Genomic DNA, 72,089 nt, shown 5'->3' on the forward strand with positions numbered 1-72,089 from the left:
GTAAGAAATGCTGGTGAGGAAGCTGAGAAAGGGGAGCACTCATAAAGTGTTTGTAAAATAGTACAGCCATTTTGAAAAATAATATGGAGGTTCCTCGAAAAACTAAAAATGGAGCTACCATATGATCTACCAATCCCACTACCAATTATATATCCAAAAGAAAAGAAATCAGTATATTGTAGAGGTATCTGTGTTGTAGCACTATTCACAATAGCGAAGCTATGGAATCAACCTAAGTGTTCATCAATGGATGAATGGATAAAGAAAATGTCATATATAAACACATTATTCAGCCCTAAACAAGAATGAAATTCTGTCTTTTGCAGCAACGTGGATGGAACTGAAGGACATTATGTTAAGTGAAATAAGCCTGGCAAAGAAAGACAAATATCATATGTTCTCACCCATATGTGGGAGCTACAAATGTGGATTTCATGGAGATGGAGATAGAGAGTATAATGGTGGTTATCAGAGGCTGAGAAGGGAAGGGAGAGAAGAGGATGAAGAAAGCTTGGTTAAGTGATAAAACAATACCGTTATAGAGAAGGAATAAGTTCTACTATTTGAACTACTATAGGTGGGAAATTATTATTATTTTTTTAAATTTATTTATTATTATTATACTTTAAGTTGTAGGGTACATGTGCATAACGTGCAGGTTTGTTACATATGTATACTTGTGCCTTGTTGGTGTGCTGCACCCATCAACTCGTCATTTACATCAGGTATAACTCCCAATGCAATCCCTTCCCCCTCCCCTCTCCCCCCTCCCCATGATAGGCCCTGGTGTGTGATGTTCCCCTTCCTGAGTCCAAGTGATCTCATTGTTCAGTTCCCACCTATGAGTGAGAACATGCAGTGTTTGGTTTTCTGTTCTTGTGATAGTTTGCTAAGAATGATGGTTTCCAGGTGGGAAATTATTAATAATAATTTATTGTGTATCTTAAAATAGGTAGAAGAGAAGAACTGTAATCTATCTAACATGAAGACAAGATAAATGTTTGAGGTGCTGGATGTCTCAATTACCCTGATTTGATCATTATACTTTGTAAACAGTTATCACGATAACACATGTATTCCCAAAATATGTACAATGACTATATATCAATTTTAAAAAATGGAATTATATGCATGAGCATATATTAATACATATTTTATCAATATCAAGACCTAGAGATTTTGCGCGTGTGTTTGTGTGTGTGAAAGGTGTCTGTGCTTCTGGTTAAATCTATCATATGTTACTTTTGCTAGAATAAACTTTTGATAGGTTTAGCCTGAGAAATGTTGCTGGCTATTATAATTCTCTTCTCAACAATAGGGACCAAAATATGAATGCCTCTTTTACCTTGTATGTAAAGCAGGGATTGTATCCCCATGGAAACGAAATGCGAGATGCTTTTGAAGCTGACTAGAGAGGTTTGCACCGTTCTGTTATAATTAATGCCTTTTCTGGTCTGTGGATTAAGAGGTGTTTATTGCCCTCTGCTCCAAACTGGCATCCTCTCTGATGAATTCACTTTGAACTGTAAAACAAAGAGATTTTTCAAAGTACAGACTTTGAAGAGGTGATAGTTTCTAAGAGGGTAACCAGTGTGATGAGAGAAATATTTCCATTCATTATGTAGGTTTTGTTTTACCCGGTGGGACTAGGAAAGGGAAGCGAATGGTTTTGTGCAAAGATCAGTGAAATACCTCTCAGTAGTAGATGAAAGGTTGAATTTTATAATACCAAATTAATTAATACTGATAATAAAAAATTCTCAAAATCAATATTGGCATTTAAAGTAATTTAAAACCATGAGTAATATCAATACCATCATATGGGTAATTTGAAAAAACTAGAAACTCACCACTTCAGTAATTTTTCCAACTGTACTGACAGAACTATATAAGAGGCCCCAGTGGGCCATGGGACAGTTGGATCAGGAAATCCCTAAGATATTTGTAAGAGATACTATCCCAATAGAAACCATGTCCCAGTCCCCCTCATTATGGGGTTCCTTAATCTGATGGTTTCTTCTGGTCAGTTCCAGTAGCTCTTCTTGACAATACCTAATGAAACATTTTAAACTCATAACTTTCAGAGAGGCATTGAGTCCACAATGTGGCATAAAGTGTATAGAGATCACAAAAAGTTAAAGGAAGTTTAAACTGAAATCACCAGTGTAGTTAAGCATTAGAAAGAAAACTCTTCTCCTATTGATGTATCCATCCTGGCACAAGTTGTAACAGTTCTGAAATCACAGATATGAAGGGAAACAGAGAAGCCAGGTAGTGAATTGGATACAGTATTTAGGACCCATTTTATGCATGTGTGGGAAGGAGCCAAGGCTGACAGAACTGCCATTTTCAGCTGAGAGCTCAGCCAGGGCAATGCTGAAGATTTTGCCAAAACGGAAACCTGGAAAGCAGGTGAGAGAGCAGGAGGTAGAGACGCTGGGTTACCTAAGTTAATTAGGTAGACTGCATCTCTTTCCAGCCTGGGGCTGCCTGTGACAGACTGGCTGGATGTGTGGCATTGGAAACTGCTGACTGGTTAGTACCTGAATAACAGCATACTGCTGAGACTGTAAACATAATTGAGTCCAATAATGCTTCTGAGGCAATTCTTCCTGCGTTTATCTTCTGGTTTGCCTTGGTCTCTGCTAATGACTTTACTTTTAAGGCCCATATGCCACGCTCATGTGGTTGCTTCCTCAAATCTAGATAACTGAAATTTTTTAAAATAGGAATTTGAAGCTATCTGTCTAATAGTCAAGTTTTGAAAAGAGTGGAAGCTAACTGAAGCCCAACAAAAAACACCTGGAATATGAGATACTATTGTGTCTTGTGGGAACAGTAGTGTTCTGGTTGAGTGAAGACCCTGAAACAGGCAGATCCTGAAAGGTGGGTGGAGTAAGCATCAAGGCAAACTCCCTGCGATTTTGTTTTCTTCAAGACATCACTGCTTAATAGTTGAAATCACACAGTAAAAAGTGTAAAAAGTCTATCCAGAATAAGTAGTCATCCAGGAATCGTTCCTACTGCATGGATTTGCAGTATAGAATCTTGGATTAGGAAAGCAATTTTATTCATTACGATATGTATTAAGAACAATGGAAAAGGAAGAGGGAAGTGGAAAAGAATGAATGAAATCTGAAAAAACAGCACTGGAGTCAGGCTGCGTCCTTAGAGATACATTTCTCCAAATATACGGGGTCTGCATTTGGTGCACTTCGACTGCTTCCATTTCTCATAATGATGTTCACATACCATGCTGGTCTGGTGGCTTCCTGGTATTGCAGCTCATCCCCTCGTGTCTATCATACAGAGTGGCTAAGAGTATGAACTCTGGAGCTAGACTGCATTTTCAACTCTACCAGGTACTAACTTCAGGCAAGTTATGTAACTGTGTTGTGCTTCTTTTACCTTGTATGTAAAACAGGGATAATAAAAGTATTTACTTTAGAGGTTACCCGTACATAAGGAGCTTGTGCCTGGCACTTGTAAACGTGATAAAAGTACTACCTGCGATTATTACTAATTGCCATAAGCGTCTAGCTGTCTGCAATTGCTCAATGTTCAGTTTTGAAACTATGAAGTTTTTCTGCCTTAACATTATCAACTGCAATTCACTGATGTGCTCATACATTCATTTTTTTCATTCACTCGAAAAACATGTTTTAGATACCTGCAACATGTCAGACACTATAGCAATGTCTAAAACATAGTTCCTGTTGTCAAGTATGAGAGAGAGAGAGAGAGAGAGAGAGAGTGAGAGAGAGAGAGAACTCCACAGATATGAATGACTCCACAGATAATAATGATGGAAATTCAGGCCAGGATGGAGGTGTCAAATGAGATTTCCTAAAAGGAGTGACACGGGAGCTGAGTCCTGACAGTTGAGGGGGAGTTATCCATGGATAAAAGGATTGAGTGGGTTGAGATGTGTGGAGAGGGCTTTCCAGGCAGAGGAAAGGGGCTGGAGATGAGAGAGTACAGCGCATTAGAGAAACTGCAAGTAATTTGACGAGATGCACATATCAAGTAAGGAGAGGATGGTGGCGAGAGATGAAGTTGAAGAAGTAAGAAAGGGTGAGATTTTGAAGTGCCTGTTTTACTGTACTACAGAACTTGGACTTTATCTTTATAACTATGGGGAGCTCAACATATTTAAAATGGTAGGATGTCATGATCAGATTTGTGTCTAAGAAGTCATTCTGGTGCCATTATGAAGGATATTGTATTAAAGGTGAGTAAGGCCAGCGAGGGGAAAGCCAGTTACGAGGCAGTAGTCTGGGAGAGACTTAGTGACCTAAACTGTGATGGAGGAGTGGAACTCAATATAAGCGAATGGATTGGAGAGATATTAAAAAGGTAGAATCAGCCTTTTTGACGGCTCTGTTTTTATTCCTTGTCTATTTGCTACTGCTTAACTCTCTGCAGTGTTGAAAAAATAAGGATGTGTCTTTTTCTTCAGTATATCTCCACTAATGTCTTCTGCAAAAGGCCTCCTATGAAACAATGCCTTTTATGTCTACCTGGGCAAATTTCATATATTCGCATGAGTTTGGGTGGGAAAATACCTTTCAAACACAGTGTTCAGTAGAGGATTCTATTATTCAGAGTATTTCTTTTTGTTATTATTTGCTATCTCATACCATCAACTCTCCCCCTGGTACTACAGTAGATTTCAAGCTTTTTTATTTTTATTTTAAAAATAAACCCACTGGTTATAGATCATGCTTTTTGCCTGTAGCATTATGTAAGGCTTTCTGGATATTTGTTTTACACTCACTTGTGATAGAAAATATCCTTGGGTCTGAGCCAGTGTCTCTGATGACACTTCAACAGCAAAGTTGATGATTAGCAAACATTTGGGTTTTTAAGAATCCTCTGAGGAGCTGGATCAATAAAAGATTCCTAGGCCCCAGCTTTAGGTACTCTGATTTAGTAGATGTGGGATAAGGCCTAGAATCTTCATTTTTAAAAGTGCTCTAGATGATTCTGAAATGAATCACCCACTAAAATGCTATGTAGTAATTTTTCTAAATTTGAATGTTTATCATTGACCTGATTTCTCAAATAGAACTTGAGAGAAATCTTTTCCAGTAAACAATAAATAAATTGCCATTATTATAGTATACTCCTTTTACTATTTTCATAAGCTATAATCAGTTTAAAATAATTATGGTATGGAGCTTCTTGGCTGAATGGTAAAGTATTCCAGGATATTGAAAATGACCTTTCATGGCATTTAGAAATTAGAATATCCTGATTATAGGGTAAGGAGTAGTTGTATGCTGCTATGAGACACCGTGTGCGTTCTATGGTCAGGCAGTATCAGCATCACCCAGGAAGCTTTTAGAAATGCAAATTCTCAGCTCCACCTGAACTACTGAATTAGATATTTGTGGGTGGGGCCCAGCAATCTGTGTTTTAACTAGCCCTCCAGGTGATTCTGATGCTCATGAAAGTGGTCTGGTGCAGTTATGTCTCCACATGGAAATGATATATTTGAGCTTTTAAAGTCTAGAAATGTATCTTTTAGCTGTGAAGATGTTGCATCACTTGTTTCTGTAGTGTAAATTCACATGCTAAAGCATGTATTAATTGGGATTTGATTCAACCTGAAGTGACCACAAAATAACGATGGATTTAAAAGGGAGAAATAGAGCTATTGCTTTAAAAAATACTTTCAACTTTTATTTTAAATTCAGAGGGTACATATGCAGGTTTCTTACATGGGTATATTGCATGATGCTAAAGTTTGGGATACAAATGATCCTGTCACCCAGGTAATGAGTATAGTATACAAACGGTAGTTTTTAACTCATTCCTCCCTCCCTTTCTCTCCCCTTTAGTAGTATGCACTGTCCATTGCTTCCATCTTTATACTCATGTGTAGTCAACGTTTAGCTCCCACTTGTGAGTGAGAACATGTAGTGTTTGATTTTCTGCTCCTGCATTGATTTGCTCAGGATGATGGCCTCCAGCTGCATGCCATGATGCTGCAAAAGACATGATGTCATTCTTTTTATGGCTGTGTAGTATTCTATGTTGTATATGTACCACATTTTCCTTATCCAATTCACCATTGATGGGCACCTAGGTTGATTCCTATTGCAAATAATGTGACAAATATACAAATTCATGTGTCTTTTGGGGGAGATTTATTTTGCTTTGAGTAATGGCATTGTTGGGTTGAATAGGAGCTCCTTTTTAGGTGCGTTGAGAAATCTTCATACTTCTTTCCACAGTGGCTGAAGTATTTACATTCCCACAGTGTATAAATACTCCCATTTCTCTATAGCCTCACCAGCATTTATTATTATTATTATCATCATTTTTTTATGTAATAGCCATTCGGACCAGTATGAAATGATATCTCCTTGTGTGTTTTTGTTTGTTTGTTTTTTGAGACGGAGTTTTGCTCTTGCGGCCCAGGCTGGATGCAATGGCACTATCTCGGCTCACTGTAACCTTCACCTCTGCCTCTGCCTTGAGCCTCTCAGGTTGAAGCCATTCTCCTGCCTCAGCCTCCTGAGTAGCCTGGATTAAAGGTGTGCACCAACACGCCTGGCCTTTTTTTTTTTTTTTTTTTTTTGTATTTTTAGTAGAGGTGGGGGTTTCTCCATATTGGCTGGGCTGGTCTTGAACTCCTGACCTCAGGTGATCTGCCAGCCTCGGCCTCAAAAATTGCTGGGATTATAGGACTCATTGTGGCTTTGATTTGCATTTCTTTTATATTAGAGATATTGAGCATTTTTTCATGTTTGTTTGCTGCTTGTATGTCTTCTTTTGAAAAGTGTTCATTTGTTTTTTCTTGTTGATTAGTTTAATTTTCTTGCAGATTGTAGGTATTAAACATTTGTCAGATGCATAGTTGGCAAATATTTTCTCCCATTCTATGGGTTGTAGGTTGTCTGTTTACTATGTTGATAGTTTCTTTTGTTGTGCAAAGCTCTTTAGTTTAATTAGGTCCCACTTGTCGTTTTTTGTTTCTGTTGCAATTGCTTTGGAGGACTTGGTCATAAATTCTTGGCCAAGGCCAATGTCCAGAATGGTATTTCCTTGGTTTTCTAGAATTTTTATAGGTTGAGGTTTGCATTTAAATCTTTAATCCATCTTGAGTTAATTTTTGTACGTGGTGAAAGGTAGGGGTCCAGTTTCATTCTTCTGCATATGGCTAGCCAGCTATTCCACTACCATTTGTTACATAGGGAGTCCTTTTCCCACTGCTTATTTTTGTCAACTTTGTTGAAGATCAGATGGCTGTAGGTGGGCAGCTTTATTTCTGGGTTTTCTAATCTGTTCCATTGGTCTATGTGTCTGTTTCTGTACCAGAGTCATGCTGTTTTGGTTATTGTAGCTTTATAGTACAGTTTGAAGTTAGGTAATATGATGCCTCATGGTTTTTTTTGTTTGTTTGTTTAGGATTACTTTGGCTATTCTGGCTCTTTCTTTTAGTTCCCCATAGAACTTTAGAATAGATTTTTTCTAATTCTGTGAAAAATGGCATTGGCAGTTTGATAGGAATAACATTGAATCTGTAGATTGCTTTGGGCTGTATGGCCATTTTAATGATATTAATTCTTCCAATTCATGAGCATGGCATGTTTTTCCATTTGTTTGTGTCATCTCTGACTTCTTTCAGTAGTGTTTTGTAGTTGTCCTTGTAGAGATCTTTCACCTCCTTGGTTAGATGTATTCTTGGGTATTTGATTTTTTCTGTGGCTATTGTGAATGGGATTTCATTTTCAATTTGGCTCTCAGCTTGAATGTTATTGGTATATAGAAATGCTACTGATTTTTGTACATTGATCTTATATCCTGAGACTTTCCCAAAGGCATTTATCAGATCTAGGAGCCTTTTGGCTGGACTTTAGGATTTTCTGGATATAGAATCATATCGTCAGTCAAGAGAGATAATTTAACTTCTTTTCCTATTTCAACACCTTTTATTTATTTCTCTTGCCTGATTGCTCTGGCTAGGACTTCCTAGATGTCTTTCTGACCATACAAGTCTAGGAAAAGGAATCCAGGACTGGTTTGACTCTCCACAGTGTTAGAGACACAGGCTTTTTTCATTTTAGTGCTCAGTTTTACAAACACCGTATTCTCAAAATCACCCATGATCTCGAAAGGCAGCTCTGGCTGGAGCACATATATCTACTTTCCTGTCAACAGAGGAGAAAGAGAAAGGAATGGACACTTTCCAGATGCACACAACACCTCCACTTTAATTCCATTGTCCAGAAGCAAGCTACTGTACAATTTTAGCTTCATAGAAAGTTGTATCGATTCTGAGATGTAATGTGCCTGGTTAAAATTCAAGAGTTTTATTATTGAAAAGTAATAGGAAAAAAATCTGGGGTGTGAGGAGGGTATTGGTTGTTTCTTGCAAAGTGGGGGTATACACTCATTTGGGAAGTGTATATTTCTGACACGTTTTTCTTTCTCCTGCTCTTCCTCCTCCTTCCTTCCTTCTTTTTCATATAGCTCTTTATTCATGCTATCTGACTCTCCTTTACAGACGTTAATCTTGTTCTTTAGTTATTCTCAGCCATTTAGGGGAGGAAAAGCTTCTTTAATCCTACAGAAGATATAATGATAATTCTTGTTGCCTATGTCTCCGTCTCCATCTGTCTCTCTCTATGAATGTGTACACAATGTTTTCATGCAAACGTTTGTTTCTCTTAAGTCTCGTTATTTGTGTATGTATGTATGAAATATAAGAAAATTCTCATTTTGAAAATAATGTTTCTATTGGTCCACTTTCTCAGACTTTATGAGTTGTCATGTCAAAGAATGATTCCAGAACCTTTAGGGAAATATCAAATTTACATGATAATATCAATGACTTATTTTAGACAGCTTTAAATAATTTGCTCCTCATTTTTTTCAGCTTAAAATTTCCTGACATTTGAACCAGACAATGGCTGAATACAAATGTTTTATGTGCTCTTTAGTGGAGACACCTACTGTAAAATGATTATTAAAAGGCCTATGAATCATCTCTGTCTCTAAAATATTCAGTTCTTCAAGCTGATTGCTATTAGCTGCTCATATTATTTTAATTCGAAAAAAACATGGCTAATGAAAATCAGCCAAAGGTTCTATAAATAAAAGTATCCATCTTGCAGAGTCAAATTTTAATTAACCTTTTAGCATGCCAACCTTTCCACTAGATTTTTTAGGACTTGCAGCCATTCATTTTGTTCAAAAGCCATATGGGCTATTTTTCATCTGTATGTAATTTAAACCCGTAAGAGAGTGCTCCCGGAATACAAACTCACTGTTCATCACCTGTCCCTTTAATACCTTTATTTAAGTGAAAAGATATCCAAGTGCAATACAGTCGGTGTGGTAGTGAGGAAAAGACACAAGATAGAATAAAATAACTGTCTATTCTTTTTTTCCCATTTCTCTTCCTTTTCAAGACACCATTTGTATCCTGACCTACTTTAGGCATGTTAGGTTTCTTAGCAATAGATTACTTGCGAATAAAGCAACACCAGGCTGTAATTACTGGGAAGCAGACAGTCCACTTCTTACCACTAGTCATTATCCACATGAAAGGTATTTTCATAAACTATTTGTTGGAAAAATCCATATTTGACATAAATAAGCATTTTCTGCTGATTGATTTTGTATGTTGCTGTAACTGCGTCTGTGGAAGAAATGGCAGATCAAAGTACAGAAGATGGCTGGACCTGGTTACTAGAAAAATCAGTTTTCAGGAAAGTGTTTCTAATTGTCATGCAGTCAAAGAAAGCCATCGAACACAACCATGAAAACCACTGTCAGAATCTGTGCTTGATAAGCAAAAAGGTCTAATATTAACTTAGTTTCTACGGTCATATTCAAAATTAATGTGAAATTTTTCCCATTTAAAATGTGCAACTCTCAAAATTCTGTGTGTATTACAGTAATCAGGCTTCAGCTACATTAAATTTACTAAACTTACTAAAAGAACCAAATGATACTATGCTCCACTTTGCAAATAATACCCTAGGTCTACAGTGACTGATTTAGTGAATGTAGTTTTAAGTGGAAAACATAAAGCTCTTAATGGTTGACCATTGAATGCTTAAAGCTGCATATTGCACTGTCTCAAAGTTTCTACTTTTCTGACCACTGCTTTTCTGTCTTTTGCTCATATCCTTTCCCGAAACCTCAGTTCTTTAAAGAAAAATGCTTTTTAATCTGTACATACACCAGTATGTAGATGTTAGTTATTGCTATTGGGCAGGACAGAAAATTAGGTAATCAGGCAAATGGTTAAAACCAAGAGTGTAGTAAGTATAGAACTTTGTGATAAAGACAACTTAAGACTCTAGGATGTTGGATCAAAGGATACAGAAAGGGATAGCTGTGGATCTGGAATGGGCAAACCATAGAGACAGGGTGGGAGGCAGCTTCTGATGTGGCTCCAAATTTCTGCTTTCCTCCAGCTTCTACAACTGCTCTTCCTCTCCCTCACCCTAAGCATGAAAGGGTGACAGCTCTGAAATGACTCCCAGTGGGCCCCACCCCTTGGTATTCAAACCCTTGTGTAATCCCCTCTTCTTAAGTGTTAACTGGATTTAATGCCTTGTGTCTGGTGAATATAATACACTAAAATTAATTGGATATAATTTCTGTGATGTGATTACAAAACACAGTGATTTCATCTTGCTAGCACACTTTCACTTGCTGGCACTCTTTTGCTTTATAGCTTGCCCACTCTCCTGAAGCAAGCTGACATGTCGTGTTCCAAAATGCTCTTTGGAGAGGTCCATATATTAAAAACTGAGGCAGACCCCGGTCGACAGCTTGTGAGGAATTGAGCTTTCAGTCCAGCAGCTACAAAGAAATGAATCCTGCCAGCAATCACACAATGAGCATCAAAAAGGACCCTTCCCAGCTGAGCCTGGAAGCTAAGTCATGCCTAGACTCGTGACCCACAGAAACATTGAGATAATTGATACCGTTGTTTTAAGCCACCAAGTTTGGGATAATTTTTTACACAGCAATAGGTGAATAATACAGAAAGACTGAAACATCTATAAACCCCCACGATGAGGAGGGAAAGCAGGGACAGGGTTGGAGGGTGAAAGGGAATGCTCATATCAGCATACAGTTAGAGATTAATAACCAAAGACACAGATCAGGGAGGGAAGAAGGGAAAGAGAGTGAGGGAGAGAAAGAGGTAGAGAGGGGAGCATAGAGACTAATCTCACTCTAAGGTCAGTGTTTAAACAAGCGGAAGCAGGACAAGGACAACATGGACACCATCTAAAATTAGGGCAAAAGGGTTGTACCACAGCACAACCAGAGTAGGACCTTGCTAGCAGAGTGCAACATACTGCAAGATTCCCCGCTTCTCCTCACTGGTGACCACAGTTCAAAGGAATCACATTCAAAGGAGCATAATTTGTTATACTCCTGGCAGATCTCTTCATAAGATCTTTGGTTACAAAATTTGAAATACTTATACTGTTTGATATGGTTGGGATATTTGTCCCTACCCAAATTTCACGTTGGGTGGGGACTGGTGGAAGGTGTTTGGGTCATGGGGGTGACTCTCTCATGGTTTTGTGCTGTCTTTGCAATAGTGAGTGAGTTCTTGTGAAATCTGGTTGTTTAAAAGTGTATGACACTTCCTCTGCCCCCAACAGTCTCTCTTGCTCTTGTTTTTACCATGTGATGTGCCTGCTTCTGCTTCACCTTCTGCAACTAATGAAAGCTCCTTGAGGCCTCCCCAGAAGCAGATGCCAGAAAAAAGGTTTAATTGGCTCATGGTTCTACAGCCTGCAAAACCATGAGCCAATTAAACCTTTTTTCTTATAAAATACTCAGTCTCATGTATCTGTTTACAGCAATGCAAGAACGGCCTAACACATTGTTGTGGGACAAATGGAACTCAGACTTGTGGATCACAAATTCTGTACCCTGTATCTATGTCCCATTATGTTTGATATTTCATATTCAATTATAGCATTGCCTTTTTCCTCTGATTCATGCAGATGTTACAGAATGATGTGATTTGCGTGGGTCTGTGTGTGTATGTGTAATATAATATGAAGAAAGTACACTGCAATGTGCTATCTGAAATCAGTACAACTGTGCCTGCTGAGTTGCCTCTCACTCACCAAGCTTGGTGTTTGCAGAGTATGTCACTCAGAAAAAAAAAAGCATGTGTCTCTAGACATCTATGGCATGACTAATAATAGCAAAGAGCTTTCTGCAGTTCTCATCCAACTTGGGGTCCAGATAATTCTCACAGTTCCATTGGGGACTTTGAGAGAACTATTCCAGGAATATAGAGAGTGATAACCTTAGATCTCAGATATAAAAATTCCCCTTAGGTCTTCTGAATTTGAGTTTTGCCACGAAGGCTTGCTTTAGCAGTTTGTGCTTCAGTCCACTGGATAAGAAGCTTCATCTGACTGGTAGGCTCTCAGCACACCCCACCTCTTGTGCCTCTCAGATTTTCCAAACACATTTGGTTAGAGTGTTGGTGGAAATGACACCTATAATCAGGATTAGTCTGTTATTCTTTCTCCCAGCTAGCGATCTGTGCCTCCTGAAGAGGAGGAAATCACCAAGATATCCCTGTTGATACCCTGCTGGACCTACCCATGGGGTGGAGCTGAACCATACTTAGTGCCATATGCTCTAAGTTTTAGCATTTTCTCAATATTTACTCTAGTTCTGCTTTGCTCACATATCTCTACAGCCAATAGGTTAATTGAATCCTACTCTTTCAGAGGCTGACTCACCAGCATTGGCAGTTGGGGTTCCCAGTGTCCCACTTCAAGTGCAGCTTTCTGGGGCCCTTGGCACCACAGATTCCTCCCCATATTTATATTTTGGTGCTAAAATGCACATCCTCTGAAAACTCTCTGTGGTTTTAAAGCATCTCTCTTGATCTGCTCATCTTCTCTTAGAAGAGAAATTCTTCTCTCCTGTGGGAAGGTGGGGAATAGGAACAGACAATTTCTTCGTGTCATTATAGATCCAAACCCCAGTTGCAGGCATATGAAGATATGTTTACTATTTCAAACATGTATAGACATGTTTATTATAGGCATATGAAGATACATTATACAACTATTTTTGAGTATCAATCTCAAACATATCTATAACATTTTCCTAATGGATAAAAAACGTATCTCACTTATACCACTCTTCTTGTCTATTCTTTTCAATACAACTCTATCACCTTTTATTTTCTATTTTGATGACCTTGTAATTTTAAGTAATGGGCTTAAAACTGTCTTTATCCATCACTGAAAGATAGATTATTTTTCTCCTTTACTATCATAAATGAACTATTATTATTATTTTGTGTGTGTGTGTGTGTGTGTGTGTGTGTGTGTGTGACCATAGTTTTGTTATTACTCAAATGAGTCTTCCTGGGCAGTTGGGGATCAGAGTTTTTAAGGATAATTTGGTGGGCGAGGGAAGACCAGTGAGTCAAGAGTGCTGATTGGTTGGGTTGGAGATGGAATCATAGGAAGTGGAAGCTGTCCTCTGGCACTAAGTCAGTCACTGGGTAGGCGACCACAGTATCAGATGAGCCAGTTTATCAGTCTGGGTGTGGCAGCTGATCAATCAAGTGCAGTGTAAATAATTTCCAAGTTCTGGAGAAATCACGTAGAGAAATGAACATGCTCCAAATTTTGTTCACAGAAGTATATTTTACTCTATTTTAAAAGTCGTAAAAGGCTCAAAAAAAGTTTTCTTGGCTCTGGAAAACAAAAAAGATCAGCAATGGTTTAAGCAAAATAGTCAAAAAATATTCCTTCAGTTTTCTATTAGTTCAGTCCATTCAGATAAATCCTGTTCTGCTTGATATTCATGAACATTTCAGCTCTCCATGGGAGTCCTGTATGTGTTTTTCCTTTATTCTAATGTCATAAACTCCAAAGTTATCAGAAACTTCCATTCAAAAACACCTGTCAAAGTTTAATAGCTGATTATAAGACCACCATTTGAAGAGGGTCACAATAAGAAAATTGTCTATGAATGACAAAAAGCCTTAGGGCAACCACAGTTAAAGACACAATAAGAAAATCTGCTACTTCTGTGGCACACAATAACTTAGCATAACAATTATAATGATTACTGATAACATATACTAAATCATGTCAGAATTATGAATTTCACATAATTTTGGAATATATACAAACAACACATTTACACAAATATAGTCCAAGAAAGCCAAACACCTTTCATATTTGACAATGCTTCCTGTATGATTTCTACACCAAATAAGCCAAATGTCATTTTTAGACTTTAGAGGACCTAATATTGAACAGATTAGGTTAGAAATAGACATAATTTATAAGTTGATTTTGGAAAGTTTGTCAAATATGAAAAGTTTAAGACACTGGATATTACAAAATAAAATCTCAGGTCACTATAAGTCATTTATTTGGCCAAAATGACAACTCAAAATTTTTTAAAAAATAAAAACCTTTACTCTGATAGAGGACTTACCTTTCCAAACAGCAAGACCTGATGACAATAGCATGAGGCCAGCTGAATCTGTCTCTTCTCTTTCTCCTTTCCCCATTTTTTGTAGTTTACTTAAAAGGCAAACAAAAATATTTCATTGTCTTTCAACATTACATAAAAATCTTTTTCAAAAGGGAAAACCAAATTCCATTTTTACAATACTGCATCTTTAGTAATAATGCTGGTTTTTAATAAAATTTTATGTATATCCAGTTTTAATTAGTTTGACCATAAGATAAGATTTTCATAAACTTTTTAGAACTCTTTACAATTTTCCAATAAACAGCAGAAACAAACCCTGTTCCTTAGAAAATTGATGGGTTCAGACACATGGGCCCAGATTCTGGCCCCCATCAGCATGAGTTTAATGTTTTAACAAATGGAGAAAAGCTAAATAATCTCTTTCAAATCTTAGCCAAGTTGTTTATACCGTCAAAACTTTTTTTGTTTTTACAAGATCAACCCGTTACAAATCCTTTCAACTTGCTTAAACCTTCAGTTTTGTCCCATTATTCTTTCAGGTTAAGAGAATCTATAAAAACCCTCTGAACTAGACAAAATTACATTGTCTGTAACAAAAACCATATTCCCATACCTTCTTATAATCTCCCACCAAGATTACATTCTACTTTCCTTCTATACCTTGCAACCTTATACACAAAACTGTTTCTCCAGTAGTCTCAATTACATGTTAGAATGTTAACTATTACCATCCTTTATTTTTTGTGAAAAACCTGATAAGTAAGTGATTTTAGTTATGTACTGGGTGTGGAGCCTAGGACATCACACAGAAGTGCAGATAATGTCTGATTCTTTTTAGCATAGCTAGGGGGCATGGCTCTCCATATGTCCCCAGGCTTTATCTATAATCTAATACTCCAAAGTAGATACATTGAACAATTTTCAAAAGTCAAAGAAGCAATTTATGACCTTAAAGCATTTAGAAAATCTGATATCTAACCTTAAATTTAGACCAAATGTCTACATTTTGAAGACATTTTTATTTTACCAATGATCTTTAAAACTGTCTTTATTTACAAAAGATTATTAAAGTAATATGAATGAAAAGGCATTAAAGTTTCTATTATTCTGACAAAATATTTGATTTAAATGCTTATTTTTCTGAGCCAATTAATCAACTTTTAAAATATAAACATCACACTGACAACACAAATAAATACATAGACAGACAGACAGAAGATTCAGCACTTGAAATTTTTTTATTTGCTAGTTTCTTAATAGGATTACTGGCTTCAGGGTGGAGCCCTTGGAGGAGCAGGGCCAGGAATACATGCAGTTTCTAGGGCCTAATAAGTAAGCACACCTGGAAGGCAAAGACAGATTCCCCAAAATTAAGGGTGCTATTTTGTATTGAATCCTGGATCCCTCAAAAGGAGGGGAATACTATGGGAGAAGATAGTGCAATGCTTCTATCATGCATTTAATTGCAAGGCAACCCAAAGACAATCAGCCCATTTTTTAATTAGCCCATCCCCCATGGGAGTCTCATCTCTCAGTGGGGTTTGGGGATGTTTCTGTATCTTCCAGGTGGTCAAGAGCAAGGTTCTCTGATCCAAGCATGCAAAGATCTAAGTATCTCTTTATAACAGATACTAGCCATTTCTTAGAGTATATATATATTTTTACCTAGCTATTACACACCAAGACTAAATCTCTCCCATAATGCAAAGTAATTTTTGATGCCCCCCAAAGTTAAAAAAAAAAAATCACATAATGCAGTGCAAAGCAGAACAGAGCCTTAGATTTTGAGAGGGACCTATTTTTGTTTTTAATTCCTGGGGTTCCATGAAGAAAATAGGTTTTGTTGTTGTTGTTGTTGTTGTTGTTTTTCCCCAGAATGGGGTCTGTGTAGACTCCTCTGCTTTTTGTCAGAAGTCCCCAAGCTGTTAGAATTTATCATAAGTTCTCTCGTGTTGACATCAAGAGTGGCAAGATGACAAAATGCAGAAAATCAATTCAGTCCACTGAAAGGAAAAGTTTTTTACAGGAAAGCATGATTCAAGAAGAGAGAAAAGATAAAGGCCTCTTAAATACATGTAGCTTGGATATCTGTTTTAAATTAAGCCGATTTTAACCATAGAGTTCTGATATGGTTTGGCTGTGTCCCCACCCAAATCTCATCTTGAACTGTAGCTCCCATAATTCCCATGTGTCATGGGAGGGATGTGGTGGGAGGTAATTGAATCATGGAGGTAGATCTTTCCAATGTTGTTCTCATGATAATGAATAAGTCTCAGGAGATCTGATGGTTTTATAAAAGAAGAGTTCCCTGCACATGTTCTCTTGCCTGCTGCCATGTAAGATGTGACTTTGCTCCTCTTTTACCATCTGCCACGATTGTGAGGCCTCCCCAGCCATGTGGAACTGTGAGTCAATTAAACCTTTTTTTCCCCATAAATTACTCAGTATCAGGTATGTCTTTTTTAGCAGTGTGAGAATAAACTAATACAAGCTTTTTTAAAAAATCTTTTAAAATCTCTTATTACCAGACTCTAGCTAGGACAGACAGTTAATATTTCTAGCTTTTTAAGTTTACCACAAAAAACCTCCCAAGTGAAATTAGTAAGTTTTAACTAAGGCTATGACTTAACCATGGATGCACAAACTGTCTCAAATAGATGGTAAGCAGTTTTATTTTCTTTACAAGAATTAGAATATCCCCAAAGGTAGTTCAGAGGAAGGAAAACCCAAGACAGGAAATCAGAAGCTATTCATGGTGGGGGTGGGCGAGGGGAACCCTCAATAAATGGCAAAGTTACATAAATAACAAACCAGAAAGGAATTATGCTGGAAGCTAGGACTTTAACCTAGCCTACCATTGCTAAAAAACAAAGCCTTAGCTACTGAGCTACACAGCATTGAGCAGTTTCTATTGCTATTCCCACAAGAAGTCTAGAACGGCCAATTTCAAGCTTGCAGAGGCTCTTAACTATTCAAGATAATTTTTAGGGTTAATTATGACATGTGCCCTGAAATTTCTGTCCTCTGGATGGCAGAAATCAAGAGATAGTATCCCCACATGATTACAAGGTTAAGCTCTTAAGGCCACAAAACAGGGCAGAAAAAATTTCATTTGGTATTGGTTTCAGGGACCTGCAGCAAAGTTTATAACTGACCAGTCTGCTGGGCTGGCTTGAAAAGCAGGCTTATAAGGGTCCTAACTCCTCATTCTATCCTGTGATAACCCTCTCTCCATTACAGAAAGACAAATTTTTAGCACAAAGTGCACTAGATTTGCTACAGCCTAAAACTAGTCTCACAAATTATGTTTTCTTCAATCAAATCCTTGCAGAAGAGACAAACAGTAACATTTACCATTTACACACACACACCCACACACACACAGAGACACACACACAAACAGAGACAGAGAGAGAGAATGAGAGAGAGAGAGAGAGAGAGAGAGAGACCAGAAACTTGGGTGGTAAAAATGTTTTACCCTTTTTGCTGGCATTCCAGGTTTCCAGGTTCCCTTTCTCTGCAACTCCCAGAAGAACAGATGACCCTGCTTGCTATGCCAGAGCTATGGGGGTCAAGCCACTTTACAAAAGAAAATTATCCTTTTTGTTTCATGGAACCATAGACAAAAGATTCTTAATTTTGCAAGATGCTGCCCAATGCATGGGGAACTGAATTAACATTTTCCATCCCAGCAAAATACACATAACAAAACAGACACTAGTCACTGTGTTCAGCACCCAGTATTCAACTTCACAAAGCTTGGACTTTCTCCCATTAATCCCTGTTGTCTTTGATCCACTCCATGTGGGGAGGGATGGCCTCCAAACAGTAATTCACAATGGATGGTCTCTGGCCAAAGCAAAGAGCAGATAGTCATCCCAAGAACTTTCTTGGCATGTTGAGCTTTCTTCAGGGCTCACTGAATGTGACCATACAAGTAAGGAGGATTCTCTGAGTTAGGGGTGCTGGACTTTTGTCAGCAATTCCTTCTTATATCCCCTCCACATATAGAAACACAACGAAACAAAGATGAGACGGACAGAAGGCCTTCCAAATGAAGATCCCTAACTAAGAATTCCAAGAGTATCCCTTCCAAACTATACTCCTATTGTTCATCTGATAAATCTCCCTAAAATCTTCTTGATTGAGGGGAAGTCTCCTGAACCAAGAGTCTTCCTACTACTTAGGGAGAGCCAAGTTAGACCCCACAAAGGAGCTGCACTGAGACAGAAACACCATGGTGGAACTACAAACAGACATCCACCATGGGTCTACAGAACAAGTCAGGAGAAGAAAGGAGACATTGATAAAACCTAGAATGCTCACCAACCCAGATACCCTGCAATGGGAGTGCAGACAGACATGATGTGATAGGGCTACAGTTAAGGCATGTCTCCCCAGGAATACTTTTCTATTGCAATTAAATCCATGCACATTGGGTCAGCAGTGTCCCACCAATAGAGAGAGTACCAGAATTATCCCCCAGTTCAAGAAAACTAGGCAGCCACTTGACCTGGCCTCCGGATCCATCACCAGAGAGGGGCTACCAAACCACAGGGCAATCCTGGACAAGCCTCCAAATTTGTAACTGCCCAGTGGGTTCACCTTGACCGCTGCCTAGACAGAGCCTATTTATCAAGACAGCAGAATTGTAGTAGAGAAAGAGTAATTCACGCAGGGCCAGCCATGCAGGAGACTGGACTTTTGTTATTACTCAAATAAGCTTCCTATTATTTAAGTTGTAAGGAAACAGTTGATTTGCAAGATTCTGGCACTAAGGCCTATATGGAATGTTTTTTCTATTCTGTACACCTTCCTGGCAGCTAAGAAGGGGAGAAAAATTTTGTGACTCTTTGCATGCCTGAAAGTATTTTTATTGTATTCTCCTTTGTAAATGAGAAAATTCTGGGTTAAAAATCATTTTCTCTCTGAATCAGCAAGTGCTGTTGATGAAAAGCCCAGTGTTGTTCCGATTTTCCTCCTTTGGATGTGACGCCTCTCTCCTTCTTTAATTGTTTGGGTTTGCCTCTTTGGCTGACATAGTACTCTGAAATATGACAATATGCTTTGTTTTAGATATTCAAAACATTAAATGTGCTGGTACTTTTTGAATTCTTTCAATTTGGAAATGTGTACTATAGTTCTGAAAAAGGCTCTTTTAAAAAGATATCTTTATCTCCATGACTTCCCTTCTATTCTCTTCATAGAATTCAGATTAATTAGTTATTTGAGCACTTGGTTTGATGCTCTCAGTTTTTAGCTTTTATCTCACATTTTTTATCTTCTTGACATTTTGTTTACTTCTAAGCTTCTGTAGATAGAAATCTTTGTTTCAACTATGTTATTTTAACTACTAAGAATTCTTCCTTATAAATATCATCCATTTTTATTGATGCAAAAACTTCCATCTCCCTGATGCCTTCATTTGCATTTTGGTTTTAATTTTGAAATGCTCTTGCATTTCCTGCATTATCTTTCCTCTGGATTTATTTTCCTTGGTTTGCTTACTGACTTCACCCTTTCTCATTTAACACTGAAGCCCTCAAATTTTTACTGGAAGTTCTGTGATTGCTGGTACTTGCAAATAGCACACCTTACTCTTATAAAATTGGTCTGAATGATGGCTGATCACACAGGCCCCAAATGTCAGTACAGGGAGGTATGGTTTAATTTTTTCAGAAAAAGTAAATTCTACAGTCTTCTACCATTGGCTTTCAGTAATTTGTGCAGGGTGGGGTAGAGGTACTGGGATCAATCTGTTTTGCAGAATGGCTCAATAATTACTCTCATTTTCAATTGTGTGCTTCATTTTTACCCTACCATGTGCCTTGTTTTAGTCAATTCTCACAGTTCTGTAAAGACACACCTGAAGCTGGGCAATTTATAAAGAAAAGAGCTTTAATCAGCTCATGGTTCTGTGGGCTGTATGGGTTCTGCTTCTAGGGAGGCCTCAGGAAACTTACAATCATGACAGAAGGACAAAGGGGAAGCAAGCACATCTTCACAAGGCCAGCAGGAGAGAGAGAGAGAAGGGGGCGGTGCTACACACTTTCAAACAACCAGATCTCATTAGAATTCTATCACAAGAACAGCAAAGGAGATGTCTGCCCCTATGATTCAATCACCTTCCACCAGACCTCTCCTATAACACCAGGAGTTTCAATTCGATGAGATTTTGGTGGGGACACAGAGCCAAACTGTATCATGTTTCATAATGATCTTGTCTTCATCTATTCAATATTTCTAGAGAACAAACCTCCAGTTCTTGGCCCTTAGGGTTGGGGTACTTAGATATTTGTATTCAGTGTGTGGAAGTGAAGGAGAAAAATTGAGAGTTCTGAACAAAGAATTTCAGTCTATTGTGCATATTCTTCCTCTACTCACCCCACCCCAATAAACACTCACACCTGTTTTCTTCTTTAGTTTTCTGCCCTTCTCTGCATCAAATGCTGCTAAGCCCTGGGCTTGGCTAGGGTTCTATAGGGGCTGGTGGTGGAAGCCTGCTCATTTTTTGTTAGCATCCTTCTCTGCATGCCACTAGCCTGGAGTTCTATCGGTTAACATGTTTTTGCTGCACTATTGTCTCAAAGTTTTCTGAGATATTTTATTTCTTAATCTCTTAGTGGATAAACATGAGTTCAATATGGTATTTTTAATTTGAACCTTTATAATATAAGATAATCTATATTTATGAATATCATCTTTTGAGCACTTATGTGCCAGACACTGTACTAAGCACTTTATATATGTTAGTTCATTTAACATTCACCATTTCCATTTTAAATGAGCAATCTGAGATCAGAGAGATAAAAGATAATTATAAGGTGTCTAATAAAAACAAATTCTTAATGTAATGAGAATTAACTGCTTTGCTTTAAAAATCTTTAATCAACAATAAAAACATAGATTTTGAGTGAGAGTGTCTTTCATCCCACCAGGCACTAGCCTGAGCTAATGGCATGACAATGTATGTGTCTTGCTACAATAAGTTTATATATTAGACATTTTCTCTCTTGTGAATGACAGAAAGTATCACTTCTAGCAAGTATAAAAAATTTGAAGAAGAATGATAATTTACTATTATGATTTTTTTCAGTTACTGAGAGCACAACTGAAAGATACATTTCATTCCCAATGCAACTTTATTTTAAATACTGCCTTTAAGGGTTGATTTTAATTAGGATTTATTAGTGGCTAAAAAAAATTCTGTAACATCACATAAAGGCTGTGAACCACAATATGTAAATAAAAGACAAAATACTTTGGCAAGGGAAAGGATACAAATGTCCTGGGATCCCACACCCAGCAAACTCAGTCCCTTCTCTTCTCAAACAAAAAGAATCTCTTGATCTCTCTAAACAGAATGCTTAAACCTCACGCAGTTAATAAAAGACAGTGCTCAAAATGCTGTGTGCATTTTGAGTCTTCAGAATAGCTCTAGGCTTACAAATACCTAGCTACCTTAGAAAAATTTTCTTTATAATTTATAAAAAATGAATCAAAATATTTCAGCAACAATAAAAGATTTTTCCCCTGAGGCAAAAGAATAATCAACCTGATTCTTGCTTCCCTACCCTTATTCTTGCAATCAAACAAGATAGAATCAGGTTATCACATGCTGTGAGATGAAGGCATGTATTACCTTTGGGACTTTTCCTAGTCAGGTAAAGAGGAGCTTTCTTCCATGCTATGTTTAGAAACAATCCCCCAAAGATTATGGAGCCAAAAATATTATAATCCAGTACTATTCTTTTTTTACTCACTAGTCTCCTGTGTATGGCCTTTTTTAGGTGTCGGTGGGATGGGGATCTGACTTTTATTTATGTATTTGTAACTTTTTATTTTAGTATACTTTTTTTTTTTTTTTGAGACAGAGTCTCGTTCTGTCACTGAGGCTGGAGTACAGTGGTATGATCTCGACTCACTGCAACCTCCGCCTCCCGGGTTCAAGCAATTCTCCTGCTTCAGCCTCCTGAGTGGCTGGGATTACAGGTGTGTGCCACCACGTCTGGCTAATTTTTTTTTTTTTTTGTAGTTTTAGTAGACACAGGGTTTCACTATGTTGGTCAGGCTGGTCTCAAACTCCTAACCTCGTGATCCGCCTGCCTTGGGCCCCCAAAGTTCTGGGATTGCAGGCATGAGCCACCATGCCCGGTCTATTTTGATGTACTTTCAAAGTTACAGAAAAGACTCAAGAATAGCCCAGGGAACTAGGAATACCCATGTAACCTATATTCAGACTCATCAATTGTTTACATTTTTCACACTTTTTCTCTATGTACTTGCAAATTATTTTTTCTGAATCATTTGAAAGTAAATTGGAAACATCATGAATTTTTACCCTTAAATAATTTACTGTGTGTTTCCTAATAACCTGTTAATTATCTTATGTATTGACAGTATAATTATCAAAATTAGGACATTTTCTTGTTTTGTCCCTATTCAAAATCAAAACCAAGAGCATAGATTGCATTTACTTTTCAAGTCTTTTTGGTATCCTTTAACTCAGAGAAGATCTTCCATCATACTTAGTCTTTTGGCTTTAAATTTTTGAAGAGTATAGATCAGTTATTTCATAGAATGTCCCTCAACTGATCTGCTGTTTCATCATTGTTAGTTTCAGGTTATGGATTTTTGTCAGCGGTTCCACTGAGTGACATTTTATCCTTCTCAGTGACTCATACCGGAGTGCGCATGATTCAGACTGCATTAACACTATTAATATGAGTTTTGATCACTCGAGTGAAGTAGTGTCCATGAGGTTTCTCTATGGTGGCAGAACCATCATTTTCCCTTCCTAATTATTAGGTACTTGTGGAGAGATACTTTGAGGCTACATAAATATCCTCTTCATTAAACTTTTATCTACTAAATGTGATATCCACACATTGATTTCTAACTCCATCATTTTTTGTTCATTTTTCTTATCATTTGCATTCTACCTTAGGGAGTGCACTCCCCTTCTCCCATTTATTTATTTATTCATCTATTTCTTTATGTCAACATGGAGTTATGGATTATTTTTCTTTTTAAAGAATGTTTCTTTCCTCATTGGGCGCTAATAGGCCAATAGAGAAATACAATGATATAGGTAAATGTAAGCTTGTTTCTTATAAGATTAATCATAAACTTTTTTTTTTTCAGCCAATAGAAGTGTTTGAGAAAAAAACACCTTTCAAAGTGAACCTGTATTACGTTACTGGAATATTTTAAAAAAATCTATTAACCTCTAAGAGGCCAAGAACAGAAATTCAGCAATAAAAGGTAAATGTAAGTATGCTTAAAAAAAAAATAGATTCATGGGGGGACATGTGCTGGTTTGTTAGACAAATATATCGTGTAAGGCTGGGGTTTAGGCTTCTACTGAACCTATCACCAAAATAATGAAGTAGTACCCAGTAGTTTTTCAACCCTTGACCCTTTCCTTCCCCATTTTGGAGTCTCCATTGTCTATTGTTTCCATTTTCATGTCTGTTTCTACCCATTGTTTAGTTACCATTTATAAGTGAAAACATGTGGCAATTGATTTTCTGTTTCTGTATTAATCCACTTAGAATAACAGCTTCCAGTTGCATCCATGTTGCTGCAAAGGACATCATTTCATTCTTTTTAATGGCTGCATAGTATTCCATGGTGTAGATGTACCACATTTCCTTTATTTGTCCACTATTGACAGGAACCTAGGTTGATTCTATGTCTATGTTATTGCAAATAGCGTTGTGACATACTAGTGCAGGTGTCTTTTTGGTAGAAGGATTTCTTTTCCCATGGATAGATACTGAGTAGTGGGATTGCTGGGTTTGAATAGTAGTTCTATTTTTAGTTCTCTGAGAAATCTCCACACTGCTATTCATAGAGCCTAAACCAGTTTACATTTCTACCAACTGTGTATGAGAATTCCTTTTTTCTTCACATTCTCACTTGCATCTGTTATTTTTTTGACATTTTAATAATAGTCATTCTGACTGGTGTGAAATGGCACATCACTGTGATTTTAATTCGCATTTTTCTGATGATTAGTGAGGTTCAGCGTCTTTTGAGTAGTGTCTGTTCATGTCCTCTGTGCACTTTTTAATGAGGTTGTCTTTTTTCTCGTTGATTTGTTTTAGTTTCTTGTGGATTCTGGATATTAGTCCTTTGTCAGAGGCATAGTTTGCAAATATTTTCTACCATTCTGTAGGTTGTTTACTCTGTTGATAGTTTCTTTTGCTGTACAGATATCTTTATTTTAATTAAGTCTTAATTGTCAATTTGTTTTTACTGCATTTGCTTTTAAGGTCTTAGCCACAAATTCTTTGCCCAGGTCAAAATTCAGAATTTTATTCATCAGGTGATAACCTGGTGAATGTCACAAGGTAATAATCTATTACAATCAATATTTACTTGTGTGTTAAAATTGTCCCAAATTTGGCCAGTGAAAGTCTTTTTAAGGTGACTTATTTATTTAAAATGTCCCCTTATTCCTTACTTCCTTGCTTTCTGTCACAAGGAGAGTTTCCAAGTTTACCTTGGATATCCCCTGACCCAGCGCTAGTATCAACTATTTATCTTAGGAATTCTGGTTTCCTTTAGTGGAAAATAGTCTTTAGAGACCAAGATCTGGGGAGTAGGCAGGAAATTGCTGCTGGTGTATCATTGCCTCTATACCCTCTCAGAGAATAGGACTTGAAAATATATATGTATGTGTGTATAAATGATAAACCTCACTGGAATTACCTTCAATATATTTGTTCATTTGGTCAAGTTAGACTACACAAAAGGAAGTTTCAGAATTGATAAGCTACAAAAACATACCTACTAACTAGAGTTTGATACTTGTTAAAGTTTTATTTTTGAGATAAAATGCACATAAATTAAAATGTATAGATCATAAGGATACAATTCAATATCTGAAAAATGCATACACCCATGTAGCTCTTCCCTAACAAGTTAGAGAATGTATCCTTTACCAGAAAGTTTTCTAATCTCCCTTCTCAGGAAGAAAACCCTTCAAAATCCTAAGGAAATGACTCTTCTGATTTTTTTCACCTTACATTTGTTTTGCCTATTCAAGAACTTTATGTAATTAGAATCATGTGACACACACACACACACACACACACCCCACACACACAGGTTCTTTTTCTCTCTTTCATAAGTATGTTTGAGATTCATACGTTGTTGCATGTATCAGTAATTTGTGCCTTTTTATGATTTACAGTATTCCATTGTATGAAATACCAGTTTATTGATTCCTTCTCTTAATGATGGTCAATTAGGTTGTTTCCAATGTTAGGCTATTGTGCATAAAGCTGCTGTGAACATTTGTGTAAAAATCTTTGTGTAACAAATATTTTCATTTATCTCTGGGTAAACACCTAGGAGTAGAATTGCTGGGTAATATGGTAAGTGTGTGTTAACTTTGTATAAAAGTGCCAAACTATTGTCCATAGTGGCTATATCACAACATTCCCATCACAACACTATGAGAGTTCCAATTCCTCTACATCCCCACTAGCGTTTGGTATGGTTAGTCTTTTTAATTTTAGCCATTTTGGTGAATGTGTAGTGGTAGCTTATTGTGGTTTTCACTTGAATTTTCCTAACAACTAATGATATTGGGCACTTTTTCATATGCTTAGTAAATATTTTTCTTTATGATTTGTTTGTCTTATCAATTACTAACTTAGTGAATACGTTTTAAAAACTTATGAATGGGCCTGGCATGGTGGCTCATGCCTATAATCACCGTACTTTGAGATACCAAAGTGGAAGGACAGCTTGAGGCCAGAAGTTTGAGACCAGCCTGGACAAGATGGTGAGACACTGTCTCTACAAAGAAAACAACAAAAACTTAGTCAAGCGTGGTGGTGGCTGTCTTTGGTCCCCAGCTACATAGGAGGATGAGGATCCGCTGAGCCTGGAATTTGAGGATGCAGTTAGCTGTGACTGGCCACTACACTGTAGACTGGGAAAGGGAGCAAGGCCCCTTAAAAAAAGGTCTCTTAAAAAAAAAAGAATTATGAATGGTTGTTGACTTTTGTAAAATAGTCTACGAGATGATTTTGTCTCATTTTGTGTTCAGTTAATATGATTAATTACATTAATGAATATTTTCTAAAACCAATTTTGGGGCCTTTAAAATTATCCATATTGTTTGCTTTCTGTTTTATAGTCCTCTCCTCTTAATTTTTAAAATTTTCTTTGTTCTACTAATTAGCTCTTTTATAGAATTCCTGAAATGGAAACAAATTTATGGTTTTAAATTATTCTTATTTCCTAGTATAACTATTTGAAATTATAAAATTCCCTCTAACTTCTGCTTTACTTACATCCCATAAATATTGATATGTTGTAAATCTGTTGCTATTCATTAGAAATAATGTCAAATTTGTAGTCATCAAATCTTTTACCCATCAAGTCAAACTATTTTGGCAACTGTAATTCATTGCTTATGTGTAAGGCTCTTAGTGTATATTTTCATGACCTGTCTTGGTCACAGTTATCAAAATGACAAAACAGAAATTTTACCTGATCCCAGAGTTCATTATTCCAAATTAACTAATGATAATTTTGTGCGTGGTTCATATTTGAAGTTGATTCTACAAATTCATTATCAATAGGATGTATACCCCCTCCGCAACCTCCACTAATGAATAGAGTTATCACTCTTTTCACATGTGTAGTGCCAGGTAGAGGTGGGGAGTGGTAAAAATATGCCTTCTTTATGGCTGTCAGTCTTCCAAACTCATTTTGTATTTTAAGGAATATTCCACTCCTAGAATCTTGTTGGAATCCAGAACTCCAGCTCCTAGGGTAGAAGCCAAAGGAGGAGGAACTTTCCTTCCCCCAGCCCATGGCATTCGAGGTGTATGGGCAGGTGATATTGGCTCGGCAGATTGAATGCTGCTGTAAGAGATGTTAATTTGGATTATGAATATAAAGCTAAAGGGACAGTTTCGAATTTAGTCCATGTTGTAGTGGACAGCAGTGAATGCAATGACATCTAGTGATTCCTGCAGTAATGCACAGTGGCATTGGTGTCTCACAGTGCTGTGGTCAGTGCAGTTAATGGCTGCTATGACCAGACTGATCCTGCAAAGTAACCTCACTTGAGGCTCTGGTCCTTTTCTGCCTGTCTTTGCTTGGTTCCTGCCTGTTTGGGAAGCCTGACCTCCAGTTTTCCTGAACAACTTTGAGTAGTCCTACATCCCTATAGTAAAATTCACTTCTGCTTAAATTAACCAAAATTGATTTCTTATCTTTTACTCGAGGAACCTGATTTCTCTTCTTTGTAACAGTAACCGTAATAGTTACAAGATCAGTTACAATGTCATAGCGACAGTTTGAGGCCAATAAATAGAATTGTCAGTAAATGAAAAGCTAATGTATCTCTCAGTCTCTTAACTAGGTAGCAATAGCACCAACTTAATCAACTTGAAACAGTAATCCAGGCAAGTACATCTAACTGAGAATAGTCTAGAGCTTATTCTGTTCTTAGGCACAGAATGATTAAATTTGCGTATGATTGCAAATGGTATGTGGTGGTATATGACAAAAGATATATTCAAATCCTTTTGTACAAATTACCAATTTTCATTATTAACAGTACAGGTAGAAAAATTTTATTTCTTTCGTGGGATGATATAATAATACACACCTACTGAAAATTCCATCAGAGGCTGGACGTGGTGGCTCACGCCTGTAATCCCAGCATTTTGGGAGGTAGCGGTGGGTGGATCACCTGAGATCAGGAGTATGAGACCAGCCTGCCCAACATGGCGAAACCCCATCTCTACTAAAAGTACAAACAATTAGCCAGGCGTGGTGGCACGCACCTGTAATCCCAGCTACTCAGGAGGCTGAGGCAGGAGAATCGCTTGAACCCGAGAGGCGGAGGTTGCAGTCAGCCGAGATCGCGCCACTGCACTCCAGCCTGGGTGACAGAGCGATACTCTGTCTCAAACAAACAAACGAACACACAACCATCAGAAAATAATACTACACATTAAGAAAATGTGTATGTGGTTTTAAGGCAAAAATGACTGCTTATTTTTTTAATCAACTCTGTGTGTACTATTGCTGATATAACCAAAACATTACCCTCTTCCTCTAGTTACCAAAACGTAACTTGGCGGTGGGCTAACAGTAAGGGCTAACATTTGCTTTCCTTCTTGTGTTTCCACATAGTTTAGAATATTTTTTATTAACATTAATCAGTTCTTTAACTTTTTTAGCGCATTAAATATTAAGATGCAGTATTAGAATGGAAGGCTGCAGGAACAGGAATAGAGAGAGACACAGGTGTTGGGAAAAGCCACTAGGCACACATAACATTAAACGCTGCTCATTTTTTCTGCAACACTGCACTAGTCTCCTAAAGTCCATCTCCCAGAAAATAAGACAACTTTAAAACTTTTCAACCAATATTACCTTAGAAGTCGATGTGCACATACTGATGCTGTTTCACACAGAATTGACTCAGATGTGGAATCAAAATCATAGCTTTGGTGAAAGAAGGGGGGTGGAAATCAGTGCTTTCAAAAAGCTCCCTAGGTAATTCTAATGTGCAGACCAGATTAAGAACCTGTGGGCTAACCCATAGCCTCAGGAGCTCACCTTCTATCTTAAATTTCTTTTCCCCAAAGGAGTTATGGTGCCAGGCTTTTAACGTAAAAGAAAATAAATTATCTTCCAGTATAATTTTGTAAATGAAAACTTACCAAAAAATCCTATTCAGTAATAGATTATTATAGAAACACTGGATAATTGTATAGCTACTAACAATAATAGAAGACTGCCTTGGAGAAGTCAATGCGGAGAATGAAAAACATATTTACTCCTCAACTTTGGAGGTGGAGTAGGGAGATGAATAAAATATGTGTGTGTATATTCATATATGTATATCCATTATTCATATTTCAGTAAAATACAACAGAATAAAAGAATGAGGTCAACAAGGTCCTATAGAAAGGTGTAAAAATAATTGTACTTACTGGTAGTGAATAAAACTGAAATAAATTTATATAATTTGTGTAACCTGAAAAGTTTGAACATTATACATTTTTTTTGTTTTATATTTAGAATCTCATCTGAAGGAAAGTTCCCAATGAACACTAAATATGTTCGATCTATGCCACCAAAATTAGAACTCAAAATTTTAATGCTGTGCTGAGTGACAGTGCAAGGACCGGAATCCGCCACTGTAAATGCTGACTTCAGTGCTTTGTTTCTGACTGCTATGCGGGTATCTGCCCAATTTCCACTCACATTTTACTGTTTGACCTTGAAAGAGCCAGACTATTTGAGAATTACTCATTAAGTGTCTATTTAAAAACTGTGTATTTTCTAGCAAAGGCTAAAATTCACACAAAGATGTATATTGCAATACTTTGCATTTTAGGAGTGGGCTGTACAAATATTTTTGGAAAGCCCTCACCATTTTTTATACGAAATCCCTTGTAGGTACTGTTCACATTTCCACTAAAATAGCCAGGTAAAATTTCCAGAATAACTTCAATCCCCAGGTACTTAAGTAAAAACAGACTATTTTCATAGTCATCTTTTTCAAATTCTCTTTTCATCATGAATACACTTTGTTAGTCCTTGTACTATCAGAAAGCAAACCTAATTTAAAAATAATGGGGAGATGTAAGCAATGTCCCTGGTTTTCAGAATTTATCAATTTGGAGCAAAAGATTTAAAGTAATTTCTTCTCCCCTCTATACAACGTCAGAATACCAAGCCTGCAGCCTGTTATTTTCAGGGTGGCACCCAGAGGAGGAGGAGGGGGAGGGGAGGAAAAAGCATCCTTAATTACTGAGGCATTAGAAACCTCCCACCCTGCTTGGAATGCCTTTCCAAAGTGAAGCTAGAGGAGGCTTTCTCAAGCCTCTGTTTCTCATGGGGAGCTTTGGCCCTTGCAAGGTAACTCTTCTCTCTGATTTCACTTTAACGAAGCAGGTGAAAGGCCGTTTGGCACCAGAGGGTTCGTTTTACTCCAGCTGCCTGTGAAGAGCGCGGTTGCCAGGCAACCAAGTCTCCCGCTTTGTGCCTGTCTCACGCTAGGAAATTTGGAGGGTTTTGAGGCTGTTGTCTATTGCAGACAACTTACACTGAAATGCCTTGGGGTTTTTAGAACTATTTTTTTGTATTGCTTACAGTAAAACTGCGTTATCTTTCCCAATTTTCTCTCTTTTGGGGAAGAGAGACTATTTAGAGGGTATATGGCTACATTTCCACAGGAAAATATCCAGACCTTGACTTCAAAATCAGAAGTAATTTACATTTTAAAAGAAGAACAAATGAGCATCACAGCTGCATTTCATCTGTTTCTTCCTGTCAGCTTAATTTCTTTCACTTTCTTTACCCACCCCTTCTTTCGCTTTAAAAACTTTGCTTTCCTCTTTTCTTTATTCTACCCCACTTCCATGTTTCTTTTATCTTTCTCTGTCTTCCTCTTAGCAGTGATATTAACTGCTATCTATGCATTCGTCTTCAATCAATTGCTCATACATTAGGACAATGAATTCAAAATGAATCAAGCTTCACTTTCCAACCTCAATGGCTGATATATTTTTATTCTTACTTCTGAATTCTTTTTATTTTTGTTTTCTCTTGTGGCTAGGTAGGATTATGGGGAAATAAGTGACAAAATATTCTCAGTTATTTGGATTTCTCTTGTTCCTGACAGAAAACCCATTGCTTTCTGAGCCTTTCAGTGTGTTCATTCTTTTCATATTGTGGTCCTCTTGGCACGTTCCACTACGTTCGAAGCCATAGAGGTGTGTAAGTTATTTTGGTCCCATATCAATGTAGGACATTTTCTTACATAATGTAATGAAGATATTTCATTGATATTTCATTCAATTTCAAAGGCACAAAAAAGGATACGCTTCCTTTTGTTCTTTGTTTCTGAGTCTGGCAATGAGTCATAAAATAAATGAGAGCAAATTGGTCTGGTTATGCTTTCATTACCAGTGATGGACTCTGGTGCTGCAAAGGGAAACCACCTAGTAATGATCAAAGAAGATAGGTTGAAATTCTCCTGGAAAGATGTGCATATAAGACAACAGTGCATAACACCCTCTGGTGGACCCTTTTCCTCCCTCAAAAAAACACGCTGATACTTATTCATCACTGCAAGGTAACAAGTAGTACACAGATCTATCTTCTCACCAAGGATTTGTTACAATATGGAAGCAGAACAATTTAACATCATTATTCGAAAATCCACCGTGGAAGATGAATTCATGTGTCAAAACTGCTAAAATGGATAATGGGCATAATTGTTAATACACTAACTGTTGTGATTTTTTAGTTCGTAGATATGTAACCATTCACGCATCTTTCTGTAACTGATAAGTAAAAATCTCTCCCTTTATGACTCAGTATTGTGATTTTCCATGCTTGCTATGAAAAACAGAATAGAAATATGATATGATAAAATCAGAGTGCTATACTATAGTGACCAGAAAACAGCAGATATGGATTTTAATGTGAGTTCTACCCCTAGCTAGCTCTTTTACTTTGGTCATTCCCTTAGTCGTGGTCTCAATGCCCTCTTCTGTAAAGTTGTGAGGTTTGAGATATTCTCTGAGATACATTCTGCTGTTAAAATTCTGTTACTGAATTTGAAAACCACTAAACCTTTCAGTGAGGGTAATTTGGAAAAAGAATGGTATATATTTTTTTAGCTGACAAAGTTTTTAAGTGAAAAAAGTATTTAAACTTCTTTGTATTTGTTAATTGAGCTTTTTTTTTATTTAGACATATGAGTTCAAAATTTATAGCTGTTTTTGACACTATAGCCAGTGGTTAAAAAGCAGTCTTTGGAGGCTGCCTGTGCTTGAATCTAGTTTCATCATTTACTAGTTGTAAAACATGGGAAAGTTTTTAAAATGTCTTTGTGCTCAGTTTACTCCTCTGTCGATGGGGAATAATTACAGCACTCTTCTTGAAGAGATATCGTGAGGAGTAAGCGAGAGGATTTGCATAACCCCTTAGCAAATGATTAAAGCATTAACATATTCTTGATACATATGAGTTTTTACAATTACTCTTATGTCATCAGCTCTCCCAGGCTATTATCATTCCATACTTTATTACTGTAATAATAGCCACCTAGTTTAAAAGTCTGTTTGTTTCAAATCTATCCTATACATTTCTTCCAGCAAAAACTGCCCCAAACATAATTGTCTTCAATGCCTTCTGATAAAAACTGTAACAACAGACTTCAATGATTTCCATACCCAGGAGAATTTAGTATATATTGTGCTGGCATTTAAGACTCTCACTAATATTGGTTCAAGTTATTTTTCCAGCTTCACTCCATTACTCCCTCCTATATGCATGCTCTAGCTGAATGGAACTCTCCAAGTATCCCTGAGAACTCGCACTCTGCTCTTCTGTGTTAAGCTCTTAAGGGCAGAGACTGTGATAAGTCTTCATATACCAGTATAAAGTCCAGGACCTGGCACACAGTAAGCATTCAATATTTGCTGAAATGAATAGCCTTTGCTTGCACTATTTTCCTCTCAGAAATCCTCTCTTCTTATCTTTACCTATATAACACCTATCCTTCAAGGTCCCAGCTAAATATCATGAATTACCACCATTCATAGGCTAACTACTTCCTTCATATTATTATCATGTATTTACTGTCTGGCATTTATATTCCACTGTGATTATAATTATTTTTGTTACCTTATGCCCTAATTTTCGAATGGTGTTGAGAGCAGTGTACTATGTCTTAATCAATTTTATTTCCTACAATGCCTAGCATTTTTCTTTGACTATGTTAATTGCCAGTGGCTAGTTATTGAATGAATCAGTATGACTAATAGGATCCTATTTATTATCCATTGTTTTTTGACCATTAAAGAAAACCCATCCTACTTCAATAGAACAAAATCTTCACCCCTTGCCAGGCTCCTTAGTCTCTCCAAGGTCCAGTCACATCCTCCCTGCCTAACATGACTTTGGGTAGTTACTGAAGCCCTGCTAGCTTTTCATTATTCCCTGGACATGCCATATACATTCTTAACCATGTTCCTTTGCTGATGTTTACTTTGCTCGAGGGCAATACTGTCTTTGTTTCAGCTATCCAAGCCTGACTTAAGGTCTCATTCCACACTTTATTACTGTAATAATAGCCAACTAGTTTAAAAGTCTCTTCCTTTCAAATCTAACCTATATATTTCTTCCAGTGAAGACTGCCCCAAACACAACTGTCTTCATTTTCTTCTCCCAAATTCATCATGAGCACTTCTCTAGACTTCCACAATGCTTTTTCTCTTTCATCACAGGAAAGAGAAATTTAGGTTCTTAATTTAGTACTTTATCATACAATTTAATCATACACACACCCTAGAACAATGAAACAATAAAAGTAGGAGACAATTTAAAAGGGCTTTACTACAGAAATTCTCATAATGAAACTTGAAAGGGACTAGTTCCATATTAACCCACTCTCTGTAATTCCTTTCCTCCTCCTCCCTGGGTTACCTCTTATATTAGCTGTACAGATATCATTCTTGACAACTTGTTTCTAAGATATTTAAGGAATTTGCATTCCTCTCAATCACTTCTAGCTAATAATACAATCTTACACATTGTGTTGACTATATTTTAATTCAATAAAAATATGGTTTAAATTTGTATCCTAAATTTTCATGTGTTTTTTTGTTTTTATAACTCAATTAAATATCATGTCGTTGGAGACAGAGGTCATATTTGGAATTTCCTGTGAATTTCCCATATTAGGAAGCATAATGCTGATCACACTGTAGATTTTCAATACATGCATGAACAACGTTCATTGTTAGATGAAACCTACCTGCCAAAATGTTCTCCTTAAATGCATTTTATAATATTTGACACGCTAACTTCATTCCATTTTTTATGGTCTATTGGTTCTAAGTTATTGTCATGTTTATAGTTTTTTCCTGGTCCATTGACTTCTAATTTACTGTCATACTTACTGGACCACTCAGTAACTAAGGCAACTAAAGCTATATCTTTGGAGAAGACATACACAGATACACCCTAGGGTTAGATAAACTGGTGTGATAGGATTTGCTTTCTATAGTGCATCAGTATTGTTTTTACCTTATGCCTGAAGATGAAAATGGGAAGTATGGTAAATATTTGGTGAATGGCCTACAGAAAATACATTATAGTTCATATTTATAAATACCATCTAATTTTATCTTCCTGATAACCCTATGTAGTTGATGGTACTAAGCTGTTCTTATAGACATGACAACTAAACCTATTAGGTTGGTAGAAAAGTAATTGTGGTTTTCCACATTACTTAAAAAAAGTGGCCAAAACCTCAATTACTTTTGCACCAACCTAATAAGAAAGAAGTAATTTACTCAAGGCTTTATCTCTAAACTTGATCTCAGGCCCATCTGATTCCAAGGTCCTTAACAAATGGGGATAAGTCCATGGATCTCCAACTTCAGTGTGCAAAAGAATCACTCAAGGAACTTCTTCAAATACATATTACTAGGATCTACTCAAAAGATTATAATTTGTTACACTTATGATGAGACCCAAGAATCTTCATTTTAACGAACACATTAAAGCATTCATGTGGGAAAAAATGAGCTAAGGAAGAGTTAAGATAGTAATAGTAATTATAACAATAACAACTATGTAACACATGAATCAACACCACACTACCCACCATTTGCTGCATCACCTTACTGTTGGTCAGACACTATGTTGCAAAGCACTTTATAACGTATTTTGTCATGTAATTCTTACAACCACCTTATGAAATATATATTATTATCATCTTTCTTTTACATGAGGAAAGAATTAAAGTCATATAGGCTACATAGTTGGTAATCAGTGGGAATAGTCGAACTCTAAATGTCATGCTCACAACTCTATTAAAGAGGCAACAAAATGAAAGATAAGCTCCTTATCAAGGTCAATGTGAATAGGAAACAAGCAGAACTTGGGGGGTTAAATAATAAATGGAAGATGTGAAAAGTAGAGAGCTTAAATTATTATTTTGTGAGTTTTTTCAACAAATAGTAAGGGAAATAAGGCGTTGTCTTAGGGATTGATATAAATTTGGTGAGGACTTTTGTTTTAATATGCAACAGCCATGAAGATATTAAGGGGAAAGAACAATGGAGAAAGAGAGGTTGATAAGGATGAAAGAGATAAAATCAAAGGAAAAAAATATTAGGGAATATGGGATAAATCCATTAGCTTTGTAGAGAAGCATTTATTTTTTCTGGAATGGAGGTAATTGGAAAGTATGAACACAGCTGTGATTACAGGTATAAGTGTTTGACTAGAGATGTAGACACAGACATTTATGTGTAGGGAGATGGAGAGTTAAAGTAGCTTTTATGTGATGAATTTTACTTTATGTGCTGAGAAAATTAATGGGGCCTTGTATTAGTCCATTTGCACACCGCTATAAATACCTGGGACTGGGTAATTTATAAAGAAAAGAGGTTTAATTGACTCACAGTTCTGCATGGCTGAGGAGGCCTCAGGAAACTTACAAACATGGTGGAAGGGGAAGCAGGCACATTCTCTACAAGGTGGCAAGAGAAAGAGTGGGCGAAGGAGGAACTTGTCAAACACATATAAAACCAGCATATCTCGTGAGAACTAGCTCACTATCATGAGAACAGCATAAGGGAATCTGCCCCCATTATCCAATCACCTGCCACCAGGTTTCTCCCTCACATGGGGATAATAATTCAATATGAGATTTGGGTGAGGACACAAAGCCTAACCATATCAGGCCTTCAACCAAACTGATAAAGATTTGGGATAGCTACTGAAAGGAAGAAGATACAAAGTTGACCAGAAATATGTAAAATAATTGCTATGGGGTTAAAAGCCCAGTTGAGGGGAAAGATCATATATTGCAGGAGCATCAGTATGTATGATTGTGTGGTTTTTGTTTAGTGGTGTTCAGTACAGCAGAGAAGTAGGCACCAGAGTTGGGTTCATCTTTGTTTAGGGGTTTTAGGGAAACAAATGGTGTGGGCAACAGTGAAACGTACTTGAGTGTGTTGACAATAGGCTTGTGAAAGGAAAGACTCTGGTTAGGCAGCTATGGGAAGACTGTAAAGCTAGTAGAGTCTTACAGACATGGGGAAAAAAGTAATCAATATATTAGGTTTTAAAGAGCTGCTAGAGTAGTAAATGGTAAAAATAGTGAAAGAGCTGGAAGAGTGGGCAGGTGTGGACTGGAAATGGAATGAATGGGAGCTAATGTATTTCAGTGTATTTGGTAGGAACCTAAAAGTAATGTGAGGTGTTTTTTTTTTTTAGCTGTCATAATCTAAATCTACTTTTTTTTTTTTGAGATGAGGTCTTGCTATGCTGCCCAGACTCATCTTGAATTCCTGGACTCAAGTGATCCTCCCAGCTCTGGCTCCCAAAGAACTGGGATTATAGGTGTGAGTCACCATACCCAGTATCTAAATCTATTTTTTCTTGTACCTTTTAAGAAACCCAAATTCCTAAAGGCTGAGGTCAAACTTTGACCTGATTTCTTCTTGGGCTTTATGACTACCTAGACCTTTATTCCAAGTCTCCATCACTGTGAATCCTGCCATCAAGTACTCATTGTTAGTCAAATTAGGACAGAGAAGTATTTATTCCTCTCATTTTTAGAATGATGATTGCAGTATGCAGACCATGCATCAGGATCACCTGGGGAGTGTGTTAAAAATTTACATTTCTGGCCTTTACACCAGACCCACTTAATCAGAATCTCTGTGGGGGTAGATCCCAATCTATATTTTTAATATGTTCCACAGGAGATTCAGACTCACATGATTATTTTAAGAGATGGCAGTTTCAGAGAGGCAGAGCTTATTAGGTTTTTCTCTTTTAATTTACCATTCCATACTCAGTACATTGGCTCCTATTTGTGGGGCAATACGCTGCTGCTGGTGGGCTTCGAGATGGAGGTGGAGATGAAAGAAAACAACAACTCAGTCTTGGAATTTGTACCTTTCCTAAATTTCTTTCTTACACACAAGCTCATGTTATATGCATAACACATCCCCATCCACTCTTAATAAGAACACTGTACACAGTTGAAAAAACAAGACGAGAAGCAAGATCAAAGTGGAAAAGATTACAGAATCAAAAACTTGACAGAAAAAACAGTAGAGATGATCGCAAGCAAAAGGTTATTTTGGAGAATGGGTGGGTGTTGAGAGTGGATAGGTGAGTAAAAGTTACAATTCAGAAAGGGATAGAGATGTGTTGATGGTGACTACAGATGTACTGTGCTGCTTTTAGTTGAATTAGGTATCTGGTGTTGTTCATATATTTGAAATCTACTGCCATAGCTACATTTTGCTTTTTGGGTAGTTCTGTGATCAATTAATAATCAATGGTTTCTCTTGCCACTGAACCCTTAAGCTGTTGGATCTCTCACATAGAGAAATTTCAGTTTACACACAAGAAGGAATCTTATTTTTGGTATCCTGGTACCTAAAGGCAAATAGAGCACATATTATTTTCTTCAGTATCTGCTGACAGTTTTTAAGGAACAAAGGCACAGTGCTGCATCTAAAATCTCCCCTCAGTGACACAGAAGCCAGGCTTCTGTATATTAGAGTTATGAATCATATAACAATCAACATGCTTATGGATGAAAACAATTTACAAAGAATTTTTATCACTTGATAATATTCTATTTGGTGATATCCTACCTAATCCAGAAGCAATGCAAATAATTTTGGGAGTATCCTTCTGAGAAGGAAATATATCTTACGGACATTTTCTTTATACCTGCATATTGTGCTTCTCTTACATTTGTATTGTTAATGACTTGTTTGACTTAGTTTAAAAGACTGCCCCTTACACACACACACACACACACACATACACACACATATTTTCTTCCTGCATCCCCCACACCCTCCCCTAACCCACTCTTCTCTTTATTTCTCTGTGTGTCTTCTAGACTTATTGATATATTTGGTCATGTTAGAGATCTTACAACAGAAAACATTTCTACATTAAGAATGAAAAAATTCAAAATTGCATAATCTGAATATGCTTTAGAATATGGACCAAATCTTTCTTTGATTAAAAAAATGACTGGCTGCCAAAAAACATGCAAACTATTTATCACTGGATAGAAATTCATGAATTAAGTTGTAATACAAACGTTTTAAGTTTCACCTCCCTGAAGTAATTCCTCATTCCCTTGTTCCTTCTGCTTCCAGTACCGGTGCTCAGATTTATGGACTGTCTATGTTCAATGTGAAATGTGTGACAATAAGAAAACACGACTATTCCATTGTTTCTGCAAACACCACTTTGAATTGTCCCTACTACATAATGAGAAAAATTATCTTAGTTAGGGCCAACATTTGGTCCAATATACTCACTTAATACATTTTGTTCAACACTAGCTGTGTTATAAATGAATTTATGCCCTCTCTATTCTAAAATCTACAATCTTGACAGTCTATTGGTTTGGCTACTGATACTCATATCCTGCCTATGAACTGTGTCTCCTGAATTTGTTTGCCTTTGGGAATCACGCCCGTATCTGTGGTAATCAGTGACCTTGATCTTTATTTCATTTTCAGATTCCAGCCTTTAATCCAACTTGATTTTTTTTATTATTCTGGTCCTAGTCTTCCCTGATCAGAATTCTGGGGCCATGAACTAAATAAACCCTGACCAGGCTGCTCTTTGTTTTCACTGCAGTGCATTTGACTTGGTACTCAGTATGTTGTCCTTTACAGCACCACAGTCATCCACCTTCATTTAGAAGTAATTATTTCATGCCTTGATAATTGAAAAAATTCTCCTAAATTGCCTATATGATACTTCTCAAATCCATTATTTGTACTACTGCCAAATTAATTATCCTAAAAGTATACTTTCACTATGATATCTTCTCTAGTAAAAAATTTTAATAACTCTACAATGCTCACAACAATAAATTGAGATTGCTTAGTTCACCATTTTATGTCTTCATCCACAGTATGTTCTCTATCTAGTTACCAAGCCTTATATATAGTTATTTTCCTACATATACAGTAGTCCCTCCTTATCTACAATTCTTGTTTCCATAGTTTCAATTACCCCGCAGTCAACCATTGTCTAAAAATATTGCATAGAAGTTTCAAATTGCGGCTATCCTAAATAGCATGATAAAATCTCACGCTGTCCTGCTCTGACTTGCCTAGGCCATGAACACTTGTCCAACATATTCATGCTGTGTACCCTACCCACCTATCAGTCACTTAGTAGCTGTCTCAGTTATCAGATCAGTGTTACTATGTTTGTATTTAAATAACCCTTATTTTACTTAAAAGGGGCTCCAAAGTGCAAGAGTAGTGATGCTGGAAATTCAGATATGCCAAAGAGAAGCCATCAACTTCTTCCTTTAAGTAAAAAGGTAAAAGCTCTTGACTTAATACGGAAAGGAAAAATATCATTTGCTGATGTTGTAAAGATCTACAGTACAATAAAATATTTTGAGAAAGAGAAAGACCATGTTGCCACAACTTTTATTTTAGTATGTTGTTATAATTGTCCAATTTTATTATTAGTTATTGTTGCTATCTCTTACTGTGCCTAATATGTAAATTAAATTTTATTAAAGATATGAAGATATAGGAAGAAACATAGTATATATAGAGTTGGGTACCATTCAAATTTTCAGCCATCCCCTGGGGCTGTTGGAATGTAAGCAGGGGACTAATGTAGCTTTTACTCTGGCTTTCTAAATATTGCTTGATTATAGCTTTTACCTTTTATATTTATTATATTTTCTCCCTGAAATACCCTCCCTCTCTAATTCAGTTACGAAAATCATACTCATTTTCTAAGGTTCACTCAAATCCTACTTCTTCCATGAGATTTTCCTGATTGCACTTGTGGGAAGTTCTCTCTCTTCTCTGAATTCCAATAGTATTGTTTTCCTCATTTTGTGCTCATCAGATATTGCTGTAGCTATTTCAAAACATAACATATCTGCTCAACCAGATAACAAACCTTGAAAAACAGAAACTGTTTTTTTTTTTAATTTTTTTTGTATACCAAACAAAAGCTTGAGCCTAATAGGTACATGGAAAGTATTTTTAATGAACAGTAAAGACTAACACATCAAAGTACAATACTCCCATAAGATATTAAATATTAATTTTTAAGATAGTGACAACCATCCTTAAAGCATGAGGATGAAATTTATAGGCCTAAAAGGCTATTTTCATGATGCCCTTGTAATCTCAGTAGGGCATATTTAACTTCGAAAACTATTTCCAACCAGCATATCATAAATTTTAAATAGAGTTCACAAAAGGGCGTAATGACTCACTAGATTTATATAGAAAGTGATGCTAGAGTGCCCTAGGATTAATCACTTACTAGATCTCAACCTTAGCTTTATTTTATTTGTTTAAAAAAGTAGATAATATTTGGCTAATGGAGTCATTATTTATTCATTTATCTAAAAATATTTATTGAACATTGATTATGTGAAAGCTACTGAACTAGGAACTGGAGATATAATGGTAAACTCTTCCCCGATCTATGCTGAATTGGGGAAAAATTAAGGTTATCTATTACTATTGTCATACGAGGGGAAAAGAACATTTATATTTCAAAGACAGACAAATGACCATGGAAAATAAATGACATGTTATCAAATTTTATAAATTCTTCAAAAAAAAAAAAAAAAAGTAGGCATCCACTATGTACCATGTACCACAGTGTGTGAAGGGCAGCTATTCTAGGCTTTATTACTGTTCAACAGATTATATTCCTGTCCCCAGCAGAATGGGCAGAATATATTTCACCCTCATTGATTTTGGGCTTGTTCATGGGATTGCTTTGACTAGTGAAATGTGTGAAGACGAGACAGTGTGATTATTCTTAAATGAGGCTTAAGAAGTGTCATGAGTTTCTCTTTCCTCTTGCATTATTGCCATTTGCCAAAATACCATTCCTCATGCAATCACTGTTTCTGTAGTCTTAGTTCCAGAATGAAAACTATGTGGAGAAGATCTGAACTCAACCAGAAGTCTGGTGTCATAATTAGTCAAGCCAGCTGAATGTTGGGTTGACATAAAATCTTAACAAGAAATAAATTTGTTATTCTAAGACTCCCAGAAGTTTGATTTTTTGTTACTGTAACAAAAACTAAATCATACAGCAGTAAATGGGATATTGTGTCTGGTGGAGAAGAAAGACACTATTAAGCAGGTAATTATCAATGCTCTGTGTGTTTGGGAGAAATGGAGCATTTCTAGAAATGTGTATAGCAGGTGGACTTACATTATATTGAGCAAAGAGAAAAGCTTTCTGAGGTGGCTACTACCTTATACAGATTAATTTGTCTTCTAGTAATTTTTTTAGTATATTCCATACCAACTTCCATTAGGGAATAGACATACCCTTGGGAAACTACATTTCAGGATAATCAGTTGCTATATTCAAAGCCAAAGCAAATTCTATTTTCATTTCATGTATTAGTTCTACACAGTTATGGATTATTTTGGTAAAGGACTAAAGGGATCCTTCATCAAAATTTAATGCCAATATTCCTGTAGCTTCTGTATGACAGGTAACCTCTACAGGTATAGGCTTACTTTATAGTAATTGAGAGTATGTCTCTCAGGTTTTAGAACAAGAAATTCTTTAGCTTGGTGTAGTCTTTGAGGTGACCTGATCCAACACCTTCATTTTGCATGCAAAGCAACAGAAGCCCATAGAGGTAAAGTTACTTACCTAAGTCCCCTGTAGGAATTCAGGGAGGTTCAGAAATGGAGTTCAGGTATTCTGATTTTTGGGTCACAAAGCATGCAGCATTGAAAACAAAGTTTTCTCCAAGTTACTGTCCTTTGATGAATTTTAGAGAAATAGTTGATTATAAATATTGTAACTTCATGTGGTGGTTTAACTTACATGCAAAAGGTAAATTTTAGAGGCTGAAATTTTTTATTAGCTGTGGGGCAAAAGGATCATTATGCTATCGACCAATGTTTCCTACATTTACCTGCCATCCCTGGATGTATTATATACTTTTATTTATGATATCTTTCACAGTTTTTAATTAAACAATTATTTCTGTGATTATTCAATTAATATACATCTTTCCTTCTATACTCTAAGATGGCAGAGTAACAAGTGCAGTGCTTGACACGTGGTAAGTACTGAATAGGTTTTGTAGAACTAATTAATGTTTTATTTCATTTTATTTTTCTCAAACAAGTAGAATGATTATGGTTCACCATATGGTGTGAAGAGTGTCCCAGGCTAATTGACCCCTTGTTGGCAAATTGTCAACAAAACATATCAATTTTTCATGGAGTCTAAAAGAAATGAATTAATTACTTACCTTCATAATATTTTTTATTAACAGATTACACAGTGAATATAACATTAAATTACAGCTTTAATGATAATATATAAACTGACATATAATTATTCCATTAAAATTATTTTATTTAAGAAAAAAGTTGAGTGCACAATGACTCATGAAGTGAAGATCTATTCTAGTGGAATTAATAGAATTACTAATAAAAGACTACAAAATTATGTGAATGGCTAATGCTTAAGATATAGCAAACTAGAAATGCAACAGTGCTTCTAATATACTATCTTAATATTAAGAAGAAATATCCGTTAGAGTAGGATGGTCTCATTGCCTAATTTGTAATGCTGCATCACTGAGACATGTAAAAACTAAAGTTTTAAGGAGAGTAATAAAAGTCCCCGATACTTATTTTGCCCATTTTATTTTTTGGCATTATAGAGCAAAAAGGATATGAGGAAAGGAAAGTCCTATGTATAACTCAATAATCGCATTTATGGTCCTGATGTATAGACATTCCAGAGCCCCAAAAGAGCTGCACTCTGCTTTCTTTGTTGTTTGACCTGCTGCATTCTCCAAGAAATTACTGTGGGCCATTTAGGAATAGTATGATGCCCTCTGGCCTTGAAAATTAGGGCTATGGACACCAAAACTTGAACTAACAATAATGCTTTATTACTGAGTAAAAATTATCCATGTGTACCTATGATTGTGAAAGAATCATGAATTATTAGGGTTTCTGAGGAGGCCACCAAAAAATATCATTCCTCTTTCTCAAGTTATTGTTAAATTATTTGAGCCATAAAACAAAAGAGTAAATATATGAACCAAAATATAATCCTTATCCCTGCCAGATGCCAAGAAGGGTAACGTGGCTTTAGGTCCATTAGCAGAATGGGCTTGCTACCTGAATCCCAGAATTAGAAAGATTTCATCCAGTTGTGGAAAACTCTGGACATGGGGCAGGTCTCCTCTCAACAGACTCTGGCACAACTTGTAGCATGAAAAGACAAGGGAGGGCTAATGGTCTCTGTTGGAGGCTGGTATCAACAGAAAACAGGAAGGTGAGGAAGATTTTGTTCTTCTCACCTTTCCAATCAGAAAAGTCATTCTATCTTCTCAGGGAGAAAGTAAATTTAAAAAAATGCCAGAAGTACATTAATTGAACTCTGTACACACAAAGAAAATTAAAGTAGAGGAAAGTTTGCCCCAATTATGCTTGATGAAAATATTTTTACTGGCAAGATACTAAAGTTGGATTGCATAAAGAAAATGTGGTACATATACACCATGGGATACTACATAGTCATTAGAAAGAATAAAATCATGTCCTTTGCAGCAACATAGGTGGAGCTAGAGGCCATAATCCTAAGTAAATTCATGCAGGAACAGAAAACCAAATACTGCATTTCTCACTTACAAGTGGGAACTAAACATTGAGCACACATGGACATAAACATGGGAAATAGAGACACTGGGGCCTACTGGAGGAGTGTGGGTTGAAAAACTACCTCTTGGATACTAAGCTCACTACCTGGGTGCAATATACCCATATAACAAACCTGGATAAACCCATATCTACAAAAGTTGAAATTTTAAAACAAAGATACTAAAGTTTCTATCCCTTAAAAAGTAGGAACAAAATTGGGTCTCACATCATCTCCTTTCAAGAATAGAAAGATCTCAGTTGCAAGTAAGAGGTAAGAACAATTTTTGGAAAGATGTTTATCCTGATGTGGGCAAAAAACTAGGTATGTTTCTATAAAAGAATACTGAATAATTGAAGATCAGTTGAAAATCATTAAAAAGGCAACTTAATGTACTTTTTAACATGAGAAATACATATAAAATGTGTTTACCTAATTTTTAGAGTTACTACTTTATCATAAAGAAATATGTGTTTATTGTAAAAATATTTAGAAAGCAGGAAATAGATAAAGGGAATATGTCTTTCTTATTCGTAATTTTCAGAATCAATTTTTCTTTACATGTTCATTGTTTCTCTACAAGATTTTGGATATCTTTTCATACTAGGTCATACAGACAATGCAGTCTTAAAATTAAGAAATTCACACACATCTCAGTCTGGTTATGAAATTCCCTAAGAAAGTTTAAATGAAGAAACTTTCGTGAAGGGATTCCACATGGAATTGTGGTTGGAGATCAGGAACAAATGAGGGTTGTTGGGTATCCGATGCCAGCAACTACAGGAAGTTATAGGGCCCAAGAGGCAAAAAAAGGACATACTGTTTTTTGGAAACTCAGTAGGAACTGATGTGGCTAAGAAAGGGCAGCTTCATGGCAACTGTGGCTTTAAAGAGACACAGGTTCTGCTGGAGAAGCTGTCCAATAGCAGAGAGGGATCAGGAAAAAATCCACTGATCTCTCCCCCTTTGTACCCTTTGATCTCCTGCCAGTGACCCTTATAGGCCAAAGCCAATTGAAAGCCCAGAAGGCAGGGAAACCATAGGATGCAGCCTGAGGTAGTCAGCCTGCCAGAAAACAGGTCAGAGAAGGGAACGGAAGGTACTGGATCAGGAAGGTGGGGAACAAAAGGAGAATAATTGTGTACAACTAATTAAAAATTACTTATGAGTAGATTTCGATGGCTGTGTAATAGTGCAATATAACCAGACCATCTATTACAACCACTACTTGTTGATTAACTGTTTAGATTGTGTTCAATCTTTTTGCTTATAAACCCCATTTTCAATGCATAGCTTTCTTCATTTCTACAGTTTTCTTAGAGTACATTCTTAGAGGTTGAATTATTACATTAAAATGTACAAATATTCTTAGGCTGCTTAAAACTTGCTGACAATGTTTTTAAACTCTGCATACTAGCCTTCCACCAGCAGTGTAAGAGTGTACTTATTTTACTGAATATTTTTGAGCATTGCATATTCTCATAAAAAATTATTTGGTGAGAATTTGTCCACAAAAACAAATTTATATATATATTTTAAAAGAAACTCTTAAAAATGCATCTCTCTAATTGTGTGACAAATCTTTTTCCATATGCCTTCCTAACTACATTGTTTCAGCATTGTGAGGTAACAGTGTGTTGTTGCTGTTGCTATTGCTGCTGCTGTACCAGCATCATTGATTTAATAATTCTGTCTCTGCAAATGCTGATTTGGGTTGCTTCTTTTATCATTTGGTGCATTATTGTATACAATGATGTGTGTTTTCTGATCTATCTGATTTATTTCATATTTCAGTCAATTTTTGTGCGATGTGGCAGAAACAGCAACTCTGTCATGCTAAGCCATTCTGTGAAATATTTTGACAAGGCAATGCAACGAAAGATAGGGTCTAGGCTTCCTAAACATACTAGGAGATTCTCCATCTCCTTCTTTAGTTTTCAGCAGCTGGTGATCAACTTTAATGATAACAACAACAACAACAACAAAACGAAATGACAGCAGCATTCAACACCATGTGCCAGGTATTGTGAAGAACTACTGCAACACCTCAGACCACAGCCACAGTGCCTCTCTTCCAAGTCAGGAATGAATTTTGGGGAGGATTAAGTATTTTCCTTAAATAATTTATTGATTCTGTTTTCTAACTATCTAAATTTCTCCACTTCTTTCTACTCTCATTGCCACTGCACTATTGAAGTCATCGTCTCTTTTGTTAGATTAATGCAGAATTTTCTGTTCTTATCTGGTTTGAACTTTCAGTAGCCTGCTGTTTAACTTATCTGTTAATTTTTTTTATTTCAAGGACTATTTTTATTTCCAGAATCCCCATTTGGTCCTTTTTCAAATACATGAATTTTTTTCCTTCATAAAATCCTTATTCTTGATGGATTCTCTTGCTTCCTTGATCTCTCTGAATATTTTAAACCTACTTATTTGAAAAGGTCTTTTGAATCTCTTTGATCTCTATTTCCTGAGTATGAAGTATCTCATTCTGGCTTTTGCTGTGCTTGTCTCCAGTGGGAGATTTTTCCCCAAAGACCTGGACATTCCTCAGATTTTGCAAATCCCTGTGTTGCAATTTCAATGTTACCAGGAACCTATTGGATCACCCAGTTTGGCACTATGTTTAATACTAGCTTCTTGTTCAAGGTTTTTGAACCGTATGGATATTGTGAAGTTGGGTTGCACCCTCATGCAAGATAAAGGCTTGGATCCTGTTGCGTTGAGAATGATTCTTTTTACTCATGGCCCAGGCAAGGTGTCTGTCGCTAAATCAGAGGTTGTAGCTTTTACAGTCTCCATGTGTATATAGTTTTAAAAATCAACTGAGTAAGTACCTTTGGAGAGCAATTGCTGGATTGTGTGATAAGACTGTTCACCTTTGTAAAAAAATTTGTTTATCCATTCATCTGTCAGTAGACAATTGGGTTGTTTATACTCTTTGATTATTGTGAATAACATTACTAGGAACACACCGAGAGGTTGAACTGTTGGATCATATGATAGTTCTATTTTTAATTTTTTGAGGAACTTCCATACTGTTTTTAATTTCTTTTTCATTTTTTTCTCTTTTTTTTTGAGACAGAGTCTTGCTCTGTCGCCCAGGCTGGAGTGCAGTGGTGCAATCTCAGCTCACTGCAACCTCCGCCTCCTGGGTTCAAGCAATTTTCTTGCCTCCAGCCTTCCAAGTAGCTGAGACTACAGGCATGAGCCACCATGCCTGGCTAATTTTGCTTTGTATTTTTAGTAGAGATGAGGTTTCACCATGTTGGCCAGGCTGGCCTCAAAGTCCCGACCTCGTGATCCTCCCGCCTCGGCCTCCCAAAGTGCTGGGATTACAGGCGTGAGCCACCACGCCTGGCAGGAACTTTCATACTGTTTTTCACAGTGACTGCACCATTTTGCTTTTCTGCCAACTGTGCAGAAAAGTTCCAGTTTCTCTCCATCCTCACCAATTTTCTGGGAATTTATTTCAAAACAACCATCCTAATGGGTATGAGGTTATATCTCATTGTGGTTTCAACTGGCATTTCCCTAATGATTGATGATGTTAAATATCTTTTCATGCAGTTATTGGTGAATTGGTCATGTGTATGTCTTCTTTGGAGAAATGTCTATTCAAATCCTTTACCCATTTAAAAATATCCTTTTGGTTTTCTGTTGTTGAGTTGTAGAAAATCTTTTTGTATTCTAGATACTAATCTTTTACCAAATATATGATTTGCAGATATTTTCTCCCATTTCTTGGATTGTATTTTGCTTCTGTATGAATATTTGTATCCCCCCAGAGTTCATATATTTAGATCCTAACTCCCAAGGTGATGGTATTAAGAGCCAAGGCCTTTGAGAGATGACCTTCGTAAGATCTTACAGATCTTAAGGGCCCTCAAATGGTATTTGTGCCGTTATATAAGAGGCTGCGGAGAGCTATCTGGCCTTTCCCATCATGTGAGAACATAGCAAGAAGTCGCCATCTATGAGGAGGAAGATCTTCACCGACCCAAATTTGCTAGACCTTGACGTTGGACTTCCCAGCCTTCAGAACTGTAAGAAATAAATTTTTGTTGTTTGTAAGCTACCCAGTTTCTGGTATTTTGTTATAGCAGCCTGAACAGACTATGACATCTTTTGACTCTGCAATGTAGTTCTTTTAAGCTAAAAACATTTTTACATTTTTATGAAGTCCAATTTACCAATTTTTTTTCTTTCACGGATCATGCTTTTAGTGTCCAATTAAAAACTTATCACTAAACTCAAGGTTATGTAGATTTTCTCCTGTTTGCTTCAAGAAGTGTTCCAGTTTGCATTTTACATTTACATTTATGATCTGTTTTTAGTTAATTTTTGTAAAAAGTATAAGGCCTGCATCTGAGTTTATTGTTTTGCATATGGGTGTTCAAATATTCCAGCCATTTGTTGAAAAATACAATTCCTTCTCCATTCGGTTCCTTTTTTATCTTTGTCAAAAATTAATTTATTATATTTGCGAGGGTCTGTTTATGGACTCCCTGTTCCATTGATCTATGTGCCCATTCTTTAGGTAGTACCATAATCTTGATCATCACAGTTTTTTAGTAAATCTTGAGACAGTGAAGTGTGAGCACTACAATTGTTTTGTGCTTCTTCAGTATTATATTAGCTATTCTAGGTCTTTTGCCTTTCTATATAAACTTTTGAATCAATTTGTTAGTATTTACAAAATAGCTTAATGGAATTTTTATTGAGATTGCATTTAATCTATATATTAAATTGGGAAGAACTGACATCTTAGCAATATTAAGTTTTGCAATTCATGAACACAGACTATGTCTTTGTTTGGTCTGTATGCAAAGATGGAAAAATACTTGTTTAGCTCTTAAGTTTTTTCTTTTCCAGAAAGCTCAGTTCCAGGTCCTTTACCAGGCCTGGACCTTATGGCCTTCAGTCTAATTCACACACTGTGCTAAAATCCATGTCTCTAAGGTATGTATAATGTCCTGCATACTTCCTAAACCACAGCTTCTTTCAGCAGACTAGATTTATTTGATTTGATTTAAGGTACTTTAGAGGCTTTCTCTCTGGGTTTTTAAAATGCTGTTCCTCTCCCTGGGATCTCTGCTCTTCTCTAGATACTTATCTCTAAATCTGAGTTTAGACACCATAATCTCAGTGAGGCTTCACTGACTTTCTGACTAGGTTGAAATTTCCTACTTTTGCACTCTCTCCATTCTAGTGCTTATAAACCAGGCAGTAGAAACAGAGGTAATTTCAAATAAATACAAATCCTTTACTTCATTTACTAATTTACTTTATAAAAGGCACACAAAATCACCAACAATCCTTCTGAATATCTTTTTTAAATTTCCTTTTCCATCCTCTGTCAACACAAACTCTATTTTTTTTTTTCATGGCCTCTTTTCACAGAACCATGAAAACAAATTCCTTTGTGCTCCAAGGACTATTAGTTCTATAGCCAATATTTTCTGTTCCTAGTTTTCAATATGTAATGAACTTACCTACCATTCCTTAATCCTTCTCCATTTCCTCTCCTGCCAATTTTCTGAATTCCCATCGAAGAGCCAAAAAAAAAAAAAAAAATTCTGGAAAAACAAATTATCTTTGAAGGGTTAGAGAGGAGATCCTGTGTGGTCACACCCACACTCTGCTTTTCAAGTCATGGCTCTATCTGCTTTCTTCATTTCCTGTTTCCAGCACCCAGAAAAATTATCTGCAACAAAGCAAGCATTCAACAAATGAATAAATGTCTGCCTTTCTTTATATATCACACTTAAATGTAGACATTTTCCCAAATGTGCATTTCTTGGTTGAAGCTGTTATTCTGGATATTTTAGTTTTTATGCATTTAAACATATGCACCTTTTTCTATTAAAAAATTAACAAAAATTAAGGTTGGGTGTGGTGGTTCATGCCTTTGATCTCAGTGCTTTGGGAGGCTGAAGTGGGTGGATTGCTTGAGCCTGGGAGTTTGAGGCCAACTTGGTGAAACTCCATCTCTACAGAAAATACAAAAATTAGCCTATCGTGGTGGCACATCCCTGTTGTCACAGCTACTCAGGAGGCAGAAGTGTGAGGATCGCTTGTGCCCAGGATAGCTTGAGGCTGCCATGAGCTGTGATTGCACCACTGCAATCCAGCCTGGGCAATAAAGAGAGACCCGGTCTCAAATAAACAATAAAGCGAGACCCAGTCTCAAATAAATAAATAAATAAATAAATAAATAAATAAATAAATAAAATAAAAATAATACAGTTCATGATGTTTTGTATGCTTGTTTTCCCTGGTCTATTATTATCATCTTCAACATCTTATTATGTCAATAAAAATAAATTACAGAGTTATTTTAATGACTATATTTATCACAATTCTCATTTCCATTTAATCAATTCTTAATTTTTTCTAAGATAGATCATTTGTAATTTTTTACTATTAATTATAAACTATGCTCTAATTCATAATTAATATGTAATTATATGTAATTTTTTGCTATTAATTATAAACCATGCTATTTTGAATGACATTTTATATGCATTTTTGTACTTGTTTAAGAATTTCCTGAAGATAAGTTCCTAGAAATTAAAGTTCTGATAAAGCATATGCACAATTTAAATTATTTTGCATTTTCCAGACTGTCCTCCAAAAAATGTATGTAAGTTTGCTCTCTCACTACCAGTACTATCAGTTTCTTTTTCTTCACACTCTTGATAACCGAAGATATCCTCCAAAACATCATCTTTGCCAATCTGATAAGGTGAAAAAAAGTTACCTTAGTTTTAATTTTACTTGCATTTCTTTATGTGATTGGGAAATTAATATTTTTTTCATGCACTTGTTAGCTATTTGTAATTTTTGTTTTCTTAATGCACTTTAATTTCCATCTGGTATTCATCACTTTCTCACTAATTTTTAAGAATCTTAAAAAAATTATGCGTATTAACCTTTTCTTTTTCCTATATGCTAAATTATATAAACATTTACTCACGTTCATTTTCCTTTAAGTATTTTTTTTCATTAAAATAGTAAGTGAGAGGCCGGGCGCGGTGGCTCACGCCTGTAATCCCAGTACTTTGGGAGGCCGAGGTGTGCAGATCACGATGTCAGAAGATCAAGACCATCTTGGCTAACATGGTGAAACCCCGTCTCTACTAAAAATACAAAAAATTAGCTGGGCGTGGTGGTGGGCGCCTATAGTCCCAGCTACTCGGGAGGCTGAGGCAGGAGAATGACGTGAACTCAGGAGGCGGAGCTTGCAGTGAGCAGAGATGGCGCCACTGCACTCCTGCCTGGGCAACAGCGCGAGACTCCATCTCAAAAACAAAAACAAAAACAAAAACAAAAAAATAGTAAGTGAGAAAGCTCAAGTAGCCACACAGAGAAGTCATGTGTAGGTATTGTAACCGGCAGACCTAGATGAAGTCCCAGCCCATAGCCAGCATCAACTGCAAGTCATGTGAGTGAAAAGCCTTCAGAGAATTCCAGCCCCTAGCCATTGCATTATTCTCAGGCACCACGTCTTCCCGACTGAGACTTCAAACATAATATAATAGAAAGAAGCTGTTCCTATAGCATCCTACCTGAATTTCTGACTCATAGAAGATGTGAACATAATAAATGGTTGTTTTACGTCACTAAGTTTGAGGTGGCTTCTTACACAGCAATGATTAATGGAAAAAACCTTTCGTATTTTCATCCACGTCCAAATTTCAGTGGTCATCATCTGCTACTGTCCTTCTGAGGAACATGTCAGTCTGACATATACATTTCCGAGCCATTCCGTTTTCAAAGAAACTACTCTCACTCAAATACTCTTCACATAACAGTACAGCTCAGTTTTCTGGGCCTTGAACAGCTGAAAAAATTAGGGAGAGAGTCACTTCTCTCAAACTGAACTTAATTAGAATATTTACCTGGGTATTTGAAATAGGGATGATGAGAGCCTGAATTAATTGGCAGGGGAATAGAAAAAAGAAACACGGGGAAGAAAATTTCACTTATGAATAACAGAAGTTTTGAAAATTCTACAACTGCCACGTTTTTTTGTTCTAGATGTTTAAATTTTTCTTTGATTCAAAAGCATATGTATAATTAAAATGCTTATAGTCACTAGCCTAGGAGGCTTTTGTTTTCTTGCTAGAAACCATCCTTGACTTTACTCAGATGGTATACATCAGTCGTTCAGAACTGATTTTACTCATATTGTTCTCCCTCTCTGGAATGCAAACTTCAATGCTCAAATCTTAGCTTCTTTTGGAAATAGTCTTGAGTTTCTGAGGTGCAATTTATGATTTTATCTGTAGTGATTTACTTTTCACTCTACTTGCACCGTTAGAACCAACTCTCCCACTGGATTTTAATCATTTGTGTACATTTTTTGTTCCCCCACTGGATTGAACACAAACAGAATGAGCAGCACTCATTATCATATACAGTAGCGTAGCATAAGGAATTTATCCTTATCCCATGACCTTTTATGTTGCATATGATTTGTATAATTCTACCAAAAATGATCAGTCCTAAGAGACAGGATGCATTTTAGTCTTTACTCAGAATAGATGGGAAATTAACATTTATTATGTTCTATGTTCCAGGTACTCTCAGAAACCACCTCTGGCCTGAAAAGTGGCCGACTGAAACATATAACTATTTGAAGATCCCTGACACACAGATACAGCAGAAGAAGCCCAAATGGTAAGATACTCATGACTGTGTCATGGATGGGCCATGCTGAAACCAGATTAACCATTCCAAGAAAGGAGAGTAATTTACCTTCAATTACTTGATAGAATTGGTTATAATCCCAATAGCTAAATATTTATAAAATGTATACCGCCACTTACTTTTTCCAGTAGCTACTATATAAATACCAATTGGATAATTTTTTAAGCACTGAGAGTTATAAAATGAAAGATGCTATAGTAATACCTAGAATTATTATCTCCTTGAAAAATAAAACAGGTAGGATATAGATTCATAAAATTTGCTGATGACAGAAAACTATCATGGATCCTTCACAGCAATGAGAGAAAAGAATGAATCTTATACAAATAATTGGACAGAGTTTATTAAATGAGTAAAATGAAATGAAATGAAATACCTTAGAAAGTCAAACTAAGTACTTAGGAAAAAAGAGAATGTGCTAACATTAAACAGCAAGGAAAATTATATTTCAGGGAACATAAAAATAAGCACAGTTCATAGTGAAGGTGAAATTAGAATATGCATAATGTGAAATAAAAAGAAAAATGTAATTTGGGTTAAATTATCTGAGCAGCTAACTGAACTTTTCAGGTGACAGTTCCTTTCCATTCTGCAGTGAAATGACACAGCAGGAGGTATGACTTTTCTGTTTTCTTAGCATTTTTGCCATTTAGAAATGGAATATGTGAGGGGATTTATTCTATTTAAAACAAAAAAATGGAACTTTAAACATGGTATCATGAAGCTAGATTTGAAATACTAATAACCTGATTTACATTCTACCTCTCTGGAAAAACGTAAGCAACAGAACTTCCGTGAAGCTCTAGGGGTTTGAAATTAGCTTAGAATGCTACTAGGGCAGGGCATATTACTACAAAATATTTGAAGATTGTAAGCACCAAGATGGGAAGGAGAACGTTGTCTGATCCAAAAGGGAATAATGAAAAGAAATAGGAGGAAATTGAGCAAAAGAAACCTTATTGCACTATCCAAAAAATTGCTCAACAGTGACAGTGAAACAGAACCCCAAGGAAGTGCTAAAAGATTGATGACATGGAGAATTTGAACCAGTCTACATCTCTCTCTCTCTCTCTTTCTTCTTTTCTTTTTTTTGAGACAGAGCCTTGCTCTGTTGCCCAGGCTGGAGTGCAGTGGTGCCATCTCAGCTCACTGCAATCTCTGCCTCCCAGGTTTAAGTGATTCATGTGCCTCAGCCTCCAGAGTAGCTGGGATTACAGGCATGCACCACCACACCCAGCTAATTTTTGTATTTTTAGTAGAGATGGAGTTTCGCCATGTTGGTCAGGCTGTTCTTGAACTCCTGGCCTCAAGTGATCCACTCTACTTGGCCTCCCTAAGTTCTGGGATTACAAGCATGAGCCACCGCACCCTGCCCCAGTCTACATCTCACTGAAAAAATTCTGTTTAACATCATTCAAAACACGCTGCCTAGGCTTGGTGGGAGAGGCCACATATAGCAAGCATTATTTTTCTCTCATTTGTAGCAGCCCTAGTTGATCAGGTTCGCATATATTGTGCGCTTATCACTTCTGGATCTGGAAATTACGAATGTGCATGCAACATAGGAAAAAGCAAAGGAGAATCAATCATTGAAAAATTGTGAAGCTGGTCGGGAGCTCACGCCTGTAATCCCAGCACTTTGTGAGGCCCCAGGCGGTCAGATCACGAGGTCAAGACCATCCTGACCAACATGGTGAAACCCCGTCTCTACTAAAAATAGAAAAATTAGCTGAGTGTGATAGCGTGCACCTCTGGTCCCAGCTACTCAGGAGGCTGAGGCAGGAGAATTGCTTCAACCCGGGAGGCGAAGGTTGCAGTGAGCCGAGATCTCACCACTGCACTCCAGCCTGGACAACAGAGCGAGACTCTGTCTCAAAAAAAAAAAAAAAAAAAAAAATTGTAAAGCTGAGAGACACTAAAGAGACAATATGATCCAGCTTATTTATTTTACAAATTAAACCACCACCACCACCACCACCAAGGAAACAAGTCCCAAACCTAATGCCCAAGATTAAGTGATTAATTGAAGAGCGTATAATTAGGCTGTGACAAAGCCAAAACTAGGACCCACATTTCCTGACACAAACAAAAAATCTAGTTCCCTTTCTACTCATACTCTCTTGGCCAATCAAGAGCTTTCATAACTGCTTAGTAACTGGATGCCAAGGAGGCTTAGACCTCCTATCTTCCTGAATTTAATGTATATAATATAGCAAGTCTCCATAACCTGAGCTTCTTAGCGGGCTGGAACAGGGGCCAAAAACTCAAATAGTATTGGGACAAGACTGGTAATAGAAATTATCCAAACAAATAAATGTTTCCATATTAAGTGAATAGAAATAATTCTCATTTTCCATGTACCCATTGTTTTCCTTTTTGACAAATAAACTTTGGGTATATTTAAGGCATACAATGTGATGATTTACGTATACCTTGTGAAATGATTACCACAACCAACATAATTAACACATCCAACACCTCACATTACCATTTGTGTTGTGTATGTGTTTGTGTGTGGTGAAAACAGTTAAAGATCTATTCTCTTAGGAAATTTCAGGTCCATAATAAGAGTATTTTTAACTACAGTCAGCATACTATAGATTACACCTTCAGAACTTACTCATCTTATAACTGAAAGTTTGTATACTTTGATTAACATCTATCCATCCAACCTTGGCAACCACCATTCCACTTCCATGGATTCAAATTGTTTAGATACCATATATGTGAATTTATAAAGTAGCTTTTTCTGTGTGAGTTATTTCATTAAGCACAATGTCCTCCAGGTTCATCAATGTTGTTTCAAATAGCAGGATTTCTTTCTTTTTTATGGCTAAATAATAGTTCATTATGTATATTTACCATATTTAAATAATCTATTCATCCATTGGCAGACACTTTGGTTGATTCCATATCTTGGCTTTTGTGATTAATGTTGCAATGAACATGGGATTGCAGATATCTCTTTGAGATACTGATTTATTTCCTTTGGATATATATCCAGAAGTGAAATTTCTGGATCATATGGTAGTTCTATCTGATTTTTTGAGAAAACGCCATACTGTTTTCCATAAGGGCTAAACCAGTTCACATTCCTTCTAACAATGTGCTAGGATTCCCATATTCCTGCCAACACATTTCTTTTTTGTAATAGCTATTCCAACGTGTATGAGGTAATATATCATTGTGCTTTTGATTTGCATTTCCCTGATAATTAGTGATGTTGAGCACCTTTTCATATACCTGTTGACCAGTTGTATTAATATATCTTCTTTGAAAAAAGTCTATTCCGATCCTTTGCCCATTTTAAAAAATATGGCTATTATTATTTTTTTGCTATTAAGTTGTATAACTCTTACACATTTTTGTATCTTAACCCATTATTAGATATATGGTTTGTAAATATTGTCTCCCATTCCATAGGTTGCCTTTCAATTTCATCGATTGCTACCTTTTTTGTACTGAATCTTTTTATATCGTCCCACTCATTTATTTTTGCTTTTTAACTTTTGGCTAGTTTTGTTTATTTTTACCCGTTTATTTTTTGTTGTTTGTGCTTTTGTGGTCATATTGAAAAAAATACTTGCCAAGACCAACGTCAAGAAGCTTTTTTCCTATACAGATGCTCCTTGACTTATAATGGGATATGTTCCAATAAACCCATCATAAGTTGAAAATAAGGTAAGTTGGAAATGCATTTAACACATCACCAATTTAAAAAATCATGGTAAGTCATGGACCATCTGTATTTTCTTCTAGGAATTTTGTGATTTCAGGTCTGAGATTTAAGTCTTTAATTCATTTTGAGTTAATTTTTGTGGATGGGATAAGATATGGGTCCCATTTCATTCTTTTGCATGTCAATATTCAGTTTTTCCAATACTAGTTATTGAAGAAACTGTCCTTTCCCTATTATGTGTTCTTAGCACCCTTGTTTATTTCTGGGCTCTATATTCCATTCCATTGGGCTATGTCTGTTGTCATGCCAATACCATGCTGTTTTGATTACTATAACTTGGTAATATAACTTGAAATCAGGAAATGTGATGGCTCTAGCTTTGTTCTTCTTTATCAGGATTGCTTTGGCTATTTGAGGTCTTTTGTGATTCCATATGAATTTTAGGACTGTTTTTTCTATTTCTGTGAAAAATGTCTTTGAAATTTTGATTACATTGAATCTATAGATAGCTTTAGGTAGTATGGACGTCTTAATAATATTACTTCTAATCTATGAACATGAGTTTTCATTTACTTGTGTTTTCTTCAGTTTCTTTCATTAATGTCTTATAGTTTTGAGTGGATATACAGATCTTTTACTTCCTTGATTAAATTTTTTCCTGACTATTTTATTCTTTCTGATGCTATTGTGAATGGGGTTGTTTTCCTAATTTACTTTTTGGAGAGTTCATTGTTAGTGTGTAGGAACACAACTGATTTTTGTATGTTGATTTTGTATCCTACATCTTTACTAAATTTACTTATTAATTCTCGCAGGTTTCTGTGGAGTCTTTTGGAATTTTTTATATAAAAGGTCATATCATTTGCAAATAAATAGTTTTAATTCTTTATTTCCCATTTGGATACTTTTTATTTCTTTTTCTTTCTTAATCCCTCTGGCTGGAACTTCCAGTCATATATTTAATATTATTGGTAAGGCTGGGCACCACTGTGCTGTTCCTAATCTTAGAGAGAAAGCTTTCAGCATTTCATCATTGAATATGATGTTAACTGTGGGTTTGTCATCTATGGACCTTATTATGTTGAAGCAGATTTCTTCTACATCTAATTTAAAAGTTTTTTTTTTAAATCATGAATAAATATTGAATTTTGTCAAATGCTTTCTCTGCAACTATTGAAACAATATTTCATTATTATTATTAATAACAGAATGAAATTATTTTCTATTCTGTTAAGGTGGTATAGCAAATTTATTGATTTGCATTTATAGAACCATCCTTGCATCCCTGGGATAAATTCCACTTGATTGTAATAAATGAATACTTTAAATGTGCTATTGAAATCAATTTGTTAGGTTTTTTAATTGAGGATTTTTATATCTGTATTCATTTTCTTTTCTTGTGGTGTCCTTATGGGCTTTAGTATGAGGATAATACTGGTTTTGTAAAATGAGTTTAGAAATGTTGACTCTTTTTCAATTTTTGGAAGTTTTGAGAAGCATTGGTATTAGTTATTCTTTAAAAGTTTGGTACAATTCACCCATGAAGTCATTTGGCTCTGGACTTTTCCTTGTTGGGGAGTTTCTGATTACTGATTCAATCTCATTACTTATTATTGATCTGTTTAGACTCTCCATTTCTTCATAATTCAGTCTTGGTAGGTTGTGTTTGTCTAGCAATGTATCCATTTCTTCTAGGTTATCTAATTTGTTAGTGTATAATTGTTCACAGTAGTCTCATGATCTTTTGTATTTCTGTGGTATCAGTTGCATTGTCTCCTCCTTCATGTATGGTTTTATTTATTTTAGTCTTCCTTATTTTATTTTATTTTTTGGTTAACCTAGCTGAAGATTTGCCAGTTTTGTTTATCTTAAGATGCCAACTCTTAGTTTTGTTGATTTTTTCAATTGTCTTTCTATTTTCTATTTCATTTATTTCTCCTCTAATTTGTATTACTTCATTTTTTCTACTAGCTTTGTGCTTAGTGTTTTTCTTTTTTTAGGCAATTTGACATCTTTTTTTTTTTTTTCCTTATTGAGATGGAATCTCACTCTGTGGCCTGGGCTGGAGTGTAGTGGTACTATCTCAGCTCACTGCAACCTCTGCCTCCCGGGTTCAAAATATTCTACTGCCTCAGTGTCCCCAGTAGCTGGGATTACAGGCACCCACGACCAGGCCTGGCTAATTTTTGTATTTTTAATAGAGACAGAGTTTCACCATGTTGGCCAAGCTGGTCTCAAGCTCCTGACCTTGGCTGATTCGTCCACCTTGGCCTCCCAAAGTGCTGGGATTACAGGCATGACCCAGCGAGACCAGCCTATATTTTCTTAATATGGGCATTTATTGCTGTAAACTTCTTTCTTAGAACTGATTTTGCTGCATCTCATAAATTTTGGTATGCTGTGTTTTTATTATCATTTGTCTCAAAATACTTTTTGATTTCCTTTTATCTTTGACCAGTCGTGTTGGTTGTTCAGGAGTGTAATTTCCACACATTTCTAAGTTTTCCAGTTTTCTTCCTGTTACTTGTTTCATATGATTGTGGTCATAACAAAAAATTTAATATGATTTCAAACTTCTTAAATTGTTAGGACTTATTTGTGGCCTAACATATGATTTATCCTGGAGAATGTTCCGTGTGCATTCAAGAAAAATGTGTATTCTGCTGCTGTTGGGTAGAATGTTCTGTACATGACTGTTAGGTCTACTTGGTTACAGCATTATATAAGTCTGTTATTTCCTTATTGATTTTCTGTCTGGATGATCTATCCATTGTTGAAACGGGGGAATTTAAGTTCCCTACTATTACAGTATTACTGTCTGTTTCTTCTTCCAGTTCTGTTGATATTTGCTTTCTAATCTATACATATTTATAATTATTATATCCTCTTGATGAATTGAACCATTTATAATGTCTTTCTTTGTCTCTTATGAAAGATTTTGACTGAAAGTCTATTTTGTCCTATATAAGCATAGCCAACTCCACTTTCTTTCAGTTATCATTTTTGTATTAGAGTTCTCCAGAGAAACATAATTAATAGAATATATATAGATATATAGATTAGATATAGATAAATAGATGGATAGATAGATAAGACTTATTATGGGAATTGATTCATGTGATTATGAAAACCAAAAACTCCTAAAATGTGTTGTCTACAAGTTGAAGAACCAGAAAACCTGGTGGTATAATTACTCTGAGTCTAAAGGCCTGAGAACCAGGATATCTAATGATACAATATTTAGTCAAAGGTGAAAGGTATGAGAACAAGGGTAGGGGAATTGGGTGAGCCCTAGTATTAGCCTTGTACTCTTAAGGCCTGAAATCTGGGGTTTTCATGTCCAAGAGGAGGAGAATATGGACATATCAGCTCCAGAAGATAAAGCAAATTCACTCTTCCTTTACCCTTTGTTTCATCTGGGCCTTCAATGGCTTGGATGAGGCCTGCCCACATTGGTGAGGGTAACTCTTCTTTACTCAGTCTACTGATTCAAATGATAATCTATTTTAAAAACACCCTAGCAGACACACCCAGGGGAAAAAAAAAAAAAAACCTCTACCTGTGTTTTGTGTATCTCTTAACCCAGTCAAGTTAACACATAAAATTAACCATCATAATCTGCACTATCTTTTTCCATCCCTTCACTTTAAGCCTAGGTGTAGTCTTAAAACTAAAATTAGGCTTTTGTAGGTAGCATATTGTTCAATTTTGATTTTTTAAAAATCTATTTAGCCACCCTGTGTCTTCTGTGTAGACAATTTAAACCGTTTACATTTAAAGTAATTATTGATAAGTAAGGACTTACTTTTTCCATTTTGTTGTTTTTTATTTTATAGTTCTTTTTATCCTTTTTTCCTCCTATTTCTGTCTTCCTTTGTGATTTATTGATTTTTTTGTACTGGTATAATTTGGTTAATTTCTCTTTCTATTTTTATTATTTTTTAAAATATGTCACCATCCTAACTGTCTTTTATTTTATTTATTTATTTTTTTGACGGAGCCCTGCTCTGTTGTCCAGGCTGGAGTGCAGTGGCGAGATCTTGGCTCACTGCAACCTCCGCCTCCCAGGTTTAAGCAATTCTCATGCCTCAGCCTTCTAAGTAGCTGGGACTAAAGATGTGCGCCACCATGCCCGCCTCATTTTTGTATTTTTTGCATGTTGACCAGGCTGGTATCAAACTCATGACCTCAAGCAAGCCACCCACCTCAGCCTCCCAAAGTTCTGGGATTCAGATGTGAGCCACTATGCCTGGCCCTAATTGTCTTTTGCTTTAATGCTTTTTACTAGATTCATATAATTATTCAGTAAACATTTAAGGCAGAAGCAAGGTTAATATGTTTGAGTAACTGTGGAAGGCCAGTGTGGCTAGAAAAGAGTGAGCAAAGCAAAGAGTGATTGGACATGACATACAAGAGAATGGCAGGCTCTAGATCATGTTTAGACTTAGTGAATAGTAGGGGTTTTTATTTTATTTTATGTATGTTACAGATGAGGTGATTAACTGTTTCAGTTTGCTTGGGACCAATAATGTTCCTAGAACCTGGAACTTTTATGTTAAATCTAGGAAAGGGCCAGGCACAGTGAGACAAGTTGGTCACCCTAGTGATGGGAAACCATCTGATGGTTTTAATCACAGTACATAACATGATTTGTTTTAACATTTATGAAGATCACAATGACAGAGAACTGGCTAGAAATTTGGGAGTAAGACAGGGAGGCTCGTTAGGTAACTATTGTGGTAGTCTTAGTGAACAATGAGGGTAGTCTTTACTAGAGTTTTTGTGATGGCCAGTAGTGAGCTGTGGTCAGATTTAGACAACTATCTTGAAGAAAGTGTCAGTAGACTTGTCGAGAGATTATACATCAAGAGTGATGAAAGAAAAAGAATCATGAAATAGTAACTGGATAAATTATGTTCTTTTCACTGAGATAGGGAAAGCTGGAGTAAAAGCAAGACTGAAGAAGAAAATCAAGAGTTTAGGTTCAGATATGTACGATTGAGAGCCCAATTTGTATTCAAGTGGTGATATTTAGTTGGCATGTTCATAAGAGTGCGGAGTTCAGAATATTTGGGCGTACAGAATTCTGAGAGTAATTGGTACATGGAAAAATATTTAAAGCCTAGTGCATGTGTATGGTCAGAGTATGGTAAGAGATGTGACAAGTAAGATATCATGCATAAAACATGAATGGATATTAAGGAGTGGGATGCACATAAGATGAGGATAGCCCTTCAAGTAAGCCTAAAAAGAGTCAGTCAATCAGCTAGGAGGAAAAACATGGAAACATAATATCATAGAAACTAACAGAAGAAACCATTTCAAGCAAGGGTTATTGAAGAACTTTTCAAATGCTGTTGTAATGTCTAGTTAAGGTAACCGCGAAGAGTTAATTTTAGGATTTAGCAAGATAGAAGTTATTGGTAAGTTTGACAAGAGTAGTTTCAGTAGAGGAGAGGGAATAAGAGCCTGATTGCAATGATTAGAAAAAGGAAAAGAAGTGAAGGAGGAGAGTTATTCATGCATTGACTATTCGGGATTTTGCTATAAAAGAGAAATGAGGTAGTAGTTTGATTTGGGATGTTAAAAACAACAGAGTATTTCAAAGTTGGAAGATATTACTGCATTTTTGCATGCTGATGAGCAAAAATCAGTTAAGAGAAAAAACTGATAGTGCAGAAAAATGCAAAATCTTTGAGTATGCAAAAATAGAATGGGATTCAAAACACAAGTAGAAGGGTTGCCAATAGACAGAAGCCTGACATTTTTCTCATTTTAGTATTAAGTAAGGACTTGGGAACAGATGTAGGTTAGTTGAGTACAAGGAATATATCCGCAACAAAAGAAATAGAAGAGCACAGTCACACATAAAAATTATCAAGAGTCAATTTACCTTATGGTGGAGAGTCCCTGAGGTAAATTGAAGTGCCCATGCCATCTAGAAGAAAAGCAGCTGCCACTTGGCTGTACACAAGCATTTGTTGCCTGATCTTCTGATAGTTCAAGAGATACTTGACATGTGAGTTTTAATGGAAAATCTCCCAACTTTTAAATGGTGCCTCGAATTAAGTAAAACAAAGCAATCAACAGCAGCAACAACAAAAAAAGCACCATAGAGGACAAGCAATGACTTCTGACATCTAAATCTAAGCTAGGGATGATGAGTTGAGATCTTCTGTTCTAGAGTTTTAAAATCTGGTCTCACACCTATGAGGGAAGTTAGCATTTGTTCATTGCTTCTGAGGAACTGAAAATTAGGCGAATACCAGTATATATTAACCCACAGTCTTACTTCCAACCTAAGAGAAGAAATTTGATTTCCTAGGAAGTCACTGGTTTCCTCGAGACTTACCTGATCAATCCAAGAGGGATTTGTGTAGAAACTGTGTATAATGCACATAACCTGGATATTTCTTTTATTCATAACTAGGCAAATGGGGAAAATAAACATAGAAACTAAGAAAGAATTAAGTGATGCAGGAAAAGGGAGCAGAGTCCTGAGACTCAGAGAAAATAACATCCAGAACATCCAGAAGAACTACAATCTGGAGCCCAGAGAATTTTTATTAATCTGCTGATATTTTCAATAAGTATTAGTTATTACAAAATGGTAGTAGCAGTAGTAGTAGCAGTAGTAGTAGCAGCAGCTGCTGCTGCTAAAATTTACTGAGTCCTTAGTATAGGCCAGGCATTGTTCTAAGTGTTTAATAGGTATTAATTCATTTGAAATTCACACCAAACATGTAAGGTAATTAGTATTATTATCCCCATTTTAGAGAGAGAAACTGAAGCACATAGAGAGTAAGTAAATATCTCCAGGATGCAAAGTGTTAAATATAAAATGATCTAGCAAACATTTTTACATTGCTTTAATTTACCATAAAATATTTCAGCATAGAAGCTGCCATGTGCATGTTAATTTTTTGATTTATATAAACTCCCAGTGTGATTGAAATGGGGTGGTGGGAGAGAGATTTATCAGAATTTATTTGAAGTCTTTTTTTTTTTTTTGACAGGGTCTTTCTGTGTTGCCCAAGCTGGAGTGCAGTGGTGCTTGTCTCACTGTAACCTCCACGTCCCAGGCTCAAGTCATCCTCCCAGCTCTGCCTCTCAAATAGCTGGAACCACAGACATGCACCCCCATGCTTGGCTAAGTTTTGTATTTTCATAAAGACAATATTTCACCATGTTGCCCAAGCTGGTCATGAACTCCCGGACTCAAAGGATCCACCCACCGTGCCTTTCAAAATGCTGGGATAGGAGGCGTGAGCCACTCTTTAAAGACCCTAAATGCAGCAGCTACAAACAAGTCAGCTTTCGTCATCTCTGTGTAGAACTGGTATAAAGGATGTGATAAATTATTTTTATTGATGAAATTAATGATGTTTAAAATTGTTTAATTGGGTAGAGGTATTAATCAAGCACCAGTGTGTTTGCATAAACAAAGTTTACAATCCAGAAGCTCATTCCCCTTGGACATTCAGAGGACTAGATTCATTCCAGCCCTGAAATGAACCACAAAACAGAGAATTCTGTTGCCTGATTCTGATTAAAACCTGGCTGGATTCAACCACTAGAAAACTGTTACATCTGTCTCAAATGGATCTTCTTGCAAGGTACCCTAGAGAATTTAAAAAGATGGGGCTGAGACTTCATCATTCTTCAGGTGAACAAACCATATGACTATTGTTGTACCATTTGCTGCAATCCAGTCAGAAGTGGCAGGGTTGAGACCAACCCCTACCTTCACTGGAACATTCAGCCTGTTACTGGGTAGTGAGGTACAACCTGTAGTTCTTTTCTGCCTTTAACTACATTAGGCTGCTGCTATCTGCATCTGAAGAATCTAACAATTATTGGCTTAATTCATAGCAAATATATTAATTAAGCCAAGTTGGCTTAATTTGTAGCAAATATATCAATTTAATAAAATAGATATGGAATTTTAGAATATTTTTCAGGGAAAGCTATTTTAAATGCAAACCAAATAAGGTTGGATAAGGAAGGTCATTTCATGTTAATGAAAAGTACAATTAGGAATAAAGATATAATAACCTGTTTGATAATAAATCTAATAATAATATCCACAATTTATTATATCCTGGGTACTGTTGAATGTGCAGAACTCTTTAGATACATGATCCTGCTTCACGCTCATTTTGTGATGATAGGAAATTTTTAAAATCTGTTTTCCAGATGAGGAAGCTGAGTATCAGAAACATTACCTAACTTTCTCGAGGAAGGATTTCTATAGAAAATGGCAGAGAAAGACTCAAAATCAAAATTTTCTTCCTCTAAAACTGATGCTCTTAAGCACTATATTGTATTGTTTGGTGTGCTTTGCATAGTACCTTCTATTCACTCATTTATTAAATAAATATTTAGTGAGTGTCTACTACTAGGTCTCAGGTGTTGAAACTGCTAGTGGAAGTACAACAAATAAATAAGACAGACACAATCCATGCCTGCATGGAGCCTGTATTGTGACTTTGAACTAGTAATTATACTAATAACTGCAAAAGTGCAATTCTGGTGCCAAGAAAAAGTGATACAGAATGAATGTACAGAGCTCTGAGAACATATACAAACGAGACCTACACCGAGTGGCACAAAGTACAGAGTTGTTGAACAAAACTTCCCTGGGGGAGAGACTAAAACTTAGGTGTCCTGTTGTCCTCCAAGAAATACAGATGCAGCAGATCTGAGAGGTGCCTGTCGTATTATTAAATAGAATGCTTAACACAACATAAATACTTTATAATTAAACATATACATTAGTGGGTGAAATTATTCACATCCACAGTGAATTCCTCACACCACAAAAAAATTACAGAATCCCCTTATGTAGGACCTTGTCAAGTGTTTGTTCACAGATTATTAAATTCATACAGAGAGAGAATCAAAAAGTTCAAGGGTTCCACAGCATCTGCTGCATAAGCATAAACTAGAAGTTTTAACAACATGAATATCGGCTATCATAGAATCTGCTGCATAAGCATAAACTAGAAGTTTTAACAACATGAATATCGGCTATCATAGAAAGTACTATCGCTTGTGCAGTGATTTTTATTTTCATTTTAACCATAAGAAGTTGAAATACTCAATCCTTTGTTTCAATTCCAGATATGCTTTACATGTGTTGAATCATTCATTCCAACCCAAAAAGATACATACTATTACTTGTGCCTTTTTATGTTGGGGAACCTGATCATAACATATAAAATAACTTGCCAAAGCGTCCAGGTTTAGTAACTGGAATTCAAACCCCAGTATTCAAACACAAGCACTCTGACTCTAGAGTCCTGTTCTTAACACCAAGTTAGACATTATAGGCTCTCATGTTAAGTGCTAGTATATTTAGAAAATGTCTGTATACATATATACTCCTAAGAGTTGATATATGTATGAAATGCATACATGTATATATGTTTTAATTTCCAAATTTTTCTTCCGCAGAAAGTAGAAAATAACAGAAGAAAAACTTGAGAAATTCATAAAAAATAAAACTCTGCTGAGTACTCTGTGAATTGAATGCCTTATTGGTAAATTCCCTTGAACTTTTCTGGCATAGATAATTTGTATACCATATCCAAAATTTCATAGTCTGCAGTATAGGTGGGCCATACTCCCATATTATTTCATAAAGTGAACACAGCCCTAAAACTCAAATGGAAAAATATGGCACAAAATACTATAAACAAATATAGTTTTCCCTAGATTGCAAACAGCTAAATATTGCTGTATTAATCAATGCATCAAATTAATATCATTTTTGTTGGCAGTTAATGTTGTAGGTATTGGGGTACATGAGTGTATAAAGGAAGGATCCTTGCACATATGGAGTTTATCTACTAGTAAAGAGAAAGACACACATTTAAAAACTCCAGTAAATAATTAAATCACGTTGTATAATAGAAAGTTGATAAATTTTATGGAAGTGAATAGAAAAAAAGGAGCAAAATAATGGAGGTTAGGAACACTAGATGGGGTGGGAAAGATGATTATAATTTCAAATAAGGTGGTCACAGTAGACCTCGTTGCAAATGTGACATTTGAGCAGACTTGACCAAGGTGACAATCTGTTCTACAGTTACCTTGGGGGAAGTCCAGGGTAGGCAGAGGAAACAGCTTGTGCTGGAATTTACCTGACACAGTTGAAAAAGAACAGGGAGGCTGTTGTGTCTAGTGTGGAGTGCACAGAAGGAAATGTAGTAGGAGATGAGGTCAGAACATATGGAGACATGGGTTCTCATTGGAAATGGAGAGCCACATTGGGTTTTGAGCATAGCAGTCATAGTACTTGAGATATGTTCTAAAAGGATCCCTCGGGCCACTCTATTTGAGAGTATACTGCAAGGCAATAGAGAGATGAGATAGGAGCCAGAGAAGTAATTTGGGCCAGACATGAGAGTAATGTAATGAATATAGGTCGGATTCTGGCTCAATTTTAAGGATAGACCTAACAGGATGTTGATGCATTGGATGTAGGGTGAGAGAAAAAGAATGGGGTCAGGAATACCTGTAAGATTTTTTGCATGAACATCTGGAAGGGGAAGATAGCTGGTGGCAGTGTAAGTCAGGAATGTTGAAGGGGCATAATCAGGAGACTAGTTTAAAATATGCTGAATCTGAGAAGTGTCCTAAGCACTGAAGTAGGCATGTCAAATAGGCAATTCTGAGTGTAGGTGAGATTTCTTGGCTAGGGATAGTAACCTGGGATTCATCTGTATAAGGATGGCATTTAATGCCCTGAGCATGGAAGAGATCCCCAAGAGTGAGCATAGAGAGAGAAGCAGCCCACCACAGACTGAACTCTGGGACCTTCCAATGTTAAGAAGTGATGGAGTACAAGATAAACCAGCAAAGAAGACTGAGAAATGAAAAACAGTGAGGTGGTGTTTAATATTGTCCGATTAAATAAACGGTGGTTCCTGTCTTTGTTATCTTCACAGATGGGAAATGTGCTTTATTATAATAGTTGTGAAAGTGGGGATGCTATTTATAGTTCCAGGCACCTTTCTTTCTTGTAATGACAGTTGGAAGTCATAGCAGAGCATGAATACCGCTCAGAGCTTTATGAAATTTGTATCTACTTGCCCTTGTTTATAAGCAGTTACCAAGTCTGTCTGAGTCTGTCTCTGCAGCAAGTCTCCTCCCCTCCCCTTCACATCTTTTTCTCTCTCGCTGAACACTGTTCAGATAATGCCCTTCTTGCTTTACAGTGGCCACAGCTACTAGTTTTGTACAGTGACATTTCCCAAGATGGTATTTCTCAGTACTCTGGTTTATAAGATGTTACTGGTTCTTAATAAGTGTGCTGGGAAGCGTTATCCTCTTTGACACCCAGTTCTCTTACTCATCCTTCAAGGTCCAGTTCAAAAGCCACTTCCTTTGGTCATTCTTCCCTGATCCTGCTCCTCCGAAGCAGGAAGGAACCTCTTTTCTTCTGCACTTCCATAACTCTTCATGTCCTCCCAATTTATGGGTGCTTGTAACTGTTATCTTGCGTCACAGTAACTCTCTCTTAGACTCTAGGTCTTTTGATGTCAGTGTCTACATCCCCCACAAAATATAGCACTAGTCTTACCTCTAAATATAAATAACACAGTTATTTGAAAGCTAGAAATGAAAATACAATAGTCATCTAATTCTATCCTGTTGTTATTTTCCTTTCCAGAACAAATCCAATTCTGAAAGAAGTTATAACTGTCAATTAGATCTATGTGAATGCTTTTAAAAATTATTATTAAAGACTAGTTCAGGCATTCAAAAATCTTACACAATACTCTTATTGATTGATTCTAATTGACTTTTAAAACCTGCTATGATATATAATGAATATATGTTTTCGAATACACAAAGCTAATGATTTAGAACAGATTTTCCTTCCTTAGAAATTACCTAGTGAAACATAAAAATGAAGCTTTATGGAGATATAAAGGAATAAGTATAAAAGTATTATAAGTGAGGTATCTGAGGTATTGCCTATCATTAGTTTTCTATTAGCAAGGGTATACGATAGTTTCATTTGTTTTAGGAAGATATATTATGTAAGGGAATGAAATCCCAGACACAGAAGGGAATGTACATTGATTTCTTTGAAAATGATTTATGATTTAGGCTCTAGTGGGAAATCATTTTTTTTTTTATTTTACATCTCACTTGAAAACATTCACTTAATTTGGTCTAAAAAAGTTCCTTTTCTCCTAAAAAAAGTCTACTGTTAAATGAAAACTTCTGTAAAAGTTCTACATTTTCTGATTGTTTTAGAGTTCAAAGTTTAAAGAAAATAACATGGACCTTGAATTCCTCTTTAATTATATTAAGGACTTAGATCAATGACAGCTTAGTGACACACTGGAAAATAGTCTAAGTGATGGGGAGCTGGATCAAGGTCAAGTTGGCTATTCTAAAGTAGTGTGTTGAAAAGTCTGTTTTATCCATATGATTTATATGAGGAAAGATTTCACTCTATAGATTTTAATTGTCTAAACATTTCTGTTTTATTAAGAATGATCTAAACTTCGTTGCTCATAGCATATTTAATATTACGTCATTATTACCAAGAAAGTAATGATATTTTGTGAATCTGATAGTAGAGAGAAGATAATTAAAACTTACAAACTTTCTTGAAAGTTTTAGAAAGCATAATATAATTTCTTGCACATAAAAGAGAACATCATACCTATGCAAATCAATAAATTAAAATGTTGGTAATTAAATGCATAATTTGATTAGCATGTGGTAAATTTAAGACATAATGAGAGATCTATGATTCTTTATGATCTTTTTTACATATTCACATTAGAATTATTTCTACTTGATAACAATCAGATTGATTGAAGAGTTATTTATGAAAGAATTGCACACAAACATTGTGTACAAGTTTAGTTTTGATGGTTTAATTTTTAACAAAATTGAATAATATAATAGAAAAGATTAGTGTTAAAATTTTCCCAATTCTTCAAATATGTATATGTGAACAAGTTAGGAAATTATATCAATTCGAATTGTCTTGAACATTCTTCTTTATATATTAAATAAAACAAAAAACTTGAAATTCCCCACATATATGATGAGTTGATTATATCACACCCATTTTTCTTTTAAACTTTGGATATCTTCTACTAATTGTTAGTGACTTGCTGCTTCTTTCTGTCATGTAAATGAGTCCACTTGCCTGATAGTAGTTGGAGTCTCACCAACACGTTATAATTCAAGTTCCTGGGGGTGAAAAAATAATTTCACATACAATTTATCATCTGAAGACAGAACCAAATGTAACTATTTATTTTGTAATTTTTATCCCGAATTTCGGTTGGCAGGGTTAGGGAGAGGTGTTAGAAGGAGATGGTATTCAAGAACGCAGAGTTCCCTAAACATATTTTGGCAAAGTAAGGAGAAGAAGAGGTATGGAAGTAGGAAACTTCAAGAAATTAATTAATTTAGGGAAAACATATTTCATTTTAGGCTTAAAATTCCTGGGTCAGTAACAGTGCAGTGTTTTAACTGCGCATTATTCAGAATGTACATATATTAATAGAATTCTCTATTGTAAACCATAAACACTTGTGGAAAGTTTATCTTTATTGCACAGTACTGACTCTTTTCCTGACTTGAGCAATAAAAACTATAACCTTGTACTTGGGCTTGAATGGATATCTTCAAGAGCTGCTTGAAAGGAGACGATGAATAATACAGTTCATGTAGCTCATTCCACATATTGTTTTCACAAAGTGCTAAACAACACTAAGAATAGCACGGCAAACAGAGAAATCAATAAAATCAACATGATTTTAATGAAGGGTAGTATTTGTTCTCTAAGTATAATGAAGAAATGCTGACATTTTGCAGTGTTGAAAATCTAGAGACAGGCACTATTTTGTTTGAAAAGTGAAGTTTCATTATAGAAACATTAGGTCTACAATGGTCTAATTGGCATGGTTGCAATTTCTTAGTGCTTCAAAGACAGTTTTATGAATGTCATAGGTTAAAGGGAGAAAATGCAACATCAATTTGATTAATATTCTGAGCTAATGGAAAAAGAATGATTGATTTTAATTTCCTTCACTACAACAAGCATACCTGTATAATGATGTGCCAGAAAATGAAGAAAAGAATTGATGTGGTACTTGTAGAGGTAATACTATTAAAAAGGTTAAGAGCTCAGGCTCCACAGTTTGACAACTCATATTCTAATTCTGGAAAATGCCTGTATCCACATAGGTTTATTGAGGATTAAATAGATACTGCACATAGAGCACCTAAAATAGTGCCTGGTACAAGAGTGTGATACCTCTACGAACCCACTAGAGTGCCTAAAATAAAAACATTCAAATGATAGTAATGTGGAAAAAGAATGTGGAACACCTAAAACTCATATATTATTACATGCAGGTAATAGAACCTCAATAAAGAAGTACATAAAACATTAGAAAATATGTTAGCAGTCACTGGTAACATCAGGACATGTCTAAATTCATATTACAATTATCATGTCACCTTTTTTCAGCCTTGTTGAAGCCTATTCAGGACAGTATATCTCACTAATGCTGGGAGATAACATACTTCTAATAAATTGTTATTAATTAAAGTTGTTTTTTAAATACTTTATAAAGACAATGAAAATTTGGAGCAGATAATATAGCTTTAATATTTCTTTTAATTTAATTAAGAAATGGTTTATGTCAACAGATAAAAATGATATAACTGGGCCAGGCTAGGTGGCTAATGCCTGTAATCCCAGCACTGTGGGAGGCTGAGGTGGGTGGATCACCTGAGGTCAGGAGTTCGAGACCAGCCTGACCAACATAATGAAATGCCATCTCTACTAAAAATACAGAATTAGTGAGGTGTGGTGGTGCCTACCTGTAATCCCAGCTACTTGGCAGGCTGAGGCAGGAGAATCGCTTGAACCTGGGAGGTGGAGGTTGCAATGAGCCGAGATGGCGCCATTGTACTCCAACCTGGGCAACAAGAGTGAAACTCTGTCTCAAAAAAAAAAAAAAAAAAAAAAAAAAAGACATAACTTAAGGAAGCAAAAGTTATGTGTGTGCCATAGTCAATATGATCCCCTTCCCCCAAAAAACCCTGTATTTCTCACATGAATAAGAACAATAAAGAAATTCCAAGATAAATTCACTCTCTATTCCTCACTCTGATTCAAAAACTTCTTTTAACTTTTACCACACACACACGAACATAGGTATGTATTCTGAGCATATACATGTATATATTCTGAGCTTAGATTAAAAAGATATACTAAATTGTCATTATTTTTGGTATTTAAAATTATTTGTAGCAGTGAACTGATTCACCTCATAATTTACTTATCTTATTTTTTGATGTTTAGGGTAGATTTTATTTTTATTTTTAATTACGATTTCCTTAGGATTACTAGGTCAAAGGTATACACTTGGTTGAAATTCTTGGTTAAACATTTTCATTTTGCTTTTCACAAAAATGCTAATGTACACATTTTCACACT

The 72,089-nt window shown here is 36.1% G+C and overlaps 1 long non-coding RNA gene across 1 annotated transcript; it reads right to left on the bottom strand.

Moving 5' to 3' along the window:
- Positions 1–14,467: 14,467 nt before the first annotated feature.
- Positions 14,468–30,422, bottom strand: LOC105498561 (uncharacterized). Its single transcript, XR_011623067.1, has 4 exons — positions 30,291–30,422; positions 29,068–29,112; positions 28,882–28,953; positions 14,468–14,558 (listed from the first exon to the last, which is right to left on the bottom strand). It is a non-coding gene; the product is annotated as an uncharacterized lncRNA (long non-coding RNA).
- Between the last annotated feature and the right edge of the window lie 41,667 nt (positions 30,423–72,089).

This window comes from Macaca nemestrina, chromosome 5 (assembly GCF_043159975.1).
Source record: "Macaca nemestrina isolate mMacNem1 chromosome 5, mMacNem.hap1, whole genome shotgun sequence".
Lineage (NCBI taxonomy): Eukaryota > Metazoa > Chordata > Mammalia > Primates > Cercopithecidae > Macaca > Macaca nemestrina.